This window comes from Parasteatoda tepidariorum, chromosome 4 (genome assembly GCF_982258835.1).
Source record: "Parasteatoda tepidariorum strain Cologne lab strain chromosome 4, Ptep-v5.0, whole genome shotgun sequence".
In the NCBI taxonomy this organism is placed as follows: Eukaryota; Metazoa; Arthropoda; class Arachnida; order Araneae; family Theridiidae; genus Parasteatoda; species Parasteatoda tepidariorum.
In genome coordinates this window covers 82,881,968-82,943,506 of record NC_141758.1, presented here as the reverse complement: position 1 = coordinate 82,943,506, position 61,539 = coordinate 82,881,968, and the positions used below count along the sequence as shown (strand labels likewise).

The window sequence follows — 61,539 nt, the reverse complement described above, 5'->3', positions numbered from 1 at the left end:
ACTGTTTTTTAGCAAACGTCAAGCTCTAACGCAATAGTTCGTATTGAAAAATTTCTGTCTTGAACAATAATTTGCTTTAACTGGTCACAATCCAACTCAATAGGGTGGCCAGAACGTGGCTCATCTTCAATGTTGAAATTCCCAGTATTAAACTTTCGAAACCAAATTTTTACTGTATCATAAGAAACAGTATTGAAACCTAAACTTTCACACATTTTCTTGTGGCACTCAGTTGAACTGAGTTTATTTCGAAACTCATAGGACATAATCGGTCTGATCTGTTTACGTGATAGCTCCATTTTAAACATTTTCTTGTGCACAAGATGATAAAGTTTTGTCAAACAAATTACACAGTTGTGTAGTTCCAACTTTCTACTTTAAAATACAAAAGCCCGTTAACTACCACGGGAATGGCTGCTGCTGGATGGCACGGAGGCATTTCCCTTTGGCGGAAAACTTTTTACTCAACCAGATATATATATATATATATATATATATATATATATATATATATATATATATATATATATATATATATATAGGTTAATGAATATCTGGACTGGTTTTTCCAGGGACTCGATCTAAATTACATGAAGCACACTTGGGACACAGATTAAGTAACATCACAGATTAATCATGCATCACTGCCTGCATTAACTTCAATAACTTCAGCTGTGATTGATGTCTGGAAGTCAATATCTATAGGCACCTATTAGAAACTGGAAAATCTCAGGCACACGTGTCTCATCGATAAAAAATGCGGGACCACAATCATGTTAATACACGAGTCAGAGCTCTCCGAGGCCTTACTGCGGGATACTTTTTGTCAGAAAGTGTATTGATCGTATCGTAAATGAGTTACGTGCGGAAATATAGTAAAAATAAAATATTTTAGAATGATTTTTGTATATTGTCCTACTCATAATTTACAATCTTTTTTAGCGCTTGTGACTCCAGTTTACGTCAGTATTTTTTATTCGGTTGAATGCCTGATTCTCCCTTCTATTTTGCTCACAACTGCTGTATATTTTATTTATTTTATTACCTTTATAGATAATAATCGGTTTTCGGAACAGTTTGAAGAAAGCTGTATGAATCACTGTGGCAGAAAGTCTTGCTTGTAAGTAATATTAATCAACATAATTAATTTTTGTGTCAATTACTTCATTATTACGCTTTGTTTAAAAATTGTACGTCGCTAAATACAAACTAAAATTGATTCTAGATTTGTTTAATGAATATCAAAATTAATATATAAACTGATTTCCTTTTGACCCCTGCAGGACCGACGGAATGAGAAAAGAGGAGCTTCTCCAGACTCACACATTAACCCCTTAACGATCGGTTAATTTTCAAGCAAACTGCCATAAAAGTGCCTATTTTTTTACATATCACGAATACACGTCTTTGATTAGTGCTGACATCTAGTTTAAAATAAACTAAGTATCTACAATTATCTTAAAAATATCCTGGTATTGCCATCTGGTGTGTAAAATGAGAAATAAAATGTTTTCCGGACAAAAGAAATTAATTAATTTTATTCTTATTCGAACGTTACTACTGAACACTCCAGCTCGGAAATATCACGGGAGCGAGAAATAGAGGGCGAAACCTCACCCCGTCATTTTTACGGGAGCGAGAAGGAAGGGGTTTAGGTAGTATACTTACGAAAAAGCTTGTATACGTTTGTACCCACGAGTACGAGAACACCGTATTAAGATTACGTTATCCTTGGCCGTTACAGTCAGAAACGCTTGTTTTGTGTATAATACCATCGGCCGTGAAGGGAGCAGCGCTGGATCACGTACATGTGATCACGTATATGTGATTACGTATATGTTGTTAAGGGGTTACCTGAGGTAAATTGAAGCGAAAAATAAATTTGAAATTAAAAAAAGCTTCGTTTGCTTTATATTTGGGATAGCTACGATTTCCCTATGCAAGATGGCAGCACTTGAATGAGGAAACAGAAAAAATTAGTATTAGTAAAAGTTTGTTGATTAAAAAAAATGGAAAGTAAATTAGTGAAAGAAAAAGGAGAACCACTGTAGTCCTAGAGGAGGACAGTGGTCAAGGGATGCAAGTTAAGATATATTTGTGGCCGACACCTGCATTAAAATGTATTCTGTTCTTAGCATCTGTTCTGTTGATTTCTATTCCTCAGTTTGCACGTTTCTCCGCCCCCCCCACCATTTCCAGTCATCTACTTTTTTGGCTGGCAACTATGCTTTTTTTTATTTCTAGGTTTTACTTTCCTCGTATATGTGATGTCGTCTGTCAAGGAGCATCGTGTTTTTATTTATTTTGAATATTTAAGTTTTTATAATTTTTTTAGAGTATTAGTTCGGTTAGTTTCAAAATAATTTATATTCCGTGATTTTTTAATTACCGTTATTATAAAAAAAAAATTTAATTTTAAAATTTTTTTACTCGGAAGTCGTTTTTTTCATGAGACATTTCTAATTAAATGTCGGAAATCTGAGTTATATACAATAACAAAAACAAAATAAAATTAAGAGCTTTAATAAAACATTGTTTTTCTTATTATTTCAGTGAGAGAACATATGAAGTGGAAATATTAAATAAAGGCCAAATAACGGTATGTTATTAAATGCAAATAAAATAATTTGATTTATTTAAAAATATTTGTATTGCTACGCATAAAATAGTGGAGGGTTTGGGCACTTAAAGCGATAGAGAATCGAATTTAAAAAGATTGAGAATAACATAACAACCAAAGGTAATCGTAATCCATTACATTGTGAACTGGCTGCAATATTAGTAGAGCAAGTGAGAAAGGCGATTGTTTATTTATTTACATTTACTTTGAAAATCCTCCAAAACTGAAAGATTTTTGCCACGCTGCAATAAAAAGTTGAACGACTAGTTAGATTGTTAATCGTTTTCTTTTATAAATTTAATGGAATAGTGTTGTTCGCTGCAATCGTTTGATTATTTATTTTACTTTAGTTCTATAAAGTGCTTAGATAATAATTCTTTGAAGATGCCGTGCGTTGCTGAAAACAAAAGTGGAGTTAATATCTCAATTTTTTGTCCTTCTGAAATTTATATTTCTGTAGAATAAAATACGTATTTATATGAGTGACATGTAATAATAATATTTTTGAACTAATAGAAAAATAAATACGGTTAATCGCTTTTGCTTATCGATAGTGTATAAATGCTATTCGATTAAATAATAGTGTAGATTAGTTCATACAATAAAATAATTCAGATACCCTTTTTACGAACAATAGCGCAGTAATTTAGGATTAAAATAATGTGGAAAAAATGTTTCCTAAATTTGTTTCCCCAAAAATGATCTGTTTAAGGAAATTTCAAAATGTACACCGAAATCCACGTAATTCAGTTTTGATTTAAGAAATGTTATTAAAATAGAGCTATAAAAATACACAACTTTTAAACTATAAATTATAGAAAAATATTATTCGTCTCTTTTATAAATATAATGATACAGAAGTAAGCCAGAAAGACTATGACATAGAGACACGAAATTATAAAACGTAGAGAGTCAACTATTCAAATCTATTGTATCAACTAACCCAATTGAATTAGATGACGTCAGACATGACGTCAGACATGATGACATCAGACTAGATCGTCATTAAGTGTTATCGTCCATGGTGTTATCTAAACACTGCCTTGCTATGCTTCTTAACACTGCTTTCTTCAACAGTGTTCCGACAGATATTGTTTAAGTGCAAGCACTTAATTATTTATTCACGAACTATTATGAGCATACTTATTTTATTTCAACAGTAACAAATATTCTAAAATATGCATCTAAAGGCCTGGTTTCTTAGGACAGGACGCCGTCAGCTGGAAATCAGCGCTAACCTCTGATTGGTTCATTTGTGAGTTTGATAGTATACGTCATCGAACGCTCATCTTGAACTACAATTGCCGTCCAACTCAACTGCAGTTGGATTACAACGTGACGTTAACCACAGAAGCAATGGCGGACAACATCCAACAGCACATTGAAATCAGCCCAGATTTTGATTTTGACATCAAACATAGCTTCCTCATTAAACATAGCACTCTTCATTTAGCTCAGCCATAATGTGTTTTTTCTTGGACAAAGTCATTATTTGCTTCCTAAAACACTGGTCGACAATAACAAAATCAATACAAATTCAAAATAAATATTTGCTTACGTTATTAAGGCATGCGCAATGAGAGATAATGTCTGCGTTGGACCGACTGCTCACGCTGAGCTAACAAAAAAGTATTTTTTTGGCGTCAGCTCTACGTCAACTTTCCGCTGACGCCCAGATAGGGCGCTAGTTCTAAGAAACCAAGCCTTGAGCTAACAAACCAGTATTTTGTTGGCGTCAGCGGGACGTTGACGTCCCGCTGACGCCCAGATAAGGCGCTTGCCCTAAGAAACCAGACCTTAAGAGGCTATTAGTCACATTGATTGCATGAAATGTTTGGCAAAAAGGTGTTATTCTTAATTTTCTCATTGTCTTTTTGCAATGTTTAAATGAATTTTTTCAATTTCAGTGTCGTTCTTCGAAATTTGATTTGCTGCCTGGTGGTCTGGAATCAATTTTTTGCAAGTAAGTTTTTTTCAAGCTACCTAATAAATGAAATATTTTCAGGAATGAAAGGTTTGTCAGCAATATCATCATAACCATAATCAATTTTATCATAAACATAATAAAATTAGAACCATCAAAACAGACCGTCAATCTATAGTTTGTACTGAGCAGGAAGAATATAAATTTTATTTTTACAGTCATTTTCTTCATAATTCGAAAACTCTGAACATATTCAACCCTCCCAAAGGGTTTACTCTGATCTTTAAGTAAATATGAATTTTACGAACACTAAAACACACTATTGATAGTTCATCTTTATTTTCTTTCATTTAATTTTTCCCTATGTTTATCATTAAATATCATTATTGTTTCATATTTTTATACTTAATATGTAATATAGTTTGAATTTCACACAGCATCCGGTTGTTGAGTCTTAAAAATCTATATTCTGAATGCATTCAAACAAGTAAACTTTTTAATCAGCTTTTCAGTGTAAATAGATAAGGAAATAAAAATTACGCAAAATTATTCAACTCATTATAAAAAAATAACGCAAGGTAATTACTTTGTATGACAGTTTTATGTGATTCTTAACTTTAATAATTTAAATTACTAATATTTAAATTAATTTACAGCGTATTTCGTAATTGTCGCTTTAAACATATTTTTTCAAAATCCTTCTTAAGAGTGAAGATCAAAATATATACACATCTTGTTTTAAAGAAGCTTTTAAATCAATATTTAAGCAAAGAAAAAAATACTTTTGAAATTTTTACACTCCAAATTGAAGAGGCAGTACTGCGAATTAATTTATTAACTGTTGATCTAGTACCTGGGTTTTCAAGTACCAAGATGCAGTGTTGATGATAATAGGGACTTTCAAAATCTACTAAAATACAATCTATTAAATCTAGCAATTTTAAATCTACTATAATATGTGTGCAGATAATTATGCGCAGATGATTAAATTAATACGGTTCCAATAAGAAGGAGAGTGATCGAAAGTTTGATTCCAACGATATTGCTTCACTCTATTAAAAAAGTCTATCTCACAAATTATTAAAAAAGTCGTTTTTGTTTCAATTTTCATTTCTCATTAATTTATGGCCGATTTTTTGCAAATTTTGGATTTCGCAGTTTAAAATTGCATGGTTAAAAATTTATTTAATTTTTTTAAAATTATAATTCAAGGATAATCCGATAGTATAATTTTAAGACAAGCTTATTTGTTTTTGTTGTTTCTTATGTCACTTGCCAATATCAGCGAGCCTGTTTGGTGAAACCAAGTGAACTTAAAAAAAGGGTGCGTTTCTTCTTTTTCAGTGTCTCCATTTTATGGCCAAGAATACGACTTCAGCCACACATACGTCAGAGGCCGTTTATAGTGTGCAGGAGCCCCCACCAGGGGGGGAGGTATGCGCCCACTTAAAGCTTGGGAGGGGGAATTTTTACACTAAATAAAACGAATAGTTTGGGGGGAATTTAGAATTTGCTCAAGAATGCGCCCAAGAGCTTGGGGGGGATGGGGGCCACTGATAGTGTGGTCCCATTCATACATCATTCGTTCATTCACAGATCGTAATTTTGACCTGAACCAGAGAACGATAAATCTCCGATTCAGTACCCCCAGAGACTTTCATTTGTTATGGGGTACATGGAGAACTTAGTGACCGATAGATTTAATGTGCCCCAGTCACCGTTTACTACACTGGGCTAGATGTCATGACGTTTTGGACATGTTACCAACGGCCTACCAACCAGACTATCCCAGTCGAAAAGTTATTTAATTTCCGAAAACAAATTCAGAGATATGATGAAATTGGAAAAAAAATGAATTTCACTTAAAGAGGCCCAAAATATTGATCACTTTGCTTCCTAAGCTATTAGGACCACATTTTTTTGATACGTCTTCCTTCTTAAATGGTCAAGAATTCGAATATGTTTAATAAAATTGAGGCTAATTCTTAGAAAATTACGTTTCGTGTCTGATTTCGAAACATAAAATTTGGTCGGAAAAATGTTTTAAGAATATTTAAGTACGTGAAAATTATTTTTCTTTTTTTAACTTTGTGCAGTAAACAATGCTTGTTTATTTGACAGAGGAAACAGGGTGGGGTTCAAAAATGATTTTTTGAAAGACCTTTAAGTTACAGCTTGCAATCAAGCCAGTTTTAATTTTCTGTTCAGCTGCCTTTCACAACGCTAATTTGACAGATTTTAATAACAATCTGGTTGTTTTTCCTCTTGCTTGAATGTAAATTTAGGGGCCTCCCAATATATTTTTTTTTGTTTTCTTCATTATTTGATGTTCATTCAAAAAATATGAATTGGTCCATGAAGGGCTTACAAGCTTATGAACTATTTTCAAAAATATTGGTAGAGTCTGCGAGTTTACAAGACTTTAGTTAAGACTATCAGTAGAAATTATGGAAATTAGCATTGATATAAACGTTCAACCACTTTTGTCATCTTTTTACTTCAAATTATTACGTTTCGCTGTACCTAATCTTATGTATTTTACAGAAATCATTACGATACATCATGTATATTCATATGACAGTTATGTAAACTTTAATCATAAAGTGAAAACTGTTTTTTTTTTACATAAAATTTAAAACTGCAATAACAATGTTTAATTTATTCAATGTTTAATTGCAGGCAGAACAACGTATCTCTGACGATTACATTCAATCAATTCCTGTTGACGAAAGTGACGTCAGTTCCCAGAATACAAGTACATCATAAACTTTTATGCTTTCTGTTTTCTTTAATCAGTGGTAGTTATCCCGCACGTAGTAAGTCGCATTTCCATCCGCAGTATACTCCGCTGCGCATAATTTGCCCATTGTATTGAAATGAAATAGTCCCCCAACTTAGCTGCCAATAAGTGAGTAAATTTGACATAAAGAGCTAGATTCTAGAGATTTGACTGGTTCATTCCCATCTCGTGGTCTGACCTAGGATTCTGATCGGAATCACACATTCACTGATGACAGATTATTTATCGTAAGAAACTTTCAGCCCATCATAAATTCTCTCGCGTCCGGCCTGGGATTCAGACTCAAGATTTCATGGGCTCTGTCATTGATGACGCATGATTATTTTTCGTGATAATTTTTCTGTTCATGCTGAAATTTCTTGTGTCTGGAATAGGATTTAGAGTCAGGATTAGGTGGTCTCGATCATTTATCACTGATAATTATTTATCATGAAACAGTTTCAGCTCAAGGAGAAATCTCCCATGTCCGGCCTCAGATTCCAAGTCAGAATCAAGTGGACTCGGTCATTTATGACTCACGATTATTTAACATGAGAAATTTTAAGCTCACAAGAAAATATCTCGTGTATGACCTGAGATTCCGAGTCGGGAATATGTGGGCTCGGTCATTGATGATTCACGATTATTTAGCATCTGAAATTTTCAGCTCGTGATAAAATCTCTCATGTCTGTACTTGAATTCCGAGTCGGTATTAGGTGGGCTCGATCATTGATGACTCACTATTATTTAGCATGAGAAATTTTCAGCTCATGATAAAACTCTCGAGTCTAGACTGGAATTCGGAGTCGATATTAGGTGGGTTCGACCGTTGATGACTCATGATCATTTATCACGAGAAATTTTCAGCAGATTATATTATCTTTAAATACTTCCTTATTTCCATCAAAGTAGGGGAATTCAGTACTTTTCATGACAAAAATAGTGAAGAACATGATTAAAAAAGAAGCAGATAGAAGATAAAGATAGAAGGTGAAGAACATGATAAAGAAAGAATGACATAGAAGATAAAGATAGAAGGTGAGGAACATGATAAAAAAAGGAGATAGGAGATAAAGATAGAAGGTGAAGAACATGATAAAGAAAGAAGGAGATAGAAGATAAAGATAGAAGGTGAAGAACATGATAAAGAACATGATAAAGAAAGAGAATGATATGGAATGTATGATTGCAAAAGCAATGAAGACGCAATACATGCTTACAAAGCCAGAAACTGAATAATGCGTGAGATGTTACAATGTATCTTATTACACAAACTTGGCAGAACATCCTGTTTTTCAAAAGAAAATTTTAATGCAGGTGTTGTAATCTGTCATGTTCCTCTTAAATAAGATGCATATGTCAAGAAATATTGTCGAGGATGCAATTTCTACATTGCGTTATTTCTACTTACATGTAAATGTTTGAATAATAGTTCCGTTTAATTAAATATAAATATATGATTCGGAAATAGGTTATCGGTTTTGTAACTTTGAGTATAAAGCCGAGATCTCATATCTCTTCATCAGTGGCTCCCAATTTTTTTCCGGGTATGGAACCCTAAATGAGCAATCTTCTTTCGGTGGAACTCTGTCTTTAATATGAAAGTATATGAGGACAATTGTGAACTTATAACTAAAGAAAGAATACTTATTTAGAAAATATTGACTTTACTTTGAAGGTTTGCGTAGTTATTACCTCTCCATGTGAGCGCAAATGCTGCTTAGTGTCATCAAAAAGTCCTCCAGGAAAGCTAGTTTGTTCCAATGCTTGATCCAGAAGTTCCTGTGTCTTATGGGTTGAGTTCGAAATTTCACGGCAATGGAATTGAACATTATAGTCTTAAACTTAGAATTGGGTCTGCTGTTCAATGCCGGTTGCTATATTAAATGGGAGGAATGAAATTTACATTATCATTAATAATCATCAGTAATCTGAAATTTCGTTTTACGTCTGAAAGTCATATTCGTAGTCCAGGAACAAAACTTTGTCTAATTGTTTGTTTTTGGTGTTTATAAGCTGATAAAGAATAAAAAATAAGCTTGGTCATGATATGAAAACCCGTTATAATCGTTAAAAATGATTGTTAGAGAAACATATTTTAACCCGTTCCTCGTACGGGGTAAAAAATGAAAATAATCAACAAATCGCTACGAAATAATGCACAAAACTAAAAGACTTATACCGACACAAATGTGTTCAAACAATTTCTTTTTTTTTTTTAAATTTATTATTATATGTTTCCCTTCTCGATTCTATAACGTTATTAATTCAAGCAAAACATATTTTTAGTAGTTCATCACATAAAAATAAAAAATAACTTCATTCAGTATTGTGAGGCAAAATGTTTATGCTCGTGGTCAACTCTTTACAGTATTCAGTCGTGGTAAATTTACCGTAATCACCACAGTACCTGTACCACATCATCATTACCCCATGCTTGGAAACACAACAAATTAATGTTGGACCAACATGGATTGATGGTTTTGTTTGATCGCCCAAGAAAATCAATCCATCATGAGCCATCATATTTGAACGGTTTCCAACTTAATGTCCCCTCAAAAACCATCTTTTTTTTTGATGTTACTGTCAATTCTGACCATCAACTAATATTTTTTAATCATTTTTAACTAAGAAGTTACGATAGCTGATACAGTGAATTGAACTTATCCCCATTGAGTGGTTGGTTACGGCTATATAAAACTCTGCAATGACGTGAGAATTTTCTGACAAAAAAAACGTGTTAACTTAATGACAAACGCCATATAACTGGAGTCTTGCAGCACAATATTACCGATATCGAAAAAAATTACATTGAAAAAAATCAGTAGAATTCATGAAAAACCGATGAAAATCAATAAAAATTATTGCCAGCTGACAAAAAGAAATCAAATTCATAATTCAAAGCATTTAACAAAAATATAACGTAAATTACATAAAAAGTAATCTAAATGTGAAGTCATCAGAGCTTTGTTATAATGGATATTTTCATTTTCAACAGGATCTTGAAGTAGCAAGCAATATAGGTGGCTACCTCGGGCTATGGACTGGTATATCTATTCTCCAGTCGGCTGATTTAGTAGTCAGAATCTACTTAATTTTACTTTATACACTCACCCATTCAAAAAAGGTAAATAATGTATCCTCTGTTTCTTTTTTTTTTATAATTTCACTGTCCCATTTATCTGTAAGAAATAATTTTATACAGCATTGATGCATTTTCATAAGTTTATCCAAGGCATGACTCTATTTTATAGATATTTGATACATTTCTATTGTAACTAACATATAAAATGTCCTAAAAAATCCAATCTGTTTGAAAAATCATATAAAGAAAAAACGGGAAAAAGTAGAAGTATATACCCTCGATTATCCTCTTAGTTTACAAAAAAAGTTACAGTTACAGAAAATTACGAAGTTACTTAATTTGCAGTTTTCTGTCCTAAGTCTGGTCACGCCAATTGAGTAATTTTTTTCTCTTTTTCTGTTTTGTCTTAAGGTTGCAATATGTTGTTGCAGCAAATAATTGTTGTTTGAAAAACATTGTTTTATTTTTTTTCTGGGTAAGCAGCACCAACTATTTACGAACTTTGTAATCAGTTTTTAAAGTTATTGAGAATGAGTTCACTGGCTTTTTAATCAGATCGCACCAAATATCGAATTTTTATATCGTTTCATTTTTCTGGCTACCGTAGACTCGGAATTTTAAAAGTAAAATTAGACCACTAAAATAAGGCCTCCATATAAATCTACCCTTAATTAATTATAAGATGTGCTGCACTTATAACCAGAAGCTAAGAAACACACTATTAGAGATAACTCTATAATAAGTAAACCAAACCAAATGAAATTTTGTATAAAATACATCAAAGAGTGAAAAAGATAATGGCGATGAAAAGATGATAGATGATTATAATTGGCATTACAAAGATAATGTCTCATGAGGCAATTGGCATTATGAAGACAATTACTCGTGAGATAATTGACATTGCAAAGATAATGTCTCACGAGGCAATCGGCATTATGAAGACAATTACTCGTGAGATAATTGACATTGCAAAGATAATGTCTCATGAGGCAATTGGCATTATGAAGACAATTACTCGTGAGATAATTGACATTGCAAAGATACCCTCAATCATGAGGTAATTGGCATTACAGTCAGAAACGCTATATAATAAAAGTACTGCTCAGGTGGAGGATATAATATGAGGAATGACCCCCAGTGACATTAATGCAGGTCTGACAATAAACTCTCGGATTGTTACCGAGATTCCTAAATATTTAAGATCCTGAACCTACTTAACGGAGGTGTGGAATTTATTGTTCCAAGACATTAAGTTTATAGTTCCATAGCACTTTTTGACCTTGTCAATAGCATAAGAATTTGTTTATTTGTTTTGTAAGGAATTTGTTTGTTGTTGTATATATATATATATAGCCCCATATTTCCTCTTAATATTAATTTTTGTTATTATAGTGTAGCATAATATAGTACCATACCAAAGGAAATAACTATAGACAAATTAAGGGGCTCACAATTGGGCATAATATGGCTCACTCGAGAAACCGCAGAAATTACTTAAAAGCTTCTTATGAGTCTGGCACTCAGGTGAACCGGTAGGGTTAAGTGGTATGAAGAAACAAATTGCAAGTCCCAAAGGTCAGTGGTTCAAATTCCGGAAGTGGCCAATTTTTAAAATTATACTTAAGAAATATAATTTTTCCTTTTTGGTCTATCATGCATTGCCAATGATCACGTCATCTCGTGTTCATGAGAATTTTTGTCATCATCGTTTTTGTCATTGCTTTATTGCATTTTCATGTAAAATATCACTTGACATGGTGCACTATTCCGTATGTTATCCGTGATTATGTATTTGATATTTACTTTAGGGAATATTTTTCGGATACTCTTTTTTTCTTTTCTTTTCGGAATCGTTCATTGTATACCACTAAAAATGTTGACCATTTCGGAATTTTCACTATTACTGAATACGCAAACTTCTTTAATTTCCAAACTGTTCAACATTTTACACATTTTACACAACATTTTTAAAAATGCTTATGCCATTTGGAAACTATCCATTCCATTATTGTACTTCCATTTTTAAAATGACGCTAACTGTTCACATTTCCGATTTAACCAACATGCACTCAAGGTTTATGTACCACTTTAAAACTATAAAACACTTTTACTCCACATTTTAAATTGAATTTGAAAAAAAAAATTTCAGAAAAGAAATAATAGTCTTCGGCCATTTGAAAGTCCCAAAGGTAAGAAATTGAACACTGAGATGGAGGAAACATCGTCTGCAGTACGGATATTTAAGAGGTCGTTCATTTCTTCAGTAGCAGATGTCGCAACGTCGAAGTCCATGAAAGAAAAATGGATAAAACTAATGATATTCGTTTTGAATTCAATGGGATTTCTCTATTTTACTTATCACTTTGCATCGCAATATCTTGCTTACGAAACTACTTCAATTCAAATGAGGGAGAGGCCATTATACATAGACCGTCCTGCAATCACTCTATGTGATGCAAATCGGTAAGTAATCTTTGTATGTATAAACGGCTAGCATAACAGAGTAAATTATTGTTAATTGTCTCCTGATTTCGTAATTTATCCTTGCAATGAAATGACCCGGATGTGAATCCCGGAAATGGCTGGCAGATACGGATTGTGACCCAATATCCTTACCCATAGAGGAGCAGCCAATTGTCTACGTGTAACAGCAGCTCGTTGTTAGAACCAAAATCGTATTCTTCTATCAAGCATTTCGATTGAGCAAAATCAGACAGCTATTGTAGCACGTTATTTACGTGACACTAACGCTGCAAAATGGGCTATAAGCGACGGTCTGAGAGGCATGCATGGGGATGTTGCAAAGACATGCCATCGCAATTCTTATTTGCTGCAAAATGGCTGACTCTTCGATATGGTTGCCCCAATGAACTGCTAGCGAAGTCGAGCTCATTACGTTAGAACAATTTAACGTGGACTGATTCAGCGCAACCTTGGTTTCTCGGCTGTCTGATCAAAGTGGTCACCATTCGCTCACTGACTGAGAGTGGTCTATTGGGAACCGAGTCCTCTGTCCATCATGGGACGAAAGCCAGTTGGTTGCAGTTTATTTTATTTTATCACCGTCGTTGAACAGCCGACCCAATTTCGGGTTTACGACTACTAATGTTCAATTCCTCAGCCTTGTTATTTTGAACCCAATCCAGAAGACAAGGGAAATCCTGGATCAAACACTGGAAGAATTTTGTTTTCGTGGAGGACTTTTTGATGGGTTCAACCCGCATTTACCTTGCATGGAGAGGAGAACCATGAAAACCTCCCACGGTTATCCTGATGGCAAAGGAATTCTAACCCATGATATGTCAACTACAGAGGATATTTTACATCGGCACTGTGATCAGTGCGAGCCGGTTGCGGAATTTGTATCGACCAGCTATCGCTGGGATTTGAACCCGGCTCACCACACCGGTAGACGAACGCTTTATCCCCTCAGCCACCATGGTTCAGATGGTAGTAGTTATAGCTTATGTACGTCACACTAAATTGTACAATGGGCTTTGGGTGACGGTATGAGAATCACACCTGAGGATGATCAAAAAACACACAATCACAATTTCGATCCTCTGCAGAGGAGATGGCACTCTCCCAGCACGCAAAGTTGAGCACTTTACGGTCGAGCACTTTTAACGAGGAGAAATACCGCACATCTTTGGTCTCCTCGCAGGCTGATTAAAGTTGTCACTTACCCACACACTGAGAGCAGACAGTGATGCTTGACTTCGGTGATCTGTTGGAAACCGTGTATTAACGATCAGTCCACTGAGGAACCGAAAATCATATGGATATAACTTAAAGAAAAATTATCTCACCGCATTCGATGCACGCGAGCATGAATGTTTTGATACTACGCATATGCAAGAATCGCATATGCAAATCACAAGCAGTGTAAATTGCCCAACAAGTCAGGAGAGAATCGACAATTTTCTGGAATTCAAATTATAAGCTGCCGTTAACTTTCTTAACTTATATTAGGAACGTTCATGACTTTTGTCGCCTTTTTCTATATTTTTGATAATAGTGCCAACGATCACACCACTCATACGTTAAGGAATTTAAACTACATTACTCTCCTAAGAATCAAATTTTAGAATGCAGAAACTCTGTTGGGTTGCTTCCATGTTTGTGTGCACCCTCCGTAACACTCTGTAAAACATAATCAACATCGAATTTTCTCTCTGGTTTTAATCTTGCCACCTTAAAATTATAATTCTCTTAAATTTATTGTAAATGTTTAATGTTTGTAATTCATGACTTTCTTTGAAGACGAAATAGAAAGATTGTCTGCGAAGAACAGCCACATAAATGTGAGTTTTTCAAGTCTGAGGAAGAGTTTTGCAACAAGTATCAGAGTTATTGCAACTTCGACAACATATATTTGGGTGTAAGTCTTATTCATGCTTTTTTTTTATTGTAAATGTATTTGTATTGCACATCAAGCATGAGGTATAAAGTATTGAAATTACAATGCAAAAACTTTTATGTATCAGATGCGAAGTACAAAGTATTCTTATAAAATTTTGGATTGCATCAGATCTAATATATCGAATTTGTGGCATAAAATATTTAAACAAGTTTTATAGGTACTTTTCTATTTTGCCGGAACTAGCGATAAAGTTGCCAATTCAAAGTCACCGGGGACAAGTAACTTTTTATTTTATTTTATTTTATCTTTTGTTGTGATGCTTCTCTAAAAAGACAAATAAATATATAAAACAACTAAATTTACTTGAGCAAACAAAAAAGAAAAGTACGGCTTGTTATATGTATATTGTTAAAAAATAAAATGAATCAGATACGAAGTACAATAAGGTATTCAAGTTAAAAATTACTTTAAAGGAATTTTTGAGACGTGGGGGCTCAAGGAATAATATAGCCTTCCAATGAGGTAAACCGGTTTCAAATCTCAGCGATAACTGGTTTATACGAATTCCGCACCCGGTTCTCACTGGCCCCAGTGTTAACGTAAAATATCCTCAGTGGTAGACGGGTCATGGGTTAGATTCCCCTTGACGTCAGGCCAACCGTGGAAGATTTTCATGGAGCTCCTCCTCATGTAACGCAAATGAGAGTAAGTTCCATTAAAAAATCACAGTCATTATTTGTTTTGCTGGAGAAATTAATTTCCACATTATGTTCAAAAGGGTTTGGAATAAAAAATTGACTTAAACCTGATGAATTAATCAGAAATGTTTATTCGTGGTTGCATGACCCAGTTTGTTATTCTAAACCATTTTTTTCGAATTTGTTAATTTAGTCTTTATTTTCTTGTGCCTTTCTTTACAGCGAATTTTTATTTTAAGAAATGCTGTAAAATTAATAAATACTTGCAATTTCGGTAAGTGTTATATAAATGCTCTTTTATTTCCTCTAAGAAATAATGTACGTCGAAAATATGTTTAATTCTTCCGAAGTGACATCACTGTTTTACGACTGCACATTAGCGTGCGAAAGAGTGACCAAAGTGATAAATTATGCTAGCTCAAATATTAGTGATACGTCACTCTAAATACGCATTTCCTGTTAACGCACAGTCACAGGAGCATTCAAAAATGCATCGTTTGACAGACCGCGAAGATTTGTATTCATCAAATTCGAAAAATTAGTTGTGTTAAAACACTGTTCGTATACTAAAGTAACGTAAAAAGTAATTGCTAGGAATCACTACAAACTGCTTTTTTTGTATAGCACACTTCTTTTTTTTAAAAAAAGTACCACACTACACTACAAACTACGAAAAAAGGTAACGACTACAGTAGTTTCACTACTTAGTGCTCTTCTTCCCACCACTGCTCGCAGATAATCCCTCCAAAACCTTACGCTTTGTGTGAATTTTATAATTCATATGATATTCCTACATAATTATTCATATAATTTTTTACGGAATTAATCAAGTAGTAATTAAGTAGCGTGCTACTTCTGACCACTGATCACAGATAATCCCTGCAAAACCTTACGATTTGTGAGAATTTTATAATTCATATGATATTCCTACCTATTTATTCATATAATTTTTCGCGGAATTAATCAAGTAGTAATTAAGTAGTGTGCTACTTCTGACCACTGCTTACAGATAATCCCTGCAAAACCTTACGATTTGTGCGAATTTTATAATTCATGAGATATTTGTACGCAATAATTCACAATTTTTTTTACGGAATTAATCAATGCATGGTATAAAGCGATAATAATACTTTATAATATACCACAAAATCGCATGATTCTTGTATACCTAAATTTAAGAAAATAATCTACGCTGTTTTTTGGAAGGAAAAAACTGTCAGAAACCAAGAGTGTCATTCAGCATTTGTCCCTTTTTTTACAGCTAGCTTCTCCAAGACTTTATCCCTCGTAAGTCTTGTGAAATTTAATCTTCGCTTAATGTATTCTGCAATAATATTTTGTATTAGAATAATATATCGCTTAATTGCGGGATTATGAAATAATGAAATTTATGAAAAACTCAAACCAGCGTTTATTGAGAGAAGTAGAAAGATCTCAAGTATTCATAGTGATACGATACAAAGCATTAGTTCGTAAAACATTTAGTATACAATCAATTCTATCCAAACCTTATCAATGATAAAAATTTTTACACGTTATATTTTCCAAAGTGCAGGATATATCACATAATTCGCGATCGCAACGCTCGAGTACGCAGTCTAGCGGGAGCCTGTAAATATCAGACATACTTTTTATCACGTTTTCATTTAGTTCCATCGAAATCATTGACAGAATCAGACGCCATTTTTTTGCAGCAAATAAGAAACAAAATTTCCCTAAGGAAAAGGCCGAAGAACTTGTAAAAAATCTCCAGAATATTAGTAAATCTTTCAGGAACAGAACACGCCAAACATTTGAAGAAAAATTCCTCAATAATTTTTAATTTCTATTATCAACAAACTTGCAACTGATGACTTCCGATATCAGGTACTGTTACAGATGTGTGTATTAAGGTAAAATGCATTTCTTCTGTCTTCAATTCATTACGAATTAAAGTGAAATCAGCATTGCTTTCGTCATTCCAGTGAATAAATATGAATTCAGAACATACAGAATTGTAATAGTTATAGCATATTCTTCTTCGTTATAGAATAGTATATATTTCTGTATCCATATAATTCGGAAAACAACAATAAAAAATTATCCAAGTTACTTGAAATAGTGCCATTTGTGCTGATTCTTAATTCATTTTAATCGTTTTCTTGGTAAGTATTGTTTAGTTTTGAAAGAATAAGTTCAACTAGAATTCAGCTATTCTGTTTTTAGCTACATATTCAAATTAATATCAATTATAAAATTTTGCTGTGTAGTATGTTATCTAAAAGTAATGAAGGGATAAACTATGTATCTATTATTTGAGAATAAAGTTTTCAAACAAGGAACTTATCATTTTGGAATTCTCCGGGAATTATAAATCAGGTAAGTGCAATGATTTTTACAATAAAAAATTTGCTTGTAAATATTTTTTTTTCATTTGATGATGGTTCTCTATAGAATGGTTTTTTACGTCTGATTAAGAACTGTAAGAATAATAAAAAAATAAACAATATGAAAGTTTTTATTTCAATGTAAAGAATTCTTAAAATCGTTTTTTTATCCTAAGAATTCTTTATTATCCGTTTTTTAGTTTATAATTTTTTGATAAAAATTGTTCTCAAAATACATTTTTTGAAAAATTAAATAGTATAACATTATGTGTTTATGTATACTTCTTGTATATTCCAATGTTTGAAGTAATATGATTCAGAAAAGTATGGAATAAAAATTCGGTACTTACGTATTAACGCCACCGCCGCTACAGATTTGGCGGTTTTTAAGTGCCGCTAATCTACACTTAAAATTTTTGCGACAATTCATAAAATAAAACACTTTATTTAAAATCAAAATAGTCAATCGGATTTCGGTGGAAAAATTAGCCGATATAGAGTTTAGCATAGATTCAAAACAATCATATCGCCATATGAACCCTGATAAATAAGATTCCAAATGAAATAACATTTCCAAAATGTACGTTTACCAAGATAAAGTTTTATGTTGTGGGAATTGGTACATTTTCGTTTTTTCTGTAAAATATTTTCGTCCTGAAAAAATAAAATTGCATCTTGTTTTGTTTTTGGAAAATCCCAAAGACGAATTTTTGTAGCACTAAAAATGGCGACAATAAAGAATTGTTTTTTTTTTATGTTTCGTCAGCATTCTTTATTTTACGTTTCTTAGTTTCTAAATAATGATTTTTATTGAAACTTGAAATTTTTTGATAAAAATTGCTGTCAAAAAACTTTGTTTACAAAATTAAATTTCATAAAATTATGAGGCTTATGTATACTTTTTGTTCATTTTAATTTTTGAAGTAATATGATTCTTAAAACTATAGAATGTAAAGTTTAAATGGGCTTTTCATATTATATCATTAAATTTAGTAAAACTATTTCTCGGGCATTAGGTTTTAACTCTTATAAGAATATACATATTTTTTTCTGTTAATGTACAAATATTTTTCCGATGTGTTTTGGATATTCCTTCTCTAATAAAAAGAGATACCATTTTGTTTTCATTTGCATAAGAAAGAATATCAAGCATTTTTCTTTTTTAAATTTAATTAGCCACAATAAAGAAGGAACGTTGCAATGCTACGTGCTACATTAACGACGTCTCTAGAGTAACTGAATGACTGTTCATATAGAAATCGCAGGTATTAGTCTCATACAACAACGCTCCCTATAGTTCGTTTAGATCGCGAATTGTACTGATCCCATACATTAATTTACAGAACAATCTCACTAGATAATAAGTATCCTTCGAGATATTTATATAAAATAAATATAATTTTCCAGAAAAATGAGAAAGAAAAGCAGCAAGCACCAAAAGATTCGTAGACCAATTGTTCATGACATTTGCTTTACATCTGATTCCATCCATATCTTATTATTCATAAGGTTTGTGTGCATAGCATGTTAAAAAGCATGATATAAACTGGTATTATTCATTTTATATCATAACTATTGTTCATAGCACCTCTTTTAGATCTAATTCCATCCATATCTTATTCATAAGGATTGTGCGCATAGCATGTTAAAAAACATGATATAAACTGGCATTATTCATTTTATATCATACCTATATCATAATAAAAATATCATACTTTATAATAACTATTATCATACTATATCATAACTATTCATAGAATGTTAGAAGCTATATTAATTTCAAATAGAAAAAAATGACATTATTTTGATCTTTATTTTTCAGGTTTTTAAAGACAATCCAGTATGTCAAGATGATTGCTATAGTTGGAAAAGAACAGTTGACGAATTTAAAAACCTTATATGGAAACAAAATGATAAAAATTTGTTGTTAAATTATTATGAGCCAAGGTAAGGATAATTTTAAGTGTAGGAAATGTTGAATAATATTAATACCCATGGAAATACTATTTAATGATCATTTTTGAAAAATATTCAAAGAACATTTTTCCTTATAAATTTGTAAAATAGCGATGCTGTACAGCGTAATTGCGCTGTAAGTCGCTTTTACCATTTTTCCTTTGTCTTAGCTTCCCATTTAGCTGAGTGATATAGTTCAGCCTCTGGCTGTACATTTCTATACGCATGAAATTCGTGTTCCACCCCAGAAGGTACAATTAAGTTGTGCGATTACGAAGTTGAACGGCACCGTATCACAAGAAATAACTTATGAGTCCATAATATTTGAAAATTTCATGTTTATTTCATTGGCTATATATGGCCGAAACTCATTTTATTTTAACTAAGTAGAATTGGTTACCCGCAAGTGACGTCATCGTATTTAAATTGGGGCATTTGTCGATTCTGAAGCCAATCAGTTTTTATACACGCACGTGACGTCACCTACAGCTATCCTATAAAATCTGGTAAAAATCCTCGAGTTTCAAGAACCCGACTATAAGCACGTGAAATTTTTTTACGTCGCTTGAAATAGATTATTTTATTAATATGTTTTCATTTTGGTATCTCTTGATAACTATTTCCAGTAAACATTTTATTTCGGTAATAGCTCTAAATGTGTGGGATTTACAAAATTAACATAGCTTGAAATGCTGGTTTAAAAAAGGCGATCGCTCAATATACCTATTAAACTTTTGTTTATGGCTGGGCACAATAAGCGGACCAGATTGTTTTCATAATACTAAGTACCGTTAGCAAAAAACTAATGATGCTAGATTTAGCACAAGAAGTGCATGTTCAATGTAAACAATGAACCCAAATTCTTGATAGCTATGTTATTCTTGAAAAAAGGAGCCTTATTAATTAATATGAAAATATACTTAGTTATTTTAGACGCTACGAATATTTCTTACTCTCTAGTTAAAGAATTTAAAATAAATTTTTAAAGTGCACAAAAAGGAAAGAAAAAAATAAGGAACTGAAATGCTATGACCCTGGAAAGCAATATCTTTCATCTAAATTTAGTTGAATTATTTTTATTGCTCGAATCTTTACCACAGATTGCTTTTTTGAAACAAGAATTTTAAGCTATATCTATTAAAGAAAGAGTTCGTGGACGCTAGAGCTGCATCATATTATACATGCTAGAAATTTCTCTCCCCAAGAACACAAAGACAGGTAAGGACGATACTCTGTTATGAGCCTTGAGACGCGCTGGCTTTCGCTTTCTGCATCTTTGGCGGCAACAATACAGAACATGTGATCACACTTACGTCATTTCATAAAAGATGAATTTTATGTACGTTATTTGTGCAACTGTTTTAAGACGAGTTCCAAGTAGTCAGACAATTCGCCTGCTGGAAACCACCAACCGGGTACCTTTAGAGGTCAATGAAATGTGACTGTATTAACATCATTTCGTAAGCTCTGAATTCTATATATGTTACTTGGGCACTTGTTTGAAGTGATTAAACAGGCTCTGACCCACCTCTGGACACTTTTGAAGTTTCCAATCTCAAACCGGGCAGCTCCAATGTTTATTACTCCCTGTTGAACCCCTTTACAGCTTAAAAAATTGCAATCGTACTTTTGCCATTTTACAAAATCTGAAGTAATCAGAAGTAAATCAGAAGTAATCAGATCAACATAAGTTCTGATCTGCAGTGACAACGTCAGATACTTATAATATGTGCTGTGCTTTTTTTTTTACATTCTTACCTTAATGTATAAAAAAATATATTTTTATTCTCTTTAAGATTCTATAACCGGGTGCCATTTATCAACAATGAAGGGGAACCTGCAATTTGCAGGACTTATGGATTAAAGCATGGTCTAACATTTTGGACGAATTTCAATAGAACTATTATTGATAGAAGTATAAATAAGACTATCGGGACAAATGAGACTACTGTACAAACTTTTAAGGGTAAATGAACAAATATATATTTATATATATAAACTTGTTCCTCTTTTCTTATAGCAATGTATTTAACTCGTGACTTTCTCCTGTCACTTTGTGTTTCGACAATGAGACAATATATATATATATATATATATATATATATATATATATATATATATATATATATATATATATATATATATATATATATATATATATATATATATATATATATATATATATATATATATATATATATATATATATATATACTAGAGGGCTCCACCTCCTGCTCGCTACCGTTCGCTGACCCCCGATAATTGCTAGGCAATTACATTTCTGTTCGCTTCGCGAACAAACTGAAAGTCGTTTTCCTGGAGATTAGCTGAAAATTTTTCTGCACCAACATCACATAGAGAGATTATGATAGGATTGTAATGTGTCAGAAGTCCTTGTTATCAGCATTATAAACTTATATAAAGCAATTTTAATACAAACAATAATATAAACAATAATATAAACTTATGCAAAACGAGGAAGCAATATTATTTAACAAATTACTGTAGGGCATTAGCCGGAGATTAATCTCTGTATTCGAAGCACACGTGGCAGAGCCGTGTAACAAATGGCAACTGATGCACGTTAAATCTGTCGAGTCGCAAAGTTCTTCATGTTCCCATTACAAATCAATACCTCTGGGGGTACTGAATTGGAGATTGATCGTTCTCTGATTCAGGTCAAAATTACGTTCCGTCGATAAATGAATGGATGTATGAATGGGTCCGCCCTATAAACTGGCGTGAAGTATGGGTGCGATCGAAGTCGATTCTTGGCCATAGATGGCGTCACTGGAAAACAAGAACAATCGCACCCATCTGCCTAAACAGGCATACGTAAACATCAACTGTACACAATATCTATGCATAATATAACTATATATGGATATCATTATTACGATCACAAAGGATTAAATAGAAGCCGGTGAAAAAGCATTTTATTGGTGAGTTTTTAATTCTAGACACAGTTCGAAGTACGTGTTTACGGAAATAGACAAAGCTCACAGTGTCTGTGTGCAAAAATGGACACAACTCAAAATGCGTGTTTGCACAAATAGGCGCAGCAAAAAAATACTCAAGTTTAACAACTAAACGGGGAATTGTGTGTTTACATTTCCTTACTTCTTTAAATGCTAAGCATAATCATTACGGAACGGAATCCCTTACTTCGAAGAGTCATGGGGGGGGGTGGGAGTGATAGGTATCAGATGATGCCCACGTATTCCGTATTTTAAATGATCAAGTGATTTTTTAAACTCTCAATTTCCAGAACGTAAATTTACAACCAATAATTTATGTTAATGCATCCGTGGCAACTTTATAAAGACAACTGTTGACTTTTAAAGTCTTTTTTTAAGCAAAAAAAAAAGATCAATTTAATAAAATATACCAGTCATTTATGCAAATGAACGATATCGTATTACAAATTTAGTTATAATCCTCAGTTAATTCTTTTAAAAATATGCTCAAAAAGAGAACGGAATCAAATGCTATGTCCATTATCGTAAGCACACATTTTGAGCTATGTCCAGATCGTAAAATTTACCGTCGATTAGAAAATTTCTTTTGTTTATAACCCCTCTAATCCTGACTCATATGCATTAAGCTATTATCTTGGAAATAAAATGTGTTATTAATCCTAAAATTAAAGTAATAAATCTCTTTCTTCGCAGATAATATCTTTTGGCTGAGAATAAATGCGGATGAATATCTCGATCCCAGAGCTCGACCGGCCATTTATTTTAGTATACATGATTCCAGAAGGCTTGTGAATCCTTTTAAACATGGCATTAGGCTTGGAGTACCGGGATATCATTTCATTAAAGTCACCGAATATGTGAGTATTCCTTACAAAATACAATGCCTATTCACAAAACTGCCAAGTCGTAGCATTACGAGATGAGCCTCCGACTTTATTAAAAGCAAAATGATTGAAAGCTCATTTCATAATTGGCAGATAGTTATACCGAGATAGCAAAATCAGGTTAATTTGCACTCAGCAAAAACATTTTAAGGTAAGCCTATAGAGGTTTTTTTGTACGTGTGAACCTTCTAACCTTTAAATGAGATATGTGACAATCTGCTCTATTCTACACACATTACCCTAATCCTAAACTTTGATAAACAACCTTATATATAAAAACTTGAAAATCGAGGTTGCCTTAGGGTTTTCAAGCGTGAACAAAATCCTTGAATAAAGCTAGTCTTAAGGTGAAAATTAATCTTACAGCTAGGTTATGATAAGGTTTCTTTTCGCAACGTCTTGTATGCTCATCTACCTAAGTGACAATCCCTTTTAAAAGAGCTCTAAAAATAATTTTTAATTAATTTAGGATGAAAGGTTTGAAACAACAATATTCTTGTTTTATTGAATTAAGGATTTTAGTACATTTTCGAGACAGTAAATAGAGATTACCGAAACAAGGTTGTCGCAAGGTTACATGCTTTCTGGGTAGTCTCTTATTTTTTAGAATCATTAAAACATTTTTACTATAATATACACATCGCTTTAAAGAACTTAGACAGTTTCTGGTATGCCAATACCACGCCAGCTCTCTGCACTGGCCTTAAAAAGCACGAAATCTCGCCGTTGAATCTCAACTGCCCTTCCACTAAATCTCCCTTTTTAATCTACTAAGTATTTCGAAACAGCTATTATAAACTTGTAAAAGAAGTGGGTGACATAAGCAACGGATTGTGCTTGCAAACCAGTTGAGTTTATGATAATGATGAGGATCTATATGCTTCTCTCTTTTGTCTTCTGTGACTTGAGAGCTTGCAAACCAGTTGAGTTTATAATAATGAGGAGGAACTATGCTTCTCTCCTTTATCTTCTGTGACTTGAGAGCTTGCAAACCAGTTGAGCTTATGATGATGATGAGGATCTATGCTTCTCTTCTTTATCTTCTGTGACTTGAGAGCTTGCAAACCAGTTGAGTTTATAATTATGATGAGGAACTGTGCTTCTCTCATTTATCTTCTGTGACTTGAGAGCTTGCAAACCAGTTGAGCTTATGATGATGATGAGGATCTTATGCTTCTCTCTTTTATCTTCTGCGACTTGAGAGCTTGCAACCCATGAACGGAAGCGTCATTATATGCCAAATAGATAGGCATTTCTTCATCATTAACGGAATGTTTCGTGGTTCTTTCTTTTTAACCAAGTTAGCAAACTGAACTAGTTAGTTTACTAAATCATTTAGTTCCGATGAAATATCTATTTCGGGATCTATTTGAGTGCAGTTTTCGATGGCAATCATTTAAAAAAAAAATTTATATCCCTGCTTGTTGGCTTCTACCGGCGAATGATGACATTACTGTTTATGATTTTCTATGCATAGTTATAAAGCGCCTCTCCCAGTTTGTAAACCGCTGAGCTGATTTTATTGAGGATAGTATCTTAATAAATTTCAAATCAAGAAATTTACTCATTGGATTCCGAATCAAGAATTTTTCCTCTAGTTTTTTAATTATTGATTATCCTTCAGATCATTATTGATTATTATCCTATTGACAATCATCCTATTGATCATCTTCGACCCATATAGATCTGATTGACTTTGTAAGCGTCAGGTAACTGCTGGCCGGCTGAAAATCGTATAGTAGTACTCTGGTTAGAAATTTGGCAAGATTTTTCAATCTATCCAAAAGATAAAAAATAAATTTAAATCTATTTATATAATTCAATTTTTGAATATTAGTAGGTGATCAAGCTGTGATGATATTAAAAAATGCTCAATATTAAAAATTTAAATCGCAAGCATTCATTTTCTCAAAACTATGGAGTTTCTTTACATTTGAAATCTTTATAAGTTTTAAAGCAACACCGCAAGAGACAATGCTGGGGAAGTGCACACTAGAAACGTTATAAAATGGTTAACAGATATGTTCTAAAGTTTTAAAATGTATATCATTTGTGTTGTGCCTTGTGTCGGAATTTGTCTTACCTTGTGCACAATTTTGTAGTTTACTGCTCAGTACTAATTTATTGGTGCTTACTTTTTCACCCAGTACAAAAAACGGGTATTCAGTAAGTAATAAAAAAAATTCAGAATAAAATTACCCTTTTTGAGGGGATTTAGAAAAGATAATAATTCAATTTTTTTTCACTTCAAAAATGAAAAATTTAGGGTGCGTCACTTTTGAAAGACGCGGGGGACTTCCGATGTTTATAGAAGTTTATTTAGAAAGTGATGCACTCGTATACGTTTTTTATAATGCGATAAAAACAAAATTCATTTCTCTTTCTGAGCCACTTGAGAGCTGTTTATAAACTTCTCATTTTATAGATTAGATTTTCATGTACTAGAATCCCAATTTCATTTGATCCTGTGATAGCATTTGTGTCATTCACTTCTGGGAGATTTAATTTATTCCCCACTATAACTAGTAAAATGGTAACTTAAATTTTTTTTCATAGGTAGAGCAACATCTTTTACCCCACCCTTATGATACGAAATGCACATTCTTTAATCCTAAAGGGAGTACAGACGAAAACGTTGATATAATGGTATGCTGCTTTATTATATACCCTTCTTTATTGAAAAGTACTGATTTATTGTATTGCATTGCTAAGACTGAACTTCATTATTACAGTCTGTATACAGACTTGTTCTTTACCTATGCTAACTGACTCTAAACCATAACAACGTCTAAACTCAAGTGCTCCAGGAGACGCTAGATAGTCACCAAAAGCAAACTAATCTAAAACAGTTGGACAGAGATAAATGACATATTTAATTTATATAGCAAGAAATATGCTCTAAGTTACCTTGATAATCTTAGTTTAGAATAAGATGCCTTGGCCTAAAAAAATAAGTAATCTTATTTTAGAATTTAACCTATTGGTATTTTAAGGGTAACACCGTAAAATTTTCGACAAATGAAAAAAAAAATTTTGAATTGATTTTCGTAAAAATGTGAAAGATGCCGAGTGAAGAGCAGGACGTGGTGTGACGAGTGTGAACAAGCAAATTTGTACGCTCAGTTGACGAATAGATGCGCTCACTCCTAACAAAACATTTTAGTAAAACACTACCATTTTAACTACTTTATTGAAATAATTTGTTTAAAATATGCAAGAAAAATACACTGGTATAAGAAATTAAGAGAATTTTCAGACTTGGTCGATTATCTCTAGAACTACTGGACCGATTTTAATGAAATTTGATGTGTACATACATTGATACAATACAAAATAAATAACCATTCAACAACTGTAATATACACGCAAGATCGTTGACAACACTCGTTGCAGTCAGAAGGTATGAAATTGCCACAGGACAATTCAGGCCAATTGGCACAGGAAATAATAAACTGCCTTATTTCAAGTATGAAGTCACGCTGCAAAGTCTGTATATCTGTAAGAGGGACCGTACCCAGTATTAGAAAATTTTTTTTGTTTATTATGCAACCACTGTTTCATACCTTCCGATTCCAACAAGTTTTAAGCACGATCATGCTTGTGTATTACAGTTGTTGAATGGTTATTTGTTTTACATTGTATCAATGTATGTACACATCAAATTTCATTAAAATCGGTCCCGTAGTTCTAGAGATAATCGAGAAATTCTCTTAATTTCATGCACCAGTGTAGTTAATGTCACTTTCTACATAAATAGCTGATTTTGCAACTTATTTAGCAGCAATAATTTCCAATGAACGTTGAATAGGGTTATTGAAGGTTCTGAACCAATTGGAAATAAAAGCAGACCCAGCAGCCAAAGAATGTGCTCAAAAGGAAGATGACCCCGAAACTTGGGCTGCTACTCTAGAAACATATAAGGATAGATTGACAAGAAAGGGGGCTAAACTAGCACTTAAGAATACTGAAAATGATTTAAACAAAACTGTCTCATGCATCTAGTATTGATGCGATATAGTTAATTTGCAAGATTTTATATATTTATTTGGATTATTAATCACAAAACTTTGAACCCAATTTACTCGAAACTTGCTCGTTGTATCTCTAATTAGCACAATTTTCATCCGATTTACTTCAAATCTTGACGCAATATTCACAATATATACCGAAGAGCCGTTACATTATGACCACCCTCCATCTATAACAATGGGCTCGCCCAGGTTTTCATGGTTTCTCGCCCAGGAACAATGTTTTCATGGGACACACTAGGACCCATAATCCTCAAAGAACAATCTCTGACGTCTGTAAGCTACTTGAACATAGTTGCAGACCAGGTTCACCCATTCATGGCAACAGTTTTTCCTGTTAGGGATGGTGTTTACCAACAGGATAATGCACCATGTCGTAAGGGTCGAATCGTCATAGATTGGTTCGAGGAACATTCCAGTGACTTTCAAGTCATGTCTTAGCCCCCCAAATTCACCTGACCTTAATCCAATAGAGCATTTGTGGTCCTACTTGGAAAACCAAATTCGTGCTGCCATGCTACCCCCTCGCAATGTGAGGGAATTGCAGGACCAGTTGGTGAGCGCTTGGTACCAGATACCTCAGACTACCTATCAGCACCTTGTGGAATCAATGCCACGGCGGATGCTAGCAGTTTTGAGGGCTAAAGGTGGTCCTACAAGTTATTAGCAGGGTGGTCAAAATGTAATGGCTTTTCGGTGTATATAGTTTTCGTTGCATGTAGGAATTTTTAAATTTGGTTGATTGGTTTTGAGTAATACACGAAAATTTAACTTGTTTTATGTCACTTTTTTGAAACTTTTGATCACGTTTTATAGGAAAACTCATTTTTAAAAAAATTCTACGTGAGAGAAACTACATATATATAGTTTTAAAAAAATCAAAACTGAATTAAATTTGGATGAATTTTTTGGCTTAGGAGTACAGCAAGTTGTGGATAATTTGAAAAATTAGTTAGAAACATTGCATTATTTTCGCTCTTATGGTGGCGGACGTTTTATTCCAGCATATTTGTGAAGGCGTGATTATTGTAAATACATGTTGTACATTGTTTACATGAAGGATTGATAGTTCATTGATATATCAAGCAATAATCAATTTTATTTAAGTTATATTGACCATTATAAAATTGAACAAATGAAATAATAAGCATCACACGCCTATGAAAGAGATGAAAAGATGCTTTTTTAAACATGACGAAATTATTCAGTAAAATTAATAAAGATTGGACAGGGGGGCGTAACCCCCAAGCCCTAACGGCAAGAATTTAAAGCAAGCAGTAATTGAATTGTTCTTAACGGACTCTTAGGAACATTCGAAGAGATCCGTTGTTGGTGATTTATCGAAAGATAAAACAGCCAAAAACAATTAAAATTAAATTCTAAATAATTTGGCATTACCTTAATCATTAAAAAGATCGTAAAAATTAATATAACTGAAACATTTTTGTTTTCCAAGCGAAATAAAGTAGCTTAAGAAATAAAGAGTAGATATTTTTAATAAAAATAGATTTTGGTGTTCCATTTAGTTGCGATAATGAATTAATGAGTTATATATTTGTATTAAATTAAACAGCGAGCTTTTATATTCATTGTTAAGAGGAAAATAAAATTTGAAGAATAATTCATAATTGCTTTTTATAAAATGTTATAAAAATTGAATAATTAGTTTAATTTAATTAAAAGATTAAGAATGATTTAAAAAATTGAATTTATGAGATTAAGGGAAGTTTAAAAGCTTAGAAATATGTAATGCCTATAATGGCATCTCAGCAAAGCCCTATTTTTTTATTTTTTTATCTGTCAAAAGTTAAAATAAAGATTAGAATATGTACAATAAGCTTTTAAAAAATGTAACAAGTTTTCATGTAAAGTGCGTCACCACACGCGTCATAATAACGAAAATGTTAAAACTGTTTTTTGTCAGAACATTGACATCACGCACTGAAATTCAAAGACTTATCCAAACCCCATCATACTTTTCGATTTGTTGAAAAGGTGAAAAGTTCCCTTTCCACCTACCCTGAGTTTTATAATTAAAATATAGGACACTTTGTGTATGGAATTAACATTTCACCTGTACTTACTTTCACATTTAAACTTGTTTTGATGCATGGACTGGGTCAGCTTTCCATCTGTTAAAATTAACGACTTTGTACACCGAGTTAACTTTTCATCTGTTCAAATATCTGCTTTTTACATATCTTGCATTTTTACATTTTTCGTTACTTTGTTGATGGAGTCATCTTTTCATCTGTTTTGCTATCTATATTTTGAATTCAAGTCACCCTTTCTATTCCTCATTGTAAATACTCATCTTCCCTTTGTTTTTCAAACTGGGAATTGTTTTTGTATTTTTAGTTGATCAAAAAAATTGCTCCCCGGATGCCCCCGACAGGGGGCGGGACGGGGTTAAGCGTTTCTGATAATTTTTGCAAAGAAATTCTTTGTGCCACAATTTTATTTGCATTTCTTTAGGATTGCATAGAAACTTGCACCTTCAATCTTCACATGGAGCAATATGGATGTGCACCACGTTCAATAAGTATTAGTCACATGGCGAATTTGTGTAAAAAAGGTAAGCGCCATTACAGCAGGTAAAATATATTTTTGAAACAAAATTTATGCTTTGAATCCTTTGTAAAGTCAATGTTTGTAACATATTTGAAGGAAGTGGAAATGAGATACTGTCCGCACACGAGGAACAAATTTTTAAGAAACACTTCGTGATTGGGTCAATCCCCCACACTCTCTCTCTCTCTCTCTCGTAATCTGAAAACTATGTTCCCAATTGTTTAGCCAGGAGGACTGTCGAAAGTCCGGGCTTAATGTTGATTTCCTTTTTAATACATTTTGCATTTATCCGAAACTTTTTGAAAGAATAAAGAAAAACTTTTAAATGATTTTAAATATTGAAGGAATCAGTCCTTACAATCCTTACCCGAAAAGTCCAATGAAACTAATAATGATTTATTATATTTCATTAATTTATTTTATCGTATCTTAAAAAAAAGTTCGGATTATTAGACTTAAAATTTTTATATAATTTTAAACTGACAGACTTGGACCATCAATTAAAATCAAATTACCAAAATTAAAATCTGACTTGAACCATAAATCTTTGCTATAAATGGCAATAAATGGATATCAAGCATTTTTTGTTAATCGGTAGCCTCTCGGTGAAAGGCCATTTTAAGTTGACCTCAATAGCTGTATCCTTCATACCCAATTAATGAACCTCCATCTTGCTGTGTTATGATAATGAAGACGAAAACCTTTTTTCTCATGTCATGCTAGTTGCGCACAAAACTGCCTGTGCATAATCGAAATTCTTTTTTTTTCACTTTCCTATGCTTGAGGTTTGTTTCCAACTTAAAATACCGCTTAAATTTTTCCAATAGCAAATTGTTTGTATGGTGCATAAAATGGAACAATATCTGAGAAAAAATAGAAAATTTTCTCCGATGGACAGCAGTGAGGTGGCAAGGCTCTTTTATGGCGTGGAACGGCTTCTCTTACCTTATTATGATAAATTTAACATTACTTTTTTTCAGGCCGCATGAAGGTTACTGATTTCCAAAAAATTGCTAGAAACTCATTTCCTGCTACTTGCAGTGAGATTTGGTTGCTCAATACCAGATTTTCCAAAAGGATGCTGTTGCAATTTACGTTGAAAAATTTTCACAGTGGTGTTCTAATAGTGTGCTTGTCATAAATATGAAGGTGGCCCAATTAAAAAGCTGACTTTTACTGGTAACCCAAAAAGAGGAAGACCAAACACCGGATATACTGATTCTTCAGAAAAAGACTTATATACCATGGGCATCAATAGATGATGAAACTCAGCGCATGATCGAGCAGGAAGGAAATATATCATGTTTGGACGACTCAGCCCTGTAATAGTTTGTTTTTGCTTATGGAAGAAGTGTGCTTTTCAGCCCCAAGACGTTACATTACTACAATCCCCTATAAAACGGGAGGGGTCATCCCCAGCACACCACTCTATACTAAAAAGGGACAGTGTTAGCTGTGGCATAATTAAGGCAACCATTGAAACCTTATTAAATGTCTTCTACATATTGGTAAATGGTAAGCAATGCGAGCAACAAGTCACATATGAATATAGAGGATATTTCAGCTATTATGAGAAGTTGCTTTATTCTTATAGAACACTTTCCCTCCTCCTTTTTTATTTATTCGATTTTTCATCGTGTCCAGGTGGAGCAGGGAGTCATTTTCTCCATGTAAATTATGGGTTTAGATAAATACTTACTTAATATGCATGTTGGTTCATATTGGATTGCGTCAAATTATGACACAAAAACAAGGTGTGGCTTTATTTAAGTAAAACACACTGTATATCCAAATAACGCTATATGTTGTATGAAAGTTCTTAGGTTTTCTGCTTCATACAATTGATTTGGTGAAGTGGTGTTGTAAAAAAATGGGCTATGTTTATCATTGCTAGTACTTATTTTAAACATGATTTTAAAGAAGTGGGGTATTTTATATTCCATCTCTCAGAATGACACTTACTGCAAATAGGTGTTAAGAATGGGTATAAATTTTGATATTTCTATCTCAAATTAGGTATTTTTTAACGTTTCATCCACTATAATCGAAATGTAGTGGATAGATCAAAAAGTTTGAATGTATAAAGGTTTTGTAAGTGAAAGGATATCAGTCAAAAACTGCAATTTTCATACATTAGACCCTTATTTCTTCCAAAAAAAACAGTACTATCTATTTACTTTTTATTTTATCAGGTTAAATGTAAAAATGTACTTACGGTGAAATGCACATACTAGATAGTGTCACTAAATAGTTCTAAGTCAAATATTAGCTCAGCTGTCATTGCGAAGGACTAGTTCAATCCTCAGTGGTGGCTAGGACTGGGCGATATTAGAAATTATCTATCGTGATATATCGTCAGTTTTGCATCGCGATATAGCGATGTATCGCGATATAGTATTTTTGAATTTCATTTACTTTAAGGCACAGAAAGTCAGATTTCTATCAAGACTTCATACGCATATTGATTTAAATCAATTTATAAATTTTAAAATATATATGTTTTGCTAAAGAAAGATATTAAATAAATTGACTAAGATGTACAAATCTTACTTAAAATATTTATTGAAAAAATGTGTGTAGATACAGAATGAAATATTTGCACTTCTTTATCGTTTATAAGGTATAAGCAGTCTTAATTTAAGTTAACCCCTAAAATACCCTTAATGAAAAAAAATATTGTTATTAAACAAAAGCTGATTTTAAAATTTCAAAATATATTTTAATTAAAATAAAAGTTAGATTGACTAAAAGCCGAAGTTTAAAATTAAAAATGTTCGAATTTTAAACTAAAAAGTAAACATAAGAATTGTAATAATTTCTTAAAATTTTCGTTCTCTGAAAGATTTCTCAGTTTAAAAATAAAAAGGGAATTTTATAAAGATATCTAGCTGAAATTATTGAAAGAAAATTTAAAAAATTAAAAAAAAAGTTTGTTAAGAAATTCATTATACACTTAAAACAAAGTGTTAAAAATATTTTTTTTTTTTTTAAAAAAGAAACTTTTTTTAACAAATCAATATTTGCTTGTACTATTATGCGTAAATAATTACAGAATTATTAAGTTCGATCGTAATGTTCAAATTCTTAATGAAGAAGTAAACACAAGTTTTGCTATAATTTCTAAAAATGATCACGCAAATAACAAAAGATTTCTTAGTTTAAAAAAAAATAAAATAAATAAAAGTGAAATTTATCAATATATTTACCTAACAGCATAGGAACAAAATTTAAAAAATAAGTTCGTTAAAAAATTATTTGTATGCTTAAAACAAAGAGCTAAATAAATTTTAGAAAAAAAATGCTTCTTAAACACTATTTTTATTATTATTTCATATAAATAATTAAATTAAATTAAATAATGAACGAACGAAAAACAAAGTAAGGCAAAGTTTCTTAATTAAATTCTTAAAAATAAAAACAAAAGAATTGTGATATTCGGTAATATATTTAGCTAATTAACTAATAATATAAAACGAAAATTAAAAAAAAATAATGATTTTACGCTCTAATAAAACAAAGTAGTAATTGATAAAAAAAAAATAAAAAAAAGAAATGAATAAAATTCGCAAACTTTTCAAATTCTTTTGAACAAATAAAGTTTATTGACTTATGTCCAAAAAATAAGTTTTGTTTTAACTTTATTTCTAAAAATAAAAACAACTCAAGATTTATAAATTTAAAATCAGTAATAGAAGCCCATTAAATTATTAGAAGTTTTATCCGAAAGGTTTTTAATAAATTAAAAGAAAGTAAAAAAATAACCTCACAAATTTATTTACTTTGTAATTTAATTCCTTATGGGTGCCTTAAATTAGATTTCCGATAATTTTCACATTTAAAAATACAAAAAAGTTTTGTCAGAAAATAAATAAAAAACTTACCTAATTAATGAAGAAACTTTTCTTTATAAATTCTTTTCAATAATAGATTGCGTTCAGAACAAGGTTACGACGGCGATCACGAAGTTAATCCCATTGAAAATAATCTACAAGAAACGATTTCAAATCGCGAAGGTGCGAAAACGAACATGTGATATAACGATATAAGGTCTCAAAAGTGGTTCTGATTCTACCGCTCATCAGTCAAGGCCGTCTCAACATAACGAAACAATATCGTCTTCCACAGCGCGAGTTGGCATCGGAACGTAAGAGAAAGTCCTTGCGTGTATCGCTATATCGCTATATCGTTATATCGTCTTCTTCACTCGACTGCTTAAATCAGATTTCTGATGCATCGCTTGGAATGAAAGTTGCTGTATCGGTTTGCCGATATAGGCGTTAAATCGATATGTCGCGATATATCGATTTATAGCCCAGTCCTAGTGGTGGCATTTCGGCTAAACTGAGCACCTCGGCGTGGCTGATGCATGATGTAGTTGAGCTCGATGAAGACCGATAAAACCAACTTGTTCACAAAAATTCACGTTAAACAACAAGAGTTCAATCAAGAAAATAGAAGGCAGCAACAAATTAAACTTTAAAAAAATATATTTAAGAAGCGGTAATTTAATTATTACCTCAACATTTCAACATTCTAATCAGAATAATATCATGTTTCAATAATTGTAATGCTTAATAATTTTAAAAATTAATAACTTTTATCAAGCAAGTGGTAAGTTTGCACTCTTAGCTTTTTGAATAATTATTTTACAAATTAAGAATACATTCTTAAGACTCTAAGCGAGAAGTAGTTTAAGATCCATATTTTTTATTATACTCTATCGTAAATACTTTTTTTTAGGTGAAAAAGTCCAAGGAGAAAATCGAAATATTTGCTTCAAAATGTGCAACAATACTCCTTGTGAGTAAGTAATCTTCATTAAAAATGTTCTCATTTAGAAAAATATATTCATGTAATATTTATCTCATCTTAATTGCATGAAAACAAAATGTTTTTGCTTGGATCAACAGTAATAAACTACATAAACTTACTATTTTAAATCGTTAAACTTCGGATCATCATTTACGAACCATTTAAACTTTTTCTACGCAATAGTTTTTTTTACCGCATGAACTGGAACTGAAGTTTGTTGAATTTTATTTATTTCTGTTAGCACGGAATGATGTTGACCTCGTTCGACAATTGGATCGAATTTGGCAGGAAATACCGCAAGAGACCATCCGGAAGCTTTATCGGTCTATGCCACGCCGTGTGGCAGCTTGTATCCGGGCTAGAGGCGGGACAACACCTTATTGAACTTGTTACTGTAACTCTGCAATAAATTATTCAATTATTCTGAAATTTTAATCATTTACTATTCTTTACATTGTCTTCCTATCCACTAATTTTCGTTTCAATCGGACAACTCCTTTTTGGTGCGTCGATTTTTTTGTTATAGAGTGTATATATGATCTGAAATATAGGTGAATAGAAATTGATTAGATATGAAACATGCAACAACTTCATGTTTGTCGATTCAACTCACAATCAAGAAGACGTTTGTTTATTTCTCTATAATAAATTGTAAGGGCTGTCGAATCTGTTTTGGGTATTAACTTAAACGTTATAGAAAATTTTGCCACGCAGAAACTATAACATAAAACATTAGAAACATTAAATTACGAGAATATAATTTAATAAAAACATTTAACAATAGATAATAATTAACTGTTAAACTTGTTTGAAAAAGTAACATAAGCGTCATTCTACAGGCCTCAGAAATGCTGCAGCATAGTTGAAAGTGAGTTTGCTAAAAGGGACCATTTTTTAATGAATTTACACCGATTTTTTTTTTTCGAAATTCTAATTTTTGTTTTAAAGTCAATGCAAATTTAAGTTCTTTTTCGGAATTTTTTTCCTTTTTTTTGCTTTAAATATTCACTATTTATCCATTGTTATAGAAATTTATCTTCTCTCATAAAATCTTTATTTTAATAGTGTCCACTGGAGTAGCTGTTCAATAATAAGTGGCAAAGCAAAGATAATTAGAATTCACGTTGGCAGATATAAATCTTTAGATTTATATTGAAATTTTTTAGTATTAAAAAAAATTTAATAAAAAGCGATGAAAACCATTCAGTAATTGAACGGTTATAAGTTTCGCCAACTAGTAAAATTGTTTCTTCTTTTTGATCCACACAATCTCTATTCCTTAAGTAATTTCTTTTCTTCAAAAATAGATGATTATTTTTTAAATCTCGATAATCGTCTATTTCGTTACTATAAGCGTATTCTTAGATAGCAGAATGCTCTTCGATAAATCTACAATAATTGCACATTTAGAAAACAAAATGTTCCGTGTTTTTATGGAAAACATTAACGTTTAAGAAAGAAAAACATTTATGAATGAGAAGCAATTATTGTTTAACTACAGGAAAAACTCCTGTCGCCACAAAATTTATGGCCGTCTGCTGCTAAGAAAACAAGAAACAGTGCATTTCAAAGAGGGGAGCTTCGATCTAACCTGATCTCCTTTCTCCTTCAGTCAAAACCTGTCTGAAATATTGGCCCAACATTCCCATTTGAAATAGCCAAACCTCGTAACCTTAATCGCCGCCACTGCTTCAAGCGAATAGCGAGGGGAATTCTTTCCATAGACAAACTCTATGTCAGTTAGTAGGGGGAGTGAGCAGGGAGTGGAGCCTCCTAGTATTTTAAAGAAATACTTTTTTTCCAATGCCCACCTGTAGAATGACCTACGTCATACAGGTATCTGAAGGACAGATTTGTTAGCCACTCTTTCAGGGGCATCATATTAGGTGGGCCAACGTTGCGCCCATAGTAAGGAAAGATAGTACAGAGAAGGAAAGAACATCCTTGCCTTGCCTGGGATTCGAACCCAGAAACTTTCTGATACAAAAGCAGTTCCCTAACCCCTACACAGCCGGTCGGCTTTCAAAGAAGTATAAACTTATAAAGCTTTCTAATTAAAATTTTGGAGTACACAAATTGTTTCTATGCATCAATGAGATTCCAGATTCTTATCAAAATTAATATTTATTTCTATTTGATAATTAAAAATACGATCAATGGAGTTCAGTTTCTTTTAAAGAAGTGGTTTCCAGCCCCGAGCACCGGATGGATACCGGTCTACGGATAAAATAATACCGGGCCGCTCACGAATCATTAAATTATTTTCATTTTATGTGATGTATTTCTCTTTGGTTTGTACGACTTTTCTTTCCATGGTAAAGAGTTTAACCGAGAGTTGAGGGACGTCACACAAAACAACACCAGTAACACACACGTAATTGTATTTAATTTTGGAGACAGTATGTGTTTCTTTTTTTTTCAATGGTGGGCACTTGGGGTTTGTTCCATTGGCCACAGAAATGCCAGAACTGCTACTCTCTTCTCGTTACCCAGTGGGCACCTGTGGCGAAGCCACGACGGTGGAGCAGCGTCGCCCACGTCACACAACCGCAAGCCCGTTTATCGGGCAGGTCACATTCATACAAAGAGGAAAGGACATAGAACACAGAGAGAGAAATAAACACCCATGCCCTGAGCAGGATTCGAACCCGCGACCAATGGCTCCGCAGTCAGACACGCTAACCACTCGGCCACCTGGTATGTTTAACACAATTAAATTGAAATTATTAAATCGCAACACTCTAAAATGTAAGCAAAGTCCTCCCCCCCTTCCATTAAGCATGCCGCTGTAAAATTATCAAACGTTAACCGGTTCACGTCTATAAAAAGGTTAGGAAGCACTGCATTAAAGCACCTGTGCATTCAATGTTTATTGAAAAAGTATTTTCCACATTTATTAAAGGAGGTTATTCAATACTTATTAAAAAAGGGCGTTTGTTTTCACTAATTTGCATGAATAGGCTTACTTGAAATTTGACGCATATGTTTCTCTAATTTTTAAATTTATTTTACAGGACTCGGTGGTTCACATACAAGCACCTTCAGACTGTACACGATGTATGATTTCTGTTCCTTCCTCTTTTATGAATTATAATTTACTATTAAATATAATTAAAATAATAAAATAAAGTTAAAGACTACGTTTTTCCATTTTGGATCTCATAAAAAAAACTTTAGTTCACTTGAAAAGCGTAGTTTTAATTTTACTTTATTTTAATTATTTTTTTATTTCATTGAATGTTAGTTTGTTCAAATCAGAAAGTCTCGGAATATTGACTCTCTCTAAATTTTGCTTAAAACAGTTAGGAAAGAATTGTACCATGTGTTGGCATTTAAAATCATAGCGCTAGCTAGCCAGAAAGGGATTGAAATTTTCATCAATTATAAATTCAGCTAATAGTGGTTAGAAAAAAATTAAAAATAGTATTGCACAAAATTTTAATTGAGGTTCGGGTATTCTAGATACTTGGAAAGTATTCGTGACTTTGGTAATAAATATTACTTGGCGATAAAATGACAATGAATTCTGCTTAAAGTTGTGAGAAAACGGTTAAACGTGAAATACGAGGCGCATGCAGAAAGTAAGTTTGCCGATTTTTTTTAAAAAAAGAACTCACACTTTCGGAATCATATTTATTGGCAACAAGTACAGCAATGTTTAAGCTATTTTTCAACATAGCCACCACCAGAATTGAGTCACTTGTCGTATCGTGGGATCAACTTTTGTATCCCTCTGTCATAGAACTCTGCCGCCTGTGAATGGAAGCAGCGTGTGACAGACGCCTACCGTTACTGGGACCGTTACTGTGAAACGTGTCTGCGGAAATTGTGACTTGCCATTCAAAACAAGAGCCGTGGAATGTTTACTGCCGGTGTTGCGCCCCTCCATGACAATGCTTGTCCACATACGGGATGACGCACAGCAGCTGTTTTGACGGAATTTGGCTGGGAAATGTTTAATCATCCACCCTACAGCCCCGATATTGCTCGTAGTGATTTTCACGTTTGCTTGCACCTCAAGAAATTCCTGTCCTCCGGTGAGCGTTTTGGCAACGACGGATCGCTGAAGACGTCTGACACACGTTGGTTCCATTCACAGGCGGCAGAGTTCTACGGCAGAGGGATACAAAAGTTGATTCCACGATACGACATGTGTCTCAATTCTGGTGGTGGCTATGTTGAAAAATAGCTGAAACTTTGCTGTACTTGTTGCCAATAAATATGTACCTGAAAGTATGAGCTCTTTTTTTTAATAAAATAGGGAAACTTACTTTCTGGATGCGCCATGTATCATTCGGCAATAATAAATCATTGGCAACAGCATTCTAGTAAAGAAGTAGTCAAAGTTGCACTTTTGAGGCAGATTGTACTGAAGATTGTTACTGAAGATTGTTACTGGCAGATTGTTACTGAACACGTAGCAAAAATTAAAAAAAAAGTTTATTGCCATAATCTATTTTTTAAATAAATTTAATGTTTTTTTTTCCTCTCGCAGTTACCGTAGGACTATTATGAACAGCATATATTGTAAAACGTTTCCTTTTTCTTATTGTAAAGTAATAAGAAAACTGAAACAGTTTTTTTTCTAAAAAATGGTTTAAGGTGATGTACAATCTTTTATTTAAATAAAACCATAAAGTAACCAAAATTAAATTCATTCGTTTGTTCTTAGAAATAAACTGGTTCTAGTTAATGAACAAAATAAACTACGTAAACAATTCTATGAAAACATGAAGGATGTTTTACTTTTTCATTATTAATAGTAAAGGGGTGATGTATATAGGGAAAATCGTGGGAATATGGAGAAAAAATTCAGGCACTCCACTTTGAATATTTCCAACATACTAAAAAAAATATAAAAAGGTTTAAAATGGTGATTACACTGCTTATGAACTTTTACACAAATAACACGCTATTTTTAGATAAGTCTGAGCTGTCAAGACTTAAAAATTACACAATAAATCATAAAAAGCTACACACGTAGGATTTGTTTAAAACACATTTTTTAAAGCTCTGTTAGTGCGGTTATATGCAAAATAAAAATGAACAATTCGAAACTTATCATTGTAAATCATTATTTAACAGTTAGTACTTGATTAGTGCGACTTTTAAATTTATAGTTTTTTTTTCCTTCTTTTTTTTACAGTTTATGTATATTAGGATTCTAGAAGATGCTTACAAAATTAAGCATTTTAGGTGCAGTTCATCTTGTACAATAATTCTGATATTTTTGTTTTAATACAATATTGTTATGTATAGTGTGCCAAAAAGAAAACAGACCCCTCTGAATAACTTTTGATCTAATGATCAAATATTCACGTTCTAGGACTCAATCTAAATGGTTCGAAGGGATGACCTCAAATATGCTAATTAATTACTGCTAACGACTTTCTTTGAATAACATACGATTTTATCAACTCCCAAAATATAGAGGAAAGAGGAAATCTGGGAAATATGGTCAGCATAATTTCGTCAGGAGAGGAGTTCAAAGTTTGGGCCCCTTAATGTTAATTTAATTTTTAACGTATTTCACTATATCTCGCAAACTTTTAAAACGAGTCAAAAAGTTTTTGTACAAAATTATAAAACTCGTTCGTCCAGAGATAATTCCATACAAAAAAATTAGTAAATATTTATTATTTTTTATTATTTCATTGCAAGAATTTTGAATTGTAAGGTATACAATTTTTTGTATCCGCATCATTTTAAAGTACGTAATTTTAAATGGCAAAATACAAAATTCGAGGGAAATCAGATGAATAGTTCTTGAGAAATCAAATTTTAAATATACGAGATCTTTAAAATTCGATTTCTCAGGAACTATTCGATCGTTTTCACTAAAATTTTGTATATTTAAATGCAAAATTACGTGCTTTAAATTAAACTAAGAAATTTTATAACTTGCATTCAAAATTATTTCAATTATTATTAAATGAAATAATAAATATTCTCTAAAATTTTTTTTTTGTACGGAAGTATCTTTGGACAAAGCGAATTTGTGTGCAAAAACTTTATGATTCGCTGAAGAAGTTCTCGAGATATAGCGAAATACGCATAAAATCAAATTAACATTAAGGGGTCCAAATTTTGGACAGCTCTCCTGTCTAAAATATTTTGACGATATTTCCCAGATTGCGTCTTTCCCATACATTTTGGGTTTCAGAAAACCGAATCTGTCGAAAAAGGTGCACTTATCATGAGAAAGTACGATTCGCATCTGATTACCTACCTTATACCAAATCTGTCGAAAAAGGTATACTTATCATGAGAAAGTACGATTCGCATCTGATTACCTACCTTATACCAAATCTATCGAAAAAGGTATACTTATCATGAGAAAGTACGATTCGCATCTGATTACCTACCTTATACCAAATCTGTCGAAAAAGGTATACTTATCATGAGAAAGTACGATTTTCATCTGATTACCTACTTTATACCAAATCTGTCGAAAAAGGTATACTTATCATGAGAAAGTACGATTCGCATCTGATTACCTACCTTATACCAAATCTGTCGAAAAAGGTATACTTATCATGAGAAAGTACGATTTGTATCTGATTACCTACCATATACCAAATCTGTCGAAAAAGGTATACTTATCATGAGAAAGTACGATTCGCATCTGATTACCTACCTTATACCAAATCTGTCGAAAAAGGTATACTTATCATGAGAAAGTACGATTTTCATCTGATTACCTACTTTATACCAAATCTGTCGAAAAAGGTATACTTATCATGAGAAAGTACGATTTGTATCTGATTACCTACCATATACCAAATCTGTCGAAAAAGGTATACTTATCATGAGAAAGTACGATTTGCATCTGATTACCTACCTTAAATTACCGTCTACACTAATTGATTAGCAGATTTGAGGTCACCTCCTCGGACCATTTAGATCGAGTCTTAGAACGTGAAGGTCCGATCATTAGATCAAAAGTCATTCAGGATGATATTTTTTTTAACGCGATGTACAGTATATTTGTTTAAAAATATATGATAACCCAAACCTACTACCTCTCTGACATCCAAATAGTGTAAATTTAAAAACTATTTGTTGGTTTAAATTTCCAAAGATTTGCATGCCGTGGCGGTAAAAAAACAACTATGTCTCAAATAAAGATGTTGCTGTTGCTATGGATCAGTGGGAAAATTTTAAGAAATCGGAGCGAGTCGGTGAATGTTTATAGTTAATTAACTATGTCCAGTTTTGAAACTTTCCAAATAATACTTCTTTTTCTTTTCAATTCTTGTAGGACCTTGATTATGGATATCAGGAAAGAAAAATACTTTATCCCAGACTTTATAATATGTAAGTTTTAATATTTTATATTTAAAAAATTATTAAGCCAATTCTTATTTATAAAATTAAAATAATTTATTAAATTAATTACCAAGCTTTACTATTATTTTTCAATGGTGTACCATTATTTTCGTGTTTGTTGCTGCGTACACTTTTTAATAGTTAATAAATGATTCCTTAGTTCCACAATTCATAATTGTCTTTTAACGGAATAGCATTCATTTGGCTCTTTTGACTTCTATGTTTGCAAGTGGTAAAAAATATGTTCGTAGGTTTGTAGTCTCGTTCTATGTCCCACAATGGCATTGCAACGTAAGGAGACAGTTCTGTAGAATCGCAAAGATTTACAATTTTTGCATGACAACGCTTGGCTGCACGTCACGCCGGTGGCCAGGAATGGCGTATATCGACTTGGTCGGAAGGCTTTGTGCCACCCTCTTTACTCGCCTGACCTTGCGACATCAAATCCCTAAACAATAATTTTAGTAAAGAAGTCTTTCCTACTGGAGCAGACTTGTGCCAACACTCACTGACTTCCTTGCGACCAAAACCACCGAGATTTATCGTAATGAGATTGCAACAGCTGGAGACAAGTTGACAGAAAATGGCGATGGACATTACTGGAAGGGCTAACAATTGTCTACATTTGAAATTCATTTTCTTTTTGGCCATTCAAAATGGCTCCATTGATTACTTCGTAGAAACGAAACAATTTTATTGCAGCATCTAATTTGAAGATTATTTTCCGGAAAACAATATTTATATTGATTTCAATTGACAGCTCTCAATTCGCATATGTCGGAGTGTCCTTCAGAAATGCAAGGATTAGAATTATCAACTTTGTTCCAAGAATGATGGTAAGTGGATTTTGTTTTAAATTCATTGCTGATCAAAATTCTCCAACAATAAAACGAAAATGCTAATTACAATCACACAAAAAGTCTTCCCGCAAAACAAGATTAATTTAATAAATTTCTGCTAGAGCTCCCTTTTTTCTATCTTATATTCGAAGCTATAAGTTTGAGTGATTTATAATGCATTAACAAAATGAATTTACCAATAAAGTACAAACACATTTTTTCTCATATATCTGAAAAAGAGAGGCACGATTACCATCAATTTTCATCCTATTTGCTTCAAAATTTAAACGACATGAACAACCTTGAGAGGGATTTCTTTTTCACTAAGTTTTTTTCTTTAAAAATAAATTAATCGAAGATTTGCGCAATAAGTATAAATGTCTCTGAGAAAAAGATTATGATATTTAATTAATAAAATTCTACATTTACATTTAAAAAAAATAATTGGATAATTGCAAGAAAAAGGAAAGCGCATGTTGTTGCAAAATTGTTTTTCTTTAAAAATGACTAAGTAATGATATGACAATATGAAATAAGTAATGATATGACAATATGATGATGACCGGAGAACAATATATAAAGAATGAATAAGTAATAATTGCAAAAAAAATGAAAAGTACTGAAATGTTTAATGATATGTCATTTAGAGAATCCAATTTTTTTTCTCATCCAAACGCTGAAACTAAAAGCTCTGTATTTTTCTTATTTTCACGAGGTTCTTTCTTAACTCTCAAGACAATTTTCTCTTATGTGCCAACAATCAACACCACACAGACAAAAACTGTAGTTCTTTTTCGATTGTTTTAGTGAATTACCAACATTTATCAAATATGTTTTTCATTCTACGCATAATAAATAAATGGATAAATAACTTACAGATAATTTAATTTGAAAGCACGAAAAATATATTACATAGAAATAACTAGACTATAAAGAAAAAAAGCGGTAAAAACAATTTTTGAGCCACATTCAATTAGTATACATTCAATTCCATTAAATTTAATTAGTATCTATATTTTTACATGAAAACTATTTTGTTTAACTATTTAATTATCAGTTTAATGAATAAAATATATTGTAATATTAATTTTCTTCTGATATTTTCAGCCAATGGAATTGTTTAGCAACATCGGTGGATTCCTAGGAATTTGGATCGGATCTTCTATCATATCGATCTCTGATTTATTATACAAACTATCTGAATATATATACACCTACTTCATAAAGTTCGCTAAAACCAAATCAAGGACACGGCAGTCATAATTAAATTATAAGATGAAAAGTGTAATAATCGATATATTTCTGATCAAATGCACTATTCTTTCCTCATTTAATTAATAATACTAGTGGGCTGCGCCCCCCGCTCGCTAACCCCCGAAAATTGCTACGCAATCTCATATGGTTTGCTTCGCAAACCAAGCTCGCTTCGCTCGCTACTAACTTATGTACACTGCAAATGCACAAAGTTCTAAGAATTCAAAACAATCATTCAAATCCGTATAAAAACCTTTTTTTTAAAAAATAAGTTACATCTTTTTAGTAAATACTAAGTCATTAAAATAAATTTGAATTCAAATAAATGACATGCAATTCGTTAAACCTATTAGAAATGTGCTATAGTATAATTCGCGATATAAATCAAAAATCGTCAAATAAATTCGTGAAAAAAAAGAGCTTTCGACAAAATACTAAAATGGAGATCTATCGACAAGGACTACTCACTTCTGCCTAGCTTAATAGTATGAGATTGCCGAAGCTGATGCTCTCTGGTTATTTCAGTTTCGGTTTTTAAAAGTGCTATATGTTGAGCCACCTCAACTAGATTTTTCATGTGACATTTTTAGCGGCAATCATTGGTCAATTCGCCGTGAAAGAGAAATAGTAACGTAAACAAAACAAATTAAACGTTACCACCGGTGGAAAAGAAATACAGCCAAAATTTGGGAGCCACGTAAGAGAATTATATATATTAGATTAACTAGGAAATAGAGCCTATGCAACAATTGAAATTACTATCAAGTATTGAACATTCATATAAATATGAAAGTTTAAAAGCTTATATTGTACAATAAAATGGAATTTTCAATTTTTGAGATAATGAAAATGAAGCTTTTCTAATCAGAAAAGTAAGACCTACAATGGGGTAATAAGTTTTGTCACATTTCTAATGCATGAATAATATTAAATTTTGCACAAAAATTATTAACAATTTAAGTTGACTTTCCATTTCCAATGTAAATCTATATTAGAAATAAACAACTTAGTTTTATTTGAGTTATATAATTCCTTAGACTCTTCCTTTACTTCCGTTAAACTATTTTAAATTTTTAAGTTTTTACCCATTTTCAAAATGGGTCATGTTTTGAGCGTTAGCACATTTCTTTATTTTTTTCACTGTGTTGAAGAGTAATAGTAAACAGTGCGCATGCGTAGTCATTGCATGCGTTGCTATGACAACCGCTGATGTTTGATAATTTTTATTAGAATTCTTTTTTTATTTTCACCAGCAGTCATTTCTAATGTATTTACATAATAATAATTTAAAGCATTTTTATATTCTTTTATTACTAACTTATAATTACTGTCTTTTGACTATGATTTTAATATAAATATGAATACTGAAGAAGAAAAAGTACTTTGTGACGTCTTGAAACACGTACATATGCAGGATTTAAAAAACCAATCCGACGACAAGCATCAATTGAGTCAGTTTTTTCAACCCATGATTTGAAATGTTGTGGTGTTAATCGAAGTCAAACCAAGAAGAAAAAAATATTATTTGACCAATGGACAACCAGTGATTGCGATAAAACGATCACAATTTTTTAAAATTATTTATTTGTAATTGTTTTAATAATTTTTTTTTCCATTTTTTTTTCAATTGGTCACAATACGTAGAATTTTAACTATTTACAACATGGGTTAAAGAAGTAGGTTTTACAATATTGAAAATTATAGTCCAGTAATTATGGAAAAAAAGGGTGCTTTTTCGAATAAATTAGTTTTTTGTATTTTTTTTATTTCTAATGGCAAGTAAAAAAAAAATATATAAATCAACAGGAACAGAAGTAAAGATGACACAACAATAAAATGACCGAAGTCATTGCCTCATAAGTTCTCTGGCCTTCCAATAAAGCCCAGTGTCGGAGTCGTCCCTAAGGACTGCACAGTGGTAGAGGCAATGGCGTAGCGAGCTTAACTGGCCCCCGGGTCACAAAACCTTTTTAGCCCCCCCAATTCGAAAACCATATAATATTATATACAGTAAAATATACTCACAAATTAATAATAAATAAATAAAGTCATAGGCTCAAGCTAGGCCTTAAATTTGAGACAAAAAATGTAGTTGAGAAAACTAGATTTTGAAATGTATATGATCATCTAAAATTAGTTCAAAAGATACCTATTATTTATTTTACATGTTTATAAAGAAATATTTAAAAAACATGCAGTTTTAAAACAGTAAAAAAGTAAATATTTATTATGTCTAAGATACATATATTTAATAATAATATGCTTACATTAATAAAACATGCTTATAATATGCTTACATTAATGCTTACATTAATATACATTAATAAAACTAATTACTATGTATAAATTTTCCTTGCTTTTGATGAAGCAAATTTATCAATAATATCATCAAAGTTGATCATTTCAAATTTTTCTCTTTCCACACTTAAAAATGCTAAGTCACTTAGGCGATCTTGTCCCATCGTTGATCGTAGATATATCAAAATTAATCTTAATTTGCTGAGTGAACGTTCGCAGTGTGAACGTTGTAATGAGTGTGTCACTGAGTGAACGTTGATAATGAGATAGTCAGAAGTATGTGAAGTGCCACTTTCAGGTTTGGAAAAACATCTCCTCCATACGAGATTATAAAAGTAAGAAATTCTAATGAAGTTTTAGGTTCAATTTCTTTTCTACTGCGGAGTAACATTTTGCAGTCTCACATTTCGATAATGAGTTCTATTCCATTGAAATTTGTATTATAAAATTCACCCAAATTTTTACAACTTTTTATCCTTGTTAAATAAATTTTCAACGTCTAGTAGAAATCTAAATTTTAAATTGAGGTCACTTAATCGTGTTAATATTATTTAATCATCAAGTAAAGTAATTTAGCAATGAATTCAACATACTTTATTTTAAAGAAGATTTTCCTGATGACAAAACAAATGTTTGAGGTCAGTCTGAAGAAAAATTTCTGAAATCTTGAAATATTTTTTACCCTTTTAAAATTAATTAAAAAAATTGAAAAAAATTAAATTTTTTCAATTTATTCTTAAGTATTTAACGTAAGTATTATAACGTTTTGCAACACACCTGTAAATACAGAGAACATCAGAATAAATCCAAAATATTTACCATTCTTTTTTAACCAGCTGGCCATCACCACTGATGGAAATCGGGACTGAAATAGACTCGGCACAATTGAACACGAGGCGATATTCTCATGCAGATAATTCTAGTTATTGATAATTTAAAATAAAATATCAAATTTAAGATATTTATTTATTTATATAGTTGTTACAACTTATCTCATTTCCATATTGTAAACTCTTTGACGCAAATGGGACAACGGTGTTCCTTTCGTATATATTTTTTCTTGAAGCTCTAATTACAAGTAAAAACATATGTTGATATTTTCTTATTATGAAAAGAGATTATTGGAATTATATTTGTTCTATAATAAAATATAAAATCCAAACAGAGCAATTTAAACTTTTTATTTTATTCATATTCAAAAATTTATCAATATCTGATTTTATAGATTAAAAAAAAATCACTGATGAGTTACTGTTTCGCTTAGATCTAAGTAACTTCAAATAAGTATAAATTTTAAAAATAATTGTTTAAAAGGCAGTTGTGTTTGGATGCTGATGCAGAAAAAGGCACCAGTGTTTCATATTGCTTTTCATATTCACAAATTATTGAAATGCTAAATATAATAATTTTCACTTATTTTGACGTACATTAATATAAAATAATGTAAAAAGGTATAAAAAATATGTTTAACGAGAATTTGAGTTAAAAAAATAAAGTAAATTGCTGTAGCAGAGTAGAAAATCGAAAAATAATATTTCCTCGCTATATTAAAAAAAATTGTCAAGTCCGCTGACTGTGTTGCCACTCTTATGGGTGTAATGTTGCATTTTGTTTTGCCATGTGAAACCTACAAAATTTATAAACTTAATTATTTATGTGCGAAGAAAAATATTAAAAAAAACAAAATGGAATACCAGAAATTTAAAATTTTATTATTTGGTGGAGAATTGTTAACTGTTAAACTTGCAGAAAAAATACCATATGCACTGTTAGAATTTTCATTCCAAAATTATAGTAAAATAACCAGCAGAAGTCTGTCCACCAGATTAACCATAAAGTTTAAGGTAAAAAAACTTTTTTTACCTTTACGGTTTTGAAACCGTTCACAACTAGTATGGGCAAAAGAACATGAATACAAAACTACATGTTTTTTTAACCATTTACAACTAACGTAATTTAGGACACGTAAAAATTTTTTTAACTGGACATTGGAGATAGTTAAACAGAATTATGGGACTGCCGTCTATGCGTGAATGAAATTATCGTATACGAATAACCCAGGGTCACAAATTTGGGAGAAGAAATAGTGTGGTGTCACCTCTGGGACTCGAACCTCTATTCTGTCAGTCAAAAGATAAACAGATTAGTTTTGCAAGCAGTAATATGTACCCATCTGCTAGGAGCTAAACGGACTACATAGTTAATAAACGGTTTTTCTCTCAGTTAACAGTTTAAATACCATATTAGGTATGGCCATTTGACTGTTTTGTCTCACTACTGTAAAATAACAATTAAATTAATTGTTATTAAACCGTTCTGCTATACTTTTTGATGAAGTTGGAATTCTGAATAAAATGGCGGCACTTATAAACACATCAAAATGTAACTCCGTGGCTTTCTTTCGGCTTGCTGTAGGCCAGACAAAATAATTCTTTTTATTTCAGGTGACACTTGATAGTTTTTGAGCTAATCGAAACTTAATAAATTTTTGATTATACGACTTTTGCATTTTTCTACATAAATATACTGTAATTTCAAATTTTGAAGCTTGATATATTTTGTGAAGAAAAGCAAAATATAACGTAAAATAAAATAAAAAAGCAAGAAAATTTGCAAAAAAAAATAATAAATAAATACTGTAAATTGCAATAGCTTTCGAACAAATACGGCACCAAATTGTGGTCACCAAACTATTTTTATTTTCATACAATATTTTATATTTTGCTAAAATTTAGATACGTAATTTTTATCTTAGAAAAAAATCTTCAATTGTCTGCTTTCAAAATTTTTTAGAATGTATCTCTTGAATCATGCAGTTTAATGGATTATTTTTCATTATTAGGACTACTTTTCAGAAATTTAATTTCAAAATATTTGTTAGTTGCCAGGAAAATTTAGTGGGCCTTGCCCCTGAAATTGTCCTGATCGGTCTCTGGTTAAACATACTGTTTGGGACTTCAAATATAAAGAAAAATTTATTTAAGGATATGTAACGTTTCACTGTTAAGTCAATTTACATTTGTTCCACATATATCTTTACACGTATTTCAATGATTTTTTTCTTTCATTTGGAGCAAGTTTGATGATTTTCAAATGCTACACTTCATTCATTCTCCAGTTAATCGATTTTTTCAGTGGGGAAGAGGAGCATAAATGTCTTAATTTAGCTAGCGCGAAATAATCGATGTATAATTACAAATCTAACGACTGACATTTCTAAACCTTAGAGTGGATTCCAATTATTTTTGTAGTAAAACATTTAACGTAACTGAACATAAATATTTAACTTTTTTTTTACTTAACTCAAAATCATTAAGCAATATATTTTTAAATAATTTTTTCTCAGTTATATGTTCATTATGCAATTTAAGCACAAAACGTGTTAGACTTATAGGATATTAAATATAGAACAAAAAATCTGTGGAAAATAAACATGTTAAACTTATTTTAGGATTAAAAAAAATGGATATATTGGATATTTTTAAACAACAACAACAATATTATTATTGTTGCGAAATTTGAAAAAAAAAGTATAAAAATATAATTTTTATGCCTGTTAAAATTTTAAATCCCAAATTTAAAAACATTTCAATAGAGGGTCGCTCAAACGAGAATTGAATAAGAAACTAATTACAATTATTAATTACAATTAATACCAATAATTCATTAGTCACTGTCCAACGTTTCATTCCAAATACTCACTTTGTTAGTTAAATACCCTGTAAAATGGTATTAAAAGATTATATTGTTATGATATCAATTTTAAAATCTCTTTTTAATTAAAAATAAATTTATATGTGTAGTTGAAATTAGATAAATCGTGTATTGAATATTTTGGAAACAGATCAATAAAAATACTTAGAAATGTAATTTTATTTTATTTATGTTTGTTTATACAATCTTTCTAAGTATTAAAAAACAAAAAGAAATAATAATGAATATTAAATTGAGAATAAAAGTGTCTTATTTTGAAATGTTTGTAATGTTTAAACAGTTTGTAATGTTCAGATGAAATAATTGATCGATTATTTCTATGCTCGTAACTTTTTTATGTTTAGTTTAGTTTATTTGAACTAGTTTTTAATTATAAATGTCCTAATATTTCAATTATTAGGAATGTAATTTTTTCTTCTTCTTAAATTACCTTTTCTTCTGATAAAACTGTTTAAGTTTCTTTTTTTCAATTTCTTGTCCAGTATCACATGACATATATTTTTAACAAGTCTGATAAACACTGTTTAATTTAACATATTCATATTTAACTCATTTAACAATTCAGAAAAAATAACAGTTATTCAGTTTTACTTTCTTAAACCAATAATAATAATAAATAAATAAATAAATAAAAAAGAGCACTCATAGATCCACTCTAATTTGACAGAGGAGAAAACAAGAAATGAAGTAGCGATTTTATTGCCAGAGACATTCAAAACTACATAAAAATTTGTAACAAGTTTTGTAACACGTTTTGTAAATAAGTAAACATGTACCAAGTTTTGCTGCATCCAGCTTGCACCGACCACAGTGCAGACGTGAAATATAATCAGTGGTGGGCGGATCACGGGTTAGATCCCCTTACCGTCAGGCTAACCGTGGGAGGTTCTTGTGGTCTTCCACTCCATGCATCGCAAATGTGGATTGGTTCCATCAAAAGCCTTCCACAAAGGCAAATTTCTCCCAATACTTGATCCAGGAGTTCCTTTGTCTTCGGGTTCAAAAAATACAAGGATACGTAGTTGAACTTTAGTAGTCGTAAACCCAAAAATTGGGTAGGCTGCTCAATGACGGTTTTAAAATAATATAACCTATTCCACGTGCCGCATATTTTAAAAATCATGTTCTTTAGCGCATTATCAAACATCAAGTATTGGATGTTAAAAATTGAGTTTTGAAAAGTATTTATTTAGCACAACTAAATGGAATTATCATGTTTTAAGATTTAAATAACTTTTAAAAAAAACACATTTTTATTCATCAAATATCCAGTTTTATTATAATAAAAGAGGATACATAATGAAACTTAAAATATATATCTTTTTAGTTACAAAGGTGTTCATAATGCATATAAAAATACAAATTCATGAATCGAAATAATGGAATAAATGAATTTAATGCACTTTCTATTTCGAAGATAAGTCAATATCAGAATAAAAAGCTTTCAGTTTGGCATTAATTCTTTTTAAGAACCTTCATGATTTTTTTTTAATAATATTTGACTTTTATTTACAAAATGGTCAAACACTACATTGAAAAACTTTCAAACTTTTTCACTGGAGCCATTTATCTATCAAGACTTTTTAATGGAGCCTATATAATAGAAAAGCTTTAACAAAAACAAAATAACATTGCTGAACGTTTTTTAATGTAACTAAAACTCACGAATTTTTATCACGATTTCATAAATTTGGTGAATGCTGTAAATGAATGCAATGCCTTTTAGTGGTAAGTATTTTAACTCACATAATACTCTGTTCTTATTAGCGTAATGTTTTATTATTTCATTATAAATTTTTAATTTTTTATAAGTTTTAATTTATAATATATGTATTTAATAGTGTAATAACTCAACTCAATAGAAAAGAGATTTTTCGAATTGTGAGGGACTTCCCTGACTCTGAAGCTTACGCTGTATGAGTATCACAGTGCATGTTCCGAAATGTTTCTAAAAATTGCAATATCGCTTTATGATTTGCTTAAAGCAAACGCAATAAACTTTTATTTTTCCTGTAAATTGGGCCTTTACAAACCTTAATACAAAATATAACTGATAAAAGTAAACCAATTACTCTATATTTTTAAACATAGTTGCAATTATGCTCGTATAGCATTGTATATTTTATTGCAGTGTTCAAATGGTACCGGGCCGCCCATCTCATTGAAGCTAAATTTAAATTCCTGGGTTTATAACCCGAATTAAAAATATTTGTGTTCCATTTAAATTTTCTTTATTTGAAAAAAGGGGCCCCCGAAGATAGTAATGCAATTATGCTCGTATAGCATTGTATATTTTATTGCAGTGTTCAAATGGTACCGGGCCGCCCATCTCATTGAAGCTAAATTTAAATTCCAGGGTTTATAACCCAAATTAAAAATATTTGTGTTCCATTTAAATTTTCTTTATTTGAAAAAAGGGGCCCCCGAAGATAGTAATGTTCTAAAAAGTAAAAAAAGACATTTTGATTTTGATTTGTTCATTTTACGTCGCACTGGAGCTGCACAATGGGCTATTGGCGACGGTCTGGAGAACATCCCTGAGGATAATCCGAAGACATGCCATCGCAATTTTGATCCTCAGCAGAGGGGATGGCACCCCCGCTTCGGTAGCCCGACGACCTGCATGCTAATTCGAGCACTTTACGGAAGAACAGTTTAACGAGGGGCAATACCGCACACCCTCGGTCCCTACACAGACTGATCCAAGTGGTCACCCACCCGCACACTGACCGCAGTCAATGATGCTTGACTTCGGTGATCTGCTGGGAGCCGTGTCTTAACGACCAGTCCACTGCGGGACAAAAGAAAAGAAAGAAAGAAAACCACCGCAACTATTCTCTCTTTTAATTAGATTCAATAAAAAGCCGGTCAGGTGGCAGAGCGGTTAGCGCACCTGACTGCGAAACCAATGGCCGCGGGATCGAATCCGGCTCTGGACATGGATATTTCTCTCTCTTGTGTTGTCCTCTGTTGTGTGTGAATGTGGCCCATCCTATGAACGGGTTTGTGGCAGTGTGGCGTGGGCATGTTACTCGCCTCCGTCACTTCACGGGTGCCCACTAGGTAACGTGAAATGAGTAACATCTCTGGCATCTTTTGAGGCGAAACGAATAAAGTTCAGTGCCTGCAATTCAAAAAAAAATCAATCATCGTAACTGTAGATATAAATAAAACACGAAAGCGAGGCGCGAAATTTACATTGGGGCTTATGAAGAACTTCGTCTTCTCTTTCGATCTTGACTAATTGATTTAACGTTCTAGTAAGTTAAATTGCAAAATCACTTAATATTTATTTTTTTGGTGTAACTGATTTTTATTTTGAAGGCATGTTTAAATACAATTAAATTAAAATTAATAAATCAAAATAATCTAAAATATAAACAATCAACGTTGTCTCCCCCCCCCCAGCAGGCCACGGTAAAATTATCAAATGTTGAGGTGATAAAAAGGTTGGGGAACTGTTGGTCCGGGGTGATAAAAAGGTTGGGGAACTGTTTTATTGCAAACGATTCTCGCGTCATATAAGCATAATTTGTCTGTGCATAATTGAACTAAATATGTAGGGTGCTTTTAAAGTTTATGTACAAACTTGAACAAGTGGTAAGGAGTATTACAATTATGGAGAATCGCAAAGCAGCCTATTACCGGAAATGACATAATATGCTGTTATAGAAACATCCTCATTATGAACCGTCTATCCGAGCGGCTTTGGTAGGTAGGTACATCATTTACGTCGCACTAGAGCTGCACGATGGGCTATTGGCGACGGTCTGGGAATCATCCCTGAGAATAATCCGAAGACATGCCCTCGCAATTTCGATCATCTGCAGCGAGGATGGCATCCCCGTCTTTGGCAGATCGACGATCTGCACCCGAAGTCGAGCACTTTACCGTAGAACAGTTTGACAAGGAGGAATGTCGCGTACCCTCGGTCCCTACGCAGGCTGATCATATTGGTCGCTCATCTGCCTACTGACCGCAGCCAGTGATGCTTGACTTCGGTGTTCGACTGTGAACCGCGTCTTTACGATCAGTCCACTGTGATACCATACGGATTTGAATTGGCACTTTTAGCTACCTAAACTATCTTAATTTATTTTCATTATGCGTTTTCCAATTGTTACTGTCAAAAAAGAAATATTCAGATCGGCCTAAAATAGTTGTACGCACTCTCTGAAATAAAATTCCCCCTTTCGACGATTCAGTATTTCTTCATCAGTATTTCGTTAATTTTGAGAATCATTTCATCGCGAAAATCGCGTGATTTGTAGCGAAACGCCAGCTCTCAAATCTATGACGAAAATGTTACCTCAATTCTAAATCTCATCGCAGTGCATTGTGAGATATTCTTAACTAGAAGGACGAAACTAGAAGGAGGAGTAGACAGATGAAAATAAAGAGATATGAAGCATGGCGACCACTGTATGTTGGTCAAGGAGTATGAATCGTACAAGGAAGATCCCGGGTTCGAATCCCACACCGTGCATGGGTTTAATTTATCTATCTGGTCCTTCTCGTGTGGTTGAGGAGACATTGGTCCAACTGTATTGTGCTTACGATAAAGTTATTATTAAAAAGTTGGATACATCAGGTTTTACTACAAGTACATACATACTACAATTTTTTTTTTCTGGAAAAAAGTAGAATGATAAAAAATATTTCTTTAATTTTTATGGAATGCATTTCCTAGAAGAAGTGACGATAGTTGTTTCGTCACTATGATGAAATATTTGCTCAAAGCTTATACCTTGAATAGCTTTCGTCAAACCAAGAAAATTCGGTGATAGTAAGGTGGTGATTCGGTTGAGTAATAATTTTTTACACTGCAATAAAAATTTATGTGTAATATATATTTACTACTATTTACATATAATATATAAATACATTGAAGAGCCATTACATTATGACCACCCTCCATCTATAAGAATGGGCTCGCCCAGGTTTTCATGGTTTCTCGCCCAGGAACAATGTTTTCATGGCGCACATTAGGACCCATAATCCTCATAGAACAATCCCTGACGTCTGTAAGCTACTTGAACATAGTTTCAGACCAGGGTCACCCATTCATGGCAACAGTTTTTCCTGCGGGGGATGGTGTTTACCAACAGGATAATGCACCATGTCATAAGGGTCGAATCGTCATGGATTGGTTCGAGGAACATTCCAGTGACTTTCAAGTCCTGTCTTGGCCCCCTAATTCACCTGACCTTAATCCAATAGAGACTTTGTGGTCCTACTTGGAAAACCAAATTCGTGCTGCCACCTTACCCCCTCGCAATGTGAGGGAATTGCAGGATCAGTTGGTGAGCGCTTGGTACCAGATACCTCAGACTACCTATCAGCACCTTGTAGAATCAATGCCACGGCGAGTGCTAGCAGATTTGAGGACGGAAGGTAGTCCTACATGTTATAAGCAGGGTGGACATAATGCAATGGCTCTTCGGAGCTTTATTTACGTTTTTGACATTGATTGTTTTCTAAATTAAGAGTTTAAAAGTTGTTTCTTTATTATAACACAATTCTATGATATTACCTTAAAACGCTACATTTAAAAATAAACTTATTTTAATCAGTGTCTGAACTTATTAAATATTTCAGAATTATTATTTTTTGTATAAACTGCATTAATATGCCACTCGTTATTACCATTAAAGAGATACCTGAAATGATTTAGAACTCAACAATCAGCTTCATGCGCAATGTCATGCATGTGCAAATTATATTTAATTTATCAGAGGGTTTGATAAGCAAAACTCACAAAATCTGAATGTATGATAAGCAAAACTCACGAACTCACAAATATGTTATAACAATATATCGCCTGTTCTAATTGTTATTTAAGAATTATTTATATTCACCTATACACCGAAGCACCATTACAGTATGACCACCCTGCTAATAACATGTAGGACCACCTTTAGCCCTCAAAACTGCTAGCACCCGCCATGGCATTGATTCCACAAGGTGCTGATAGGTAGTCTGAGGTATCTGGTACCAAGAAAGGAAATAAAAAGAAAGGAAAATAAAAAAAAAATTATTAAAAGAAATTTTAAGGATCACTTTCAAAGTAGTTCAAAAATAATAATAATTTTCGTAAGGAAAATTAGTCGTCTGGTAAAGATCGTCTTCGATCTGAATTACATAAAAAATTACCATGATTAACCGGAGAAATGCCAGGAAAACGTGACCAACAAACAATTTTGATGGCGTACCGTGAGAAATTATCAAGCTTTCACGAAAATTCCTCCCGAGAAAGTCTGAGGTTGTGTGATCAATTTCAGTTACGAAAAAAAGAAAGGAAAATAAAAAAAATGGTAAAATTTTTTTTATGGATCACTTTTAAAGTAGTTCAAAAATAATAATAATTTTCGTAAGGAAAATTAATCGTCTGGTAAAGTTCGTCTTCGATCTAAATTGCATAAAAAATTACCATGATTACCCTGAGAAATGCCAGGGAAACGTGACCAACAAACAATTTTGATGGCGTACCGAGAGAAATTATCAAGCTTTTACGAAAATTCCTCCCAAGTAAGTCTGAGGTTGCCTGTTCAATTTCAGTTTGGAAAAAGAGAAAGGAAAATAAAAAAATTGGTAAAAAAATTTTTAAGGATCACTTTTAAAGTAGTTCAGAAATAATAATAATTTTCGTAAGGAAAATTAATCGTCTGGTTAAGTTCGTCTTCTATCTGAATTGCATAAAAAATTCCCATGATTACCCGGAGAAATGCAAGGGAAACGTGGCCAACAAACAATTTTGATGGCGTATCGAGAGAAATTATCAAGCTATCACGAAAATTCCTCCCGAGTAAATCTGAGGTTTCCTGTTCAATTTCAGTTAGGAAAAAAAGAAAGGAAAATAAAAAAATTGTTAAAAAGTTTTTAAGGATCACTTTTAAAGTAGTTCAAAAATAATAATAATTTTCGTAAGGAAAATTAGTCGTCTGGTAAAGTTCGTCTTCGATCTGAATTGCATAAAAAATTACCATTACCCGGAGAAATGCCAGGGAAATGTGTCCAATAAACAGTTTTGATGGCGAACCGTGAGAAATTATCTAGCTATCGCGGAAATTTCTCCCGAGTTGGTCTGAGGTTGCCTGATCAATTTCAGTTAGGAAAAAAAGAAAGGAAAATAAAATAAAATTTGATACAAAAAAATTAATGGATCACTTTTAAAGTAGTTCAAAAATAATAATAATTTTCGTAAGGAAAATCAATCGTCTGGTAAAGTTCGTCTTCGATCTGAATTGAGTTAAAAATTACCATTACCCGGAGAAATGCCAGGGAAACGTGAATAATAAAAAATTTTGATGGCGAACCATGAGAAATTATCTAGCTATCGCGGAAATTTCTCCCGAGTTGGTCTGAGGTTGCCTGATCAATTTCAGTTAGGAAAAAAAGAAAGGAAAATAAAATAAAAATTGATACAAAAAATTAATGGATCACTTTTAAAGTAGTTCAAAAATAATAATAATTTTCGTTAGGAAAATTAATCGTCTGGTAAAGTTCGTCTTCGATCTGAATTGCATAAAAAATTACCATGATTACCCGGAGAAATACAAGGGAAACGTGACCAATAAACAATTTTGATGGCGAACCGTGAGAAATTATCAAGCTATCTCGAAAATTCCTCCCGAGTAAGTCTGAGGTTGCCGTTGCTATAAAAACAAGAGTAAAACTTTATTTATTTAAGAGAATTCTAAAAATCCCTTGGTTCTCCAAGCCTACACTAATGAGAAAGAGTTATCCCCCTACACCTCTATTTCAAGTTTTTTATTTTCGTAACCATAGTAACCGCGATCGTGGGAGTCAGATGCCTAATGGACCCAGGGCTAAAGAGAATAGAAGGGCTAGTTCACTCCGGTCTTAGAGCTGAAGCTACGATTTCCCTCCTCATGACGTCACTGTGTCCACAGATCTCGGAGATCGCAAGCAAAGATGTTATGATAACTTTGCATCTTTCTCTTTGTCAAAATAAGTTCAGACTTTTTCTGGTTATTAGCCTTCAAACTTTACGTAATTAACGCATTATTTCCGTGCATAAACATAGTTCAAAAAAACTTTCTTGGCCATTATATTAAAAAAAAATACCATTTTAAACTTATAAAAATGTTTTACTAGTTGGCGAAAATGACACTATAAATACTTTATTTTAAAAAGTTCAGGTTTAACTTTAATTATTTAGAAAAATGAAAGCATATATCGACACTTTTTTTTAATCAACATATTCTTTTATAACAATAAGTTGAGTTAAATTTAGAATCCCTGATTTTAAAATATGCCGTTAATAGCAATTTGTTCATACTTAATCATTAGGAAACATCAACCTTAAACGCTAATTACTGAAAAAAAATAATAACTTAGGTTCATAATGACATTAGAAATTTTACAATTGTTTATAGATACTTTAACTTACGATGATATAATTTATAGATATTTAAATTTAAGAGAATATAATATCTAAAAAAAATCATAAATATTTAGAATAACTACATTAAAAAATATGTTATGAAATTAGGAAAATTTAACTATATACTATATATTTTATTTATACTTTTTATTTACATTTAAATTTTCTTTGATTTTATCCATTTTTAAATTTTTTTCACCTGCCTTTCTTTTTGAAGTAACGAGGCGGTTTCTATTTAGATAATGAATTTTTATAAAAGTTCTTAACGACAGAATAAACGTATTGCTGTTTTATATTAACTGTGTCATTTTGGAATCCATTCTTTACATAGTTGTTCATTTACTTTAGGGAACACGTGGAAAATAATATTTTTTCCTTTTGTTTTTCTATCAGAATTTTTGCAAGTTGCAATCGCGCAATCTGGCATCTCGATAATAGTTTTAAATTCTTGTAAATTCACTGCAAAAAAAGAGGAAAGTCATTATAGAAAATAGCAAATGTCTTAGAATATGTCACAAAAAGAAATGCTCCAATATTAGATAGAGCTAGTAAGGCCGAACGCTCCGTTCTTGAAGTAAAAGTGCGAGCTTTGCGCCAAAGTGACGTCACTAGAGAATATCGAAGGATTGGCGCGGCGAGAGTTTCTTTAAAGGAGTGAACCAGCCCTTCTATTCTCTTTAGCCCTGTAATGAACCGGAGACTACTTTAACTTAATATAGAAATACGAATTCAACATTAAATTAACATTATTAAAACACTGATAATATTAATTATATGCAATATTTACTGAGCTCTATAATTTGCCTAGATTGCTGATAAAATATTTTATCGCTTCAAAATTAAAGCTGACGTTGCGAAGAATTGGAGTCAGTTGAAGTATAGGGTTTCCAGAATTACATTATTATTACTCTTTTATTGATGTAATTTTCATCCATAAATTATCTGCTTTTTTTATTACTTATCGTTGTGTGTTATTTGCTTACATAGAAACGATATTTTTAAACAGTAAGGCATAGAAGCATTAGTTCGATCCTAAGAAAGAAAGAAGTATTTGTTTCTCTCCAAAAACACAAAAAAGTATTTGTAAAATTCAAATAAAGAATGATTTGTTCAATCAAAACAGAAGAATTTTACTTGTACTCAATTTTTGATTCGTCAATTTTAAAATCAGACTTTAAGAGCTCAATCACGCCCATTAGTGTTAATTCTAAACGAAACTAAGAGCTACGCCTAACGTGGGTAAATTGACGAATCCTGTGGGCCTCAGTTCTACCTTTCACGTTCCTCCGTATCAGCTATCTGATAATAATCTATAAAGATCTGTTGTAACAGCATTAATTTTCATCACATTTAACTAAACTTATTTTACCCCCTCGTCTTAAGACATTAGAGAGCTTTTGCGTTGTGTTACGGCTTACCGCAAACATTTACTGAAGCTTCACGGCGCATGCGCGAAAATTAATGTAAAAAAGTAACGCATCCCTTTGAATACAGCAATTGCATTACTTTTGACTCAACCTTATAGCTATTTTCCAAGAATCGCAGATTGTAATGTGTGCGTTGACTTGATTATGCTGTCTGCCGTTTCTCAATCCTTATTTTCATTTTTTCTTTAATTTCATCATTCTTTATTTTCCTTGTTTTTTGTTTTCATAATTATTGCTATAATATGAATAATTTGTTGGAATTGATGGCGATATACGATGGTATAAGAGAGGAATTAATAGAAGAAACGGTTTTGCTGAAATTGTTGCAGATTCGGCAATAAACATACTTCAGTTTGAAAAAATAGATCAGAGTGGATTTTTTTTAAGTAAACAGAACTTTTGTTTAAAATTATGCAATTTTTCTTTAACTGCATCGTTGTTTTCATTTTATTTTATTATTTATTGCATGCTTTATTATTCGAATGAAGAGTAAAAAATGCTAGCTTGAGTAAAAAAAAAATTTTTATTATCACGTAGTGTGCTATGTAGTAACAAGTGTGTTAATATTGAACATTAATATTAGTTGTTAAGATATCCTTTTATTCACTACCTCATTCGTAACGTTTTTGACTATAATACATGCTACTGTTGATTAGTCTTGAAACAGAATTTGGTTATAGGTACTAATAGAAATTTAAAAAAAACTGCATAATAAAAATTTAAACTAATGGTACTACTTCAATAAGAGAAATGTAAAAAAAAATCTGCCATACTATTACTGACACCAATAATGTTTAATTGATTTTAGTCATAGGTTCGAATCGATGCAAAATAAAATTAGATATGTACTAGTGAATAAAGGACTTTAATAGTTTAAATAGTTGTAGAAAAACGTAAAAAATCGCTATGTTATTATTTAACTACTTCTGAAGCAATTTAGAAGAGGAGACAGGACGAATCTGAAAAAGTAAGTGTTTAACTCTTTATAATTTTAATTTTATTGAAAATGTGAGTATAAATCTTAAATGAAACATTTTCCAATTGCAATATACGTTATACTGCAATGTTGTATTTGATTGCATAGTATAATAATATTCAAAGAAGTGAGCAACAATGTGAATATATTATTTTCAGTTGAAAAACTCTATTTCTATACTCGGTTCAGCGAGGGCTAGTTGCGAAATTAAATGAAGTCACCTAACACTT

At 32.0% G+C, this 61,539-nt stretch overlaps 1 protein-coding gene and 1 long non-coding RNA gene across 2 annotated transcripts; both read left to right on the top strand.

The window, feature by feature from the left end:
* The first annotated feature begins 2,553 nt into the window (after window positions 1-2,553).
* Window positions 2,554-10,449, top strand: LOC139425753 (uncharacterized). The gene is made up of 4 exons (XR_011636902.2): window positions 2,554-2,599; window positions 4,528-4,583; window positions 7,224-7,299; window positions 10,323-10,449. It is a non-coding gene; the product is annotated as an uncharacterized LOC139425753 (long non-coding RNA).
* A 2,093-nt stretch (window positions 10,450-12,542) lies between these two features.
* Window positions 12,543-44,708, top strand: LOC139425796 (uncharacterized). Its single transcript, XM_087162234.1, has 11 exons — window positions 12,543-12,872; window positions 14,673-14,790; window positions 19,659-19,783; window positions 21,589-21,758; window positions 23,464-23,627; window positions 26,211-26,300; window positions 30,158-30,276; window positions 38,080-38,122; window positions 42,327-42,382; window positions 43,155-43,230; window positions 44,341-44,708. Exons 1-11 carry the CDS (start codon window positions 12,619-12,621, stop codon window positions 44,494-44,496), a joined length of 1,371 nt encoding a protein of 456 aa, XP_087018360.1. The 5' UTR covers window positions 12,543-12,618; the 3' UTR covers window positions 44,497-44,708.
* Window positions 44,709-61,539: the final 16,831 nt, after the last annotated feature.

Bases quoted from the DNA above. Each gene is read 5' to 3' on its own strand.
- LOC139425796 (XM_087162234.1), top strand. From the start codon at position 12,619: ATGGAGGAAACATCGTCTGCAGTACGGATATTTAAGAGGTCGTTCATT. The intron at 14,791-19,658 runs GTAAGTCTTATT...TTTATTTTTCAG, and splicing joins TCGACAACATATATTTGGGT to GTTTTTAAAGACAATCCAGT. The intron at 19,784-21,588 runs GTAAGGATAATT...ATTCTCTTTAAG, and splicing joins TTAAATTATTATGAGCCAAG to ATTCTATAACCGGGTGCCAT.